Source organism: Echiichthys vipera (genome assembly GCF_963691815.1).
Source record: "Echiichthys vipera genome assembly, chromosome: 15".
NCBI lineage: Eukaryota > Metazoa > Chordata > Actinopteri > Perciformes > Trachinidae > Echiichthys > Echiichthys vipera.
Window position 1 is genome coordinate 27,067,536 of NC_139840.1, and position 72,089 is coordinate 27,139,624.

Consider the following 72,089-nt stretch of genomic DNA (forward strand, 5'->3'; position numbering starts at 1 on the left):
TAGGTTTTAATGTGTATGAAGACTACAGGCTAAATAAGTTAAATAGCACATCCATTAGTATTCCCGATCATGTGTGTGATACCTACTGTAAAGGTCTTGACATATTTGCTGAGCAGGTCGTCCACCACATCTTGAGGGAGCAGAGGCTCCAGCTGGTTAATGTCACACTCTGAATAGAGCTCTGGATGACCCATCATCTCCACACTGGAACATACACAGGCACACGTATACAGATTTTATAACTTGAAATCAATTCCATCTGCAGGGGCCTCATGAATTTTGTGAGACTGAAATAAACTTTGGTGCGGGTGGACAAATCATTTTTCCAAGATGCAAATCAAACTAACCGCGGCATCTTAATTTAGGCTGAATTACTGTGGTAAAGCCAGATGGAATGATGGTAAAGATGGCAAACACGGTGTTGAAATACTGGTTTAAGGTGGGATTTGAAGTTTAAGGTTGAATATGAAGAATGAGCAGAACACAGCCATCTAGTGTCTCAATATCGTAGTCACAACAACACAAAATAATTCCAGCAGTCGGGTTGCCAGGTTTGTTGCAGAGTGTGTCAGTGATCAGCCTGCTCCATGTCAGTGATGAATCAAACAGGGGAACCACTCATTTGGACTAATCACTTCATTTACAACAGTATTTAACGTTAGCCAGTCTTCACCTGGAAGTCTTTCTGTGAGTGCTGTGGAATCCATTAGCTAGCTCTCAACTCAACATGATTCTTGTTTCTGTAGCAACAACAGACAACCCTGGCAACCAGCAACGCCACAGACAGAAAGTCATTGTCAAACCTGTCAAAAAATGTTTAAAATATTAATTCAGACTAAATATATTTTTTATGGAAAAGCACTACTTTCATTCTGTACCCCTCAAAATGCCACGTGGGTGTATTATTTAAAAAAATATATTTATAGCTTTTAATAAAGAATCTACATATTCAACCTCAAGAATGACATATTACAGTCATTGACCATGTCCAGCAATAACCACCATGTACACAGACAAAGCTGGTCAAAGTGTGCATTTGTGTGTAAGTGTGCATGCATGTGTGCGTGTGTGTGTGTGTGTGTGTCTGTTACCTCTTGTATGTGTTGAGAACCCAGGTAAGCAGGGATACAATCTCATTAGCCTCCAAGTCCTCAGAGGCCAGTTCTGTGACACGAGTGGACACGGCATTATGGTAGAGACCGAAAAACCTGAAGCACACGTAACAGAAATAAATGCATACATATAAGCACACATTTACCTGAAAGTGTTAACCTGAATACTTTGACTTGTAGCTTTTCATCACATTTACTTTGTCAGGTGTGCATGAGAATGTGGCTTCCATTTCCAATCTCAAGTGTGCAGTGACGTACTTGGAGGTGGCAGGTAGGGCTGCACAATATTGCAGAAAAACGGACTCAGCAATATATATTGCAACTTTGCGCCTCTAGGGGGGTCCAGGGCCATGCTCTCCCAGAAGAACATTTTGTACAAAGTTAAAAGCACCAATCTGGTGTACTGCAAAATGGAGAGGTTAAATCTAAGTTTCACAGAGAGCTCTGCAGTGGTGCCATGGAGGCATTTGGGTAGTGGAAGCAGTCTGTTTCCAATTGTAGTTAAAGGTTACTAAGAACTAATTAACTGGATCGAATTTCGGATGAATCAGGCCGATCCTTTCATATTTAAAAAAAAATAATATCATACACAGCAATAAAGTTACAGCGATCTAGTCGCTTCATTCTATGTTTGCAAAATGGGTTAGGGTTTTATATTACATTTTAAAATATCTGTTTGCAGTGCACTTTACATGGAAGTTTTACGGTATTTGTTTCTTTTTGCTGCTAATGTACACGTTGTTATTGGTTAATAAATAATATGAAGTACATCCATATCTGTGTTAATTTGTTACCTTTTTAAGGCTAAATGTTTATGTCAAGCCTGATGCCTTCACTCACACAGACAGGTTTACGCTTCATTCATTCAATAGTAGGATCGGATCAGTATCAGGTATCGGCCGATACGCTCAGCCCAGGTATAGGTATCTGATCGGAAAAAAATGGATTGGTGCATCTTTATTTGTAATTAGAGTAGTATTTATCATGTATAAGCATAATGTACAACATCTGATTTTAATATTAGATCGGTGCACCCCTACAGAGAGCTGATGTGTTCTGAGATTGACACTGCAATGACACAGAGCTTTGTTTGGTTGTAACATGACGTGTTTGAGTTAATGTGCCTAACCTGACATTTCACATCCTGTGATTTGACTATTGTTCATATCGTTCACATCGCAATGTCGATACTGAAACAATATATTGTGCAGCCCTGGTGAAAGGATAGTTAGGTGGCCAGGCAACTAAACTAAGGTACATCTATTCTGAAAGTCAGTGCTCCATAATTGTGTTTGGGACCTGTTGGAAAGATTCATTGTGTGTCTGTTACCTGTTGAAAGTGTTGTAGTGCTGGGGGAAGCACTGCACCATAAGGTTCTTGACAACGATGAGGTCATCCAGAACATATTTCCTGGTTATTTCTAGAAGACGAACCAGCCACATTTTATCAGCCTCTTTTGTCACTGCCTGGGTGCCCTCAATGCGGGTGCTGACTGTACCCTCCAATACCTGTAACAGTAAGAGATTAAAGACTTGAAGATAGGGCTGCCCCCAAATAGTCGACCATGCACTGGTCGACCAAAAAATCATCTGCCGACCAAAATGTAATTAGTCTATTGGTCGCAAGGAAAAAAAACAAACAAAAACATTTAAAGGGAAGTTGTGACACTCAATCACTGTCAGGTCACCCTTCGACATTTAGTTAATAATTAAAAGCCAATCATATCGGGAAAGGTGTCTAAAATATAGGATCACTTTGAAAAGAACATAACTTTGAATCAGCACTCAAAGCTACATCATCTATCATTTAAGACTACTGCTGTGGAAAATATGTGACTGTTTTACAAGGAGGAACAACAGAGGAACAGAAGTAATAGCAAATACAATGGGCAGAAGGAGAAATCTGAGTGGGACAGCAGCGAAAATCAGAAGAAGAATCAGATGAAAAGTCAGGCAAAGAGGAATAAGAGTTGCATGAAGAACAGAAAAGGGAGAAGAAGAATCAGGGATGAGAGGATGAAGATAAAGTAGAGGAGGAAGAAGTCTTGGATGGATAAAACCAAGGGCCCTCAAACTAGGGGCTAGATAGTAGACAAACTTGGTGCATCCCCAAAGAGTAAAATGAGATAATCAACTTCATTCTAATTGACTGAGTAAAGTATTTAAAGAGTATTACCCTGATGCGTCATCACTCCTCTTACCTCAAACATCTTGTCTTTCCACCGCTTGGGTCGCCCAGGTGGAATGAACCCAGACTGCTTTTTACGGTCGACCATGCGTCGATCAATCTTTTCCTCCCGCTCAATAATGCGAACCACCGAGACCAGCATCGTAGGGTCACGACGAACTGTTACCATGGACCTCTGCAGTACCATCCATAACTGTTTTGCCAGCTCATCTGACAACCCCTGTACCTGGATGAGAACAGACAGAGATCTGACTGCCTTTGCACACCAAGTCCGAATTTTTTTTGTCTGATAATGACGCATGTTTGAAAATAATAACGAACTCATACAATACACAACAGGGAAACATGGAGGTAGTGTTGAATTATTATTATTATTATTATAGGGAACAGGGGAAATTAACAACAAAGGTCTGTATCTTAAAAAAGCTTGATCCAAATGAAGGTGTTGTTGAGATAACACTATTAAAATGATCAAACCACCTACATGTTTCAAATTACATACAAATCTTACAGCTCTGGTATCAGATCAGTTTTCTCTCTCGGACGATACCCAGAGTTAGAATCAGATTCTGTGTATAGGTAAAAAAAAAAAAGGGCCAGTTTGGAGCATCCCTCATGATGATATGTATGATGATATGTTACAACCCTTGAAAACTCCATCACTTAAACTTACATCTTCAAAGTAAATGGAGATGAGGTTCATGTCACTTGTGTTCTTGCTGTCCATACGGTACTGCTCGTACATGAGGTCATCCCGTGAACACTCCAGCTCCATCAGCTTCCTGTGGGCCTGCAGCAGCTCCGCCTGCTCTATCAGCTGCTGCGTCTCAGCCACAATCTCTGGTACTGTACACACAGCAAAGTGACAAAGAAACAAAGAGTCGTCAGAGCAAGGCAAAACAGGAGAAGATACGGTATCTGTAAGTAGACTGACTGCAAGGTTCATGTTCTCCAAAAGCACTATGTAATAACAACAATGAGAACAAATCATCTATCAGTCCTTCCGCAAGGGACAAAATATTTGTATTGCACTTTCACATTTAAAATCAACAGAGCAATGCTTTCACATCCAAGTTGTGCTACATTTCTGCCAATGTACAAATCTTTGCATCAACATAAGATTGATCCTTATTCACAGTGCATCTCCCAGAAGCAACATATAAATACAATTGCTTGTCTGCCGTCTGATGTAGGGGTAGGAATCTTTGGGTGTCTCACTATTCGATTCAATTCTGATTTTCAATTCAAAGCGATTCTTGGTTCAAATAAGATTCTTGGTTCAAAACGATTCAAAATCAAATTTTGAATGAGCAAATGCTTCAGGATCTACTCCAGTCCTCTGTGAGCTCTGTGAGCAACTAATTGCAAAAAATGTAAACACAAAAGGAAAGTTTATGACCAAATGTAATTTAGTCATGCTGCACAATCTTTTAGTAGAACATAGATACAACTATACACGTAGGCTAGTAGCTGCGTTATTTCTCAGAATCCTGGCCATTTAAAAAAAAGATTGTACACAAGTAATACGGCAAATCTGGTATTTTGCCTGTTTGTAGTTATTTATACAATAAAAGATTTTAGTGTACAGTATATTTTAAAATACCTTTCTTCACGAAATTCCGCAATGAAAGGAAGCGCAGACGCTGCCTTCACATGCAGCATTGTAAACTGCTGTAAAAAGTTAGTGCCAGCGTAAAAGCCACTAACTGAATGTACCTTCCCACTTTTCTTGGGGGAGGAAGTACAACGGCTGCAAAGCAACTGAGCCCTCTAAAAACCCAGGGGAAACCCTGCACAGCCTGGGCTGTTTCTATAGTGACAGCACAATTCAAGTTGGGTTGAACTTACCAGAGAAAATGTTTTTCAGGTTCTCCACAGCTGAGGCCAGCTGACTGTGTTGAACTACGGCATCCTTGACGTCTTTGAGGTTTTCTATGGTGTTGATGCTCTGCCTCCAGTCTTTACTCACATCAGCCAGTGAGCCCTGGATGTCTTTGACGTCCAGCAGAGCACTGTGCAGCTGGGTCAATCCAGTGCGCACACCATCCAGCTGGGACTGGATGGCTGCCTGAAGGACATCAAGAGACAGATTACAGAAGTTGGAAGTATTATGCTTTGTGTCAATGAATAATATTGTGATAAATGATTAATGCTAGCTTTCTTACTGAGTGTGTGTCACATTACCGTGTACAACAGCAGATCACTGTTCAATCTATTAAAACATCAAGTGCAGATAATAGGGATCTCTCCCCAAACAATAACACACTGTTGACAAGTGGAAAAAACAGTATGCACTGGAGGATGATGTGACATTTGGATGTCCAAATTTGGCTATTTGGAGGGCTGTGCGGTATGATGTTATATATCATCATTATATCGCGTTATTATATTGCAGTGTCATACATCATGTACTTTACAGGCTGAGGGGTGTATGAAGATGAAGTGAGCCGAAGGAGTCGCTCGGTGCATTATTACAGGCGACCATAGAATGTGTTTCTATCTGCATTAAATTGCCAGAAAACAACTGTAACACACACACAGACCAGTCTACACACACCAGACGCATGACTTAGACATGCAGAGGCTGCAGTGTTTGAGTGGAATTAATAAATGATCGGCTAATTACGGTTGTGTCGTCAGTCCAAAAGCCTGACACAGCAACGTGAAAGCGAAACTACAGCTCAGCTACTGTCAAAGAAAGTTGTATGTATGCAAACATTTAGTGTGGCAATGCACAGTGAAATCCATGTGGCCTCAGGATTGGTTCAGATTACAAAAAAATAAATTAGTTAAACATGTGTTTGTTATCAAAAAGTGGAGCCAAATGAGAAGTTTACAGGTGAGGAAGCCCAACATAAACATTTTATTTCAAAATGGAAAACATATCCAGGATTTTACATATTACCATAACAGTTTACTCAGGACTGAAATGATGATAATACATTTCTGTCAACTCATCTTTTTTTTGTTCAGTTGAAAATGAATAACCAACAATTTTGATAATTTTTTTTTAATTACTAATCATTTATCAAGAAAAAAAAAGCAAAAATACCAACCATTCCCTGATTCAAGCTTCTGAGGATTGCTGAAGAATCGCAGCTTTTTCATTCTAACTTTTTTATTTATGTTTGCATTTTGGGTTTTTTACATTTTAATGAAAACTCGGCAGTCGACCAACTTGTTCCCCTCGCTACCATTTGAATGTCACGTCACTGCAGTGCTGCAGTTATCGTCACACTCCTATTGACATTTTAAGCAACTTTGTGATTTTTCACTGACAAACTAATTGTTTTTGAATAGAACAGTGAGTGAATAGATGATAGATGAATGAGTGTACTGAACCACACTGCACTGTGTTTTATAACATCACCTTCAGCCTGGCTTCCACAGAAGCCTTTTTACGAGCCTCTCTTCTTCTGTACTGCTCCACTTTGTCCAGCTGGTCTGACCGTTGCAGCATCCCTGCAACACGCTGTACCGCCGTGGCAACCGCCTCCCGACTCGTCTCCTCCATAGTGTTGCTCAGTAGTATAAAGTGCCAGTCGAGTACTAACGTTTCATGCAAAAACTCTTGAGCTGAAAGATAAAAATACAGACACACTAAGACACAACATGCAACGCATACTGTTTGGTGTCAGTAAGATTGAGTTTGTTTCATATTTAGGTCAAGATAAAAGGTCAACAGTAGATGCCACATAGAAGTGGTCTACATCATCTGAAAGCTGAAACCTGAAAATGAATTTGAGACACAGTACCATGTGTCAAGTTCTTGTAAACATATTTTGAAGGTAATTTTGAAGGTATAGAAATTGTAAGGGCTGAGAACATTATGATATAAGTTTACGAAGGCCATTCTTATCAGAATTAGAATCAGAAATAGTTTAATAAACCCAGGGGGAAGTTATTTTTGCTCATGCTCTATTATATCTAATAAAATGTTGCAGGGTTATTTGGGTTGATACCGTACTCATATCTGCTAAATTTCACCTTTTCTACCACTTGCCTAAAACATCACATTAAGACACCCAGACTTTGGGGTCCGTGCTGTGATTTGGGATAGAAAACGTTTAACATTTGTAGATTTCTGTGAGAATTTCGTTTTTCAGTGGTTGGATGGTGAGCACTGCACTGTGTTGTATAAACTGCTCAGAAACCTCCTGTTTGTCAGTACACCTAGGAAAGCCGTCCATCCTCTGAATGCTCCAGGTCTCTAAAGTTTCATGAGGCTGTGATTATCGTGGAGGTCTCCACAGATACTTTTATACAAAAAATGTTCTCACTGCAATGAAATGGCTCCTATGAGAACTAACATCATCACATATGAACACAACTGGACTCACTGAATCCACAAGAGTCTCAGCTTCACAGTCAGACCCAATTTATGTAATTCTACACTGTTGATGGACCCCAGTATGAGGAAATATTCAGATAATCCATTTTAGAACAGGAGAAAATAACACATTTGTGCTGCAGGAGGAAAACCGCATGTTTGTATAACCAAGCTGTCTGATTATTATCATAATGTGTGTCTAAAGAGTCTGAAAACGGTAGCTATCTAAACGTCAGTATTTGGGTCAAGCTGAAGATGCCTAATTCCTGTCATACCAGTGCATCTGTATCTTTTCTCCGCAGATGTATAATGTCCATCTGTGGCACAACATCTTAACATGCCTGAGAGATATTTAGCTGTCAGCCGTTGTCTAATGGCTCCACTAGTTTGAATGTAGGTAAGTATCATGTAACGTTGGTACTGGGTGGTAACGTTAATGTAATGACAGCAAGCGAGCCCGCTAGCGAATAACGTTAACTCAGGTTAGCTACCGTAAACGTTAGGGTAGCTTTTATTTTGACTGCTGGTAACGTTCAGTTGCACAGTAGCCGAGCAAGCTATTCACCTGGACAAGCTAATGGCGAGCAAGAACCGAAGCCATACCTTCTATGGCTATTCACTTAACGTTCCATGGTCCAGCTCAATAAACGTAATAGCACCAACAAGCTAACAGCGGACGGGAAAGGCTAACGCCATCTCAACAGATGTGAACAAGGTCCGGCACGTTATGCAAACACATGAAACAGCCAGTCCTACCTCAGACACTTAGGGAGTAAAGGTGGTGAGGGTGAAATGCATCAGTACAAATATTACATTGATGTGTCTAAGTTATGTTGTTGTATTTCCTCTTCCTTGTTGGAGCTCCGCCCAGCACCAGCTGCTCTCATTCTTCTGCTCCTTCATGGTGCTATAAAAACGGCGCATTACCGCCGCCGATTGGTCTGGAGTGGGTCTGTTCGTTCATTCTCATTATAAAAAAAGGAAAGAAAATGAAAAGAAAGAAATAATACAATTACAAAATAATAATAAAATAAAGTTATATTCTCTCTATTAGAAATATTGAAACAAAAAGTACTTATTTGTAATAGATCATAGTGCAGCTTGATTTCGTACGGCTGTGTAGGTTGTATTGAATCCCTCCTGCTTTGTTTTTTTTGCCTTTATTATAGACCTTTTTAAGATTATTTTTGTGGCCTTTCTCATGCCTTTATTGGATAGGACAGCTTGAAGAACGACAGTGTGAGAGAGAGGGGAGCGACATGCAGCAATGGGCCGCAGGTGGGAATCGAAACCAGGCCGCTGCGTCGAGGACTTCTAACCTCAGTACATGGGGCGCCCGCTCTAACCACTGAGCCACCAGACACCCTATTATCCAGCTGTTCAGTCTGCCCTGACATCCTTTCAAAATACTTTTTCCTGGTTCCAAATGCTCTGTTGACACAACGGCCGAAACGAGTGAACAATCATGATCACCTCTAACGTCAGTTACACACCTTTTTCATCCATAAGAAAGATAATGATAATTATGTTGTTTTTTTAAAAACTCAGATCTTTTCAAACAACGGGGAACACGGCACTGAGGCGTTTTAGAAATACGAGGCTTGGACCAGCTTAGACCGGCTTGGACCGGCTTGGACCCGGAAATCATATTTTGAAATGGTATTACGACTATCACGACTTAACAGAGGCAGGCCATATTAATGGAATTCCATTGCTAGGCAACAGCCTTGGTCCTTGGTAACTTCCTGCAAGCTCATTTACATTCACTGCGACAGGAAATAAACTAGGACTGTTTTGGAATGTTTATGTTTACAACTTTGAAAAGGTCTATAGATACAGCGGGTAGAGAAGAAAGGAGAAGAGAGAGGGAATGACATGCAGCAAAGGGCCACAGGTTGGACTCGATCCGCAGGCTGCAATTTAATTAAATCTTGCAAATGAAAATATTACTATATAGTAATACCTCGTTTTAACTTGAATTTTAACCGTAACACAAATTTCCTTTTAATGCAAAGCATTTCAAATTTGGTTGACAGTTTATCAGATCATGGGTCGTAGTTTTCAGATCATTGGATTAATGGGATTAATCTGTGTTAACACTTAAAAATGTTTTTGAGCTGTTGTAAATGATCTCAGTGCACTGTGGTGATCAATGCTGGTGTGAATATTGACATTTCTCACCAATTTATCAAAATCAGCATCTCATGGGTTGAAAATGTCTCAAGACACCGCCTACTGTTTTTAAATCAGCCCTAACCTTGTCCAATGCTGATGTAGAGTCATCGCCCTCTAATATGAATTTGGCAGCCCCTCTCCCTCTGAGCCCCATGCAAGATACAAACATACAATTTAATGTTAGCTGGCTGGCTATTTTTTTTTTCACAACTAAGTAGCTGGATTCATAATAGAAGATAACTTTAACATAGAGCACAGGTGCCATGCTACCGTTTCTGTCTAACGTTGTGGAGAAGGTAGTCTATGTTCAGCTGCAGTCATTTTTAACTCTCCATGGCATCAATGAAAAATTTCAGTCTGGCTTTAAACCGCGCCACAGAACCGAAATGGCCCTTTTAAGAGTTTTTAATGATCTTATTTTAACTGTTGATGCAGGTAACGCTGCTGTCCTTGTGCTCCTGGACCTCTCAGCTGCCTTCGACACTGTGAATCACAGGACCCTTCTGCTATAATTAGAACAGCGCGTAGGCATCACAGGTGACTGCCCTCAAATGGTTAGAGTCTTATCTGTCTGATAGGAATTTTCGCAGTTCACCTAGGGAAGTTTTTCTTTATCGCTGCCCCTCTCACCTGTGGAGTCCCTCAAGGCTCAATTTTGGGCCCTATCCTGTTTTTAGTTTACTTGCTGCCCCTGGGATCCATCTTAGCAAAACACAACCTTTCGTTTCACTGTTTTGCTGACGATGTATAAATCTATATCCCTTTAAAGTCCAGTAGAAAGGACTCATTGCAGCCGTTGCTTGATTGCTTATCAGATGTAAAAACTTGGATAGAGATACATTTTCTCAACCTTAAAAAATCGTTTAAAATCTGCTCTATAAATAAAGTTTGATTTGATTTGATTAATATTCATCAGATGATGTCTGGGGATGAATAATCTAGCCTACATTAAATATAGCATGCTTACTCAAGTTGTTGACATGGAGGGATCAGTGAACCACTGTGTTGAGCAAAGAGAGTGTATCAAAGGGGTCCTATTATACCCTTTTCAGGTTCATACCTGTATTTTGTGTTTCTGCTAGAACATGTTGGCTTTAATGTTCAAAAATACGTTATTTTTCTCATACTGCTCATGGCTGCCGCATCTGCATTTACCCTCTGTCTAAGACGCTCTGTTGCAGCACCTGTATCTTTTAAGCCCCCCTCCCAATAAGCCCAGTCTGCTCTGATTGGTCAGGCACTCCCTGGTCTCCTCCATGCCGTTCCTACTACAACTGCTACTACTGCTAGCATAGAAGCATGTAGTAAACAGTAAACTATGGGCCAATAAATCGATAACTATTGCTAGAATTCAAATAATTAATCAATCATCAATCAAATAATGCTTTATAAACCAAACACTATACAACCGGACATGTTTTAGCAGGTGTGTGCTCTGAATTTAGGGACTAATGAACAACGCAAGCAATGAATATTACAGCTTTGTCTGCCGCTAGCATTAAGCTACATGTAGTAAACAGCAGCACGTTGTACCAGAGCTGATTGAGTTGTACATTGTGGGTGTGCTTGGCGAGCCGTGTATGCCCCGCCAGGCGTGCTTGCCCCGCACGCTGTGCCTGTTTTGTCACAATACTAATAAAGGGAGTAACCGTTGATGTTAAGGTTGATAAAAAGACACTTGGTAGCAAAAGAATAGATACTATTTCTTAATAGGCAACCAAGGGAATAACACAGGTGACAGTCCTGCAAAAAGGTGACCAAAAGGCGGGCTTGCTACACAAAGGCAGAGGCAGATAACACAGATTTGAAACACCAACAAAGCAATGTAATTAAAGTGATTTTTCTGGAGATAGTTCTATCTTAGATAATCTAAGATAGATCTATCTAAGATAGTTTAACATGGTTCTATCTAAGATAAAACTATGTTAGACTATCTTTCTACTTTCTCCCAGTGCAGACGCTTTTCTCTCTGCTCTCGCCTCTGCTTGCACTTCTGTGTTGATATTCATGCTTTCTTCTAAGATAAATTATGAGCAGCAGCTCCTGGATACCTTTAAATCACTGGGACTATACACTTTTTGTGGATAGCAGACTACTGCCATAATTAAATATTTTTCGACCTTAGTACTGCTCAAACTTGGCCTACCCATAGAAAAAGCCTGCAGTGAGGAGACAACGCTAATTAGCAGCAAGATGCCTCCCTTCTCTGAAGACAACTACCACAAGCTTCTCCAGAAGATTGCATTACTTGAAACCAAAATCCACAGGTTAGAAGGGAAACTGGAAGTGAATGGACAATGTGGAAACGATACTACTTTACTATGGCTCCAAAACAGTGGACAAGAAAATGTTAACACATGTCTAGTTAGCACTACAAAGAAACAGGAGGACTGTGTACAAGGTAATAAAATAAATACACACGTTCTCGCTTGAACTCTCTTGGTGCTAAGCCTAAGAGTAAATCATATCCCTGGGGAATGTGTGGGAGACTAACAGACAGAGCCCAGCGCATTGAGATTTGTGATGCAACCGGCTGGCCTGCTCTACCATCCCGGCATAGCGCCTCATCAACCCATGCTCCTAGCAGGACAGAGCCCAGAACAGCTGCCAAAGGGAGGAATAACATGCGCCATCCACTCAGTTCTTTTTATTGACAATTTCAACTTTTTTTGGGACCGCAGACACCTTTTTAAGGAGAAAACATGGAGGAAACATGAGGAAGCCAAAACAAAGCCTTAGCAGGAAGAGAGCTTTGAGCATGATCAGCGAGGAGAAAAAGTCCCCTGCCCCCGAAATCCTACGCCCCCACCCCAAACACTATCCATCTCCACCTTCTCTACACCCACCCTGTCCCCCTTCTCCCCTCTCTTAGAGTTCACTGACCACATGTAGCAGCTGGTCATTGCTCATTCCTAGATTCCATCTCTCAAATGACCCACTGCATCTTCCCCCACTGACCCCTCTCCCATCATTTGCTCTAAGTCCAGTTCTGGCCAAATAACCAAAGACACATCATGAACCACCCCCATCTCAACGACAAAATCATCCTCTGTCTCAACAGCCTGATAACAGTACAGCACGTTTAGTGACTTGTGTACAAAATACAGCAAGCTCCGACTGATATGTGCTGGACTCAGACTATGGCTGGCATGTACTAATGGCTTTTTCCACGAAAAGTCACTGCCCAAGTCCATAGCTTCCCAAGTTCCACGCTAAGCAAAAAAACCCCAACCCATTCTGCAAATTTATCAAATCTAACAGGCATCCTTCCTTTGTCAGTCACAGTCAACCCTAAAACATGGGGCCGATAACAATGATGCTAAAACACTAAATATAGCCTTATTAAATATCAGGTCTTTGGCAGGAAAAACAATTTTAATCAATGATTTAATTATCAAGCACCATCTTGATTGTTTATTTTGAACTGAAACCTGGTTAAATCAGGATAACAGTGGTGCTCTTCTTATTGAATCAGCTCCTCCCAACTTCAGTTTTAAAAGTGAAGCCAGAGTTCATAAGAAAGGAGGAGGAGAGGCTGTTTTGTTTAATGATTCCCTCCAATGCAAGCAGATATCTTATGGAAACTTTACCTCCTTTGAAAATGTAGATCTTAAGTTGAGTTCTTCCTCCCGAGTTATGCTTCTAAATGTCTAACCCTAACCACCTAAATACTGTGCCACCTTTTTTGCTGAATTTTCTGAAATGCTGTCTATGATCTGTATTAACTTTGACTGTGTAGTTATTATTGGTGATTTTAACATCCATGTTGACAAACTCCATGACAAGGGGACTAAAGAACTTCATTGTGTCATTGATAACTACGGACTGACTCAGTATGTAACCGAGCCCACACACAACAAAGGTCACACTCTGGACTTAGTCATGTCCAAGGGTGTGAGCATTTCTAAGGTTGTAATGATTAATGTTGCTCTTTCTGATCATTCTTGTGTTTTCGTTGAGAGTGCTATCTCTGTGCAGAGTGATGTTCAAAGAAAAGTCCTCACAAAATGTAGTATCACAGAAAACACCTGTGGAGCATTTATTCAGGCTGTCTCCTCCACACCAATCCTCCCCTGGGTCTCAGTACATGAGCTTGTTCATCATGGCAACGTGAAAATTACAAAAATTATTGATACCACTAAGGTGAAAGTGGTCTCTGGCAAAAAATAATTCTCCATGGAGAAATTCCACGTTGGTAAGAATAGAAAAAATAGAGTTTTGGAAAGCTGAACACAGGTGGTGTAAAACAAATCTCCAGGTTCACTATGACATCTGTAAAGAAAGAATCTACAACTTGAAGCTCAAAAGTGCAAGACAATCCTTCTTCTCAGACATCATTGCCAAAAACAATAATAATGCACGTGCCTTGTTTTCTACTGTCGACAGGCTAACAAACCCTCCTGTGTCAGTAGCCCCTGGATTTCTTTCCACCAGTCCGTCCTTTATCAATGACAAAATTCAGAAAATTAGGCAAACAGCCAGTGCCTCCACATCAGGTGCAGGACATGTGCTGCCCAAGTGTCCACCTAACGCTAACTCAAATACCATGGCACAATTTCATGGGTTTAACCATAAGACCTCAGAGAGATGGCAACCAGGGCAGGGAGGGTTAGCACCCCAAACTGTAGCTCCTGAGATGGAGCACCAAGAAAATGCTAAGAAAAACCCTAAGGTGAAATACCCCCAGAATGACCCTCCCGAACAGATTGATTTTTTGAACAACCAAGGCAAATGAACAATCAACTATGAGTGCAGTCTGCAAATGTGTCAAGGTCTGCAAAAATGTGACAGGTCTAAAAATACACCAGACCAAGATGGGCTGCCTAAGGAAGCTTGTGACGCAACGCACAGTGCCAGTACCCAGTACAGCACCTGGTGAGAAGGAGAAGGAACCAGGCCTGAAGACACACCACAGTGCCCAGATCCTCCAAGCACCAGGAGCTGAACCCCAAAGCTGACCATCGGAGCTGCTCCGGTTTTTGTGGCCTGCGGCCAACAAAGAGGCAGTGTGGTGACAGTTTGAAGAAGATTAAAGCAACAGCCAAGGGTGGTGTGGACCAGAAGCTCCGAACCATGAGCACATTCATAACCAGCATCGCTTCAGACAGGTTTGGTGCCAAGCAATAGCGTGCCACCAAGATTTCTACTGCAGCACCTATTCCGAACTGACGAGAGGTCAAGATGGCCAAACTCAGAAAAGAGCTGAGGACACTAAGGAGCCGGTACAGAAAGGCAAGCAAAAAGGAGAAGGCAGCCCTGGTAGAACTAGGGCTGTGGTGAGGAAGGGTCTAATCACTCTTCAGCGTGCTGAGTGGCACAGGAAGAGGGGCAAGGAGAGGGCACGCAGGCGCAGTGCCTTCATTGCAAATCCATTCGGGTTCACAAAGAAGATGCTGGGAGAGAAACGCAGTGGTCAACTCTCATGTCCCGAGGAGGATATTAACCATTACATCAGCAACACCGACAGCGATGGCATGAGGGAGCAAGACCTTGGTCACTGTGCAGCCCTTATATACCCGCCTGAACCAAGCACCCTCTTTAACATCAACGAACCCACCCTTAAGGAGGTCAAAGAGGTCATCAAATCTGCCATAACATCATCAGCACCGGGCCCAAGTGGAGTTCCATACAAGGTCTTCAAACATTGCCCCAGGCTTCTGGAGTGTCTTTGGAAGATCCTAAGAACCATCTGGAGATGAGGGAGAGTACCTCAGCAGTGGAGATATGCAGAAGGCATGTGGATTCCCAAGAAGAAATCAAGTCAAATCGAGCAGTTCAGGACAATAGCCCTCCTTAGTGTGGAGTGCAAAACTTTCTTCAAGATTGTTTCCAATTGCCTGATGGGATTTCTCTTAAAGAACACCTACATAGATACCTCGGTGCAGAAGGGAGGAGTCCCTGGGGTTCCAGGGTGTATTGAACATGCAGGGGTGGTGACGCAACTGATCAGAGAGGCACACAAGAGCAAAGGGGACTTGGCAGTGCTGTGGCTGGACCTTGCCAATGCTTATTGATCGATACCACACAAGCTGGTGGGATTGGCCCTGAGCAGATACCATGTCCCAGAGAAGATCCGAAATCTTATCCTTGACTACTATAACAACTTTAGTCTAAGGGTGTCCTCTGGGACTCAACATTGGTTTGGCATCGTCTGGAGGAGGGCATTATTACCGGATGCAGAGTCTCTGTGTCTCTGTTTGCAGTCGCCATGAACATGCTCATGAAGTCCGCGGAAGTGGAATGCAGAGGTCCACTGTCCAGATCTGGCACCCGACAACCACCGATTAAAACATTCATGTATAACCACAACCTCCGTGCCCGGTTGCAGTTGGCTTCTTCAAGGCCTCGAGCAGCTCATCACTTGGGCAAGAATGAGCTTCAAGCCTGTGAAATCAAGATCCTTGGTCTTACGGAAAGGAAAAGTGGCTGACCAGTCCCGCTTTATGCTAGGAGACTCCAAAATTCCATCAGTGTCACAAAAGCCAGTGAGCAAGCTCTTCACAGGGGCAGGTGGCTGGGCACCAACAGTTTGTCAGAGGAATTCAAGGTCACCTGAGCCAGAGAAGTCCTGCTCTACCGAGACTCAACTGACACCAAGGTCTCCTCAGCAGGGGTAGAGATCAGAACAGGAAGGAAGTGGTGTGCCCTGGATGCAGTGGAACGGGCAGAGGCAAGGCTGCGGCCCAGCACCATGGTGGGCACATTGGCCACTGGGCGGGCTGAGTTTAGCAGAAATCCTAAGCTGTGCTACAGCAAAGCCAGAGGAAAGGAAAAGTGGAAGCTTATCCAGGAGGAGGTACAAGCCGAAGTGGAGGAAGCTAGCTTCAGCAGAATGGTGGGCATGTCCAAGCAGGGGGCCTGGACGATGGGGAGCATACAGCTGGCCGTAAGATCAGCTTGGCAGAACTCTGGAAGGCAGAGCCACTCCATTTCAAGTTCTTGGTCCAGTCAGTGCATGACGTCCTCCCTAGCCCTGCCAACTTGTTAACTTGGGACCTTGTGAACTCACCTGCTTGCCAACTCTGGCAAAAAAGGGGATCATTAGGGCACATCCTCAGCTTCTGCTCAAAGGCCTTGGGAGATGGGCGTTCTGTTGAAGCCATGACCAGGTCCTGAAGGCAGTAGCCGACACCATCTGGCATTAACATCAGCAAGCAGCATCACCCAACAAAGCCGAGAGAGAGAGAAGACTCAGCCCCCTAGAAAGACCCAAGGGGGCCTGCTCTTAATATCAAGAGACTGGCCTCTCCTGGTCGACCTAGGGAGACAATTGAGATTCCCGGACACATCGTAGTAACATCACTCCGACCGGACATGGTCTTGATGTCCGTGGCGAGCAAGCAGATGGTGTTACTGGAACTAACTGTCCCTTGGAGCATCACTGACGATGTGTCCAGGTTGCACCACAAGGTGTATTCAAGTACAGACCTTGGAGCACATTGCACAACATTTGAAATCCTCCTCCTGTTGCCGCAATATTCTCCCAACCCGCCTTTTCAAAGATGTATCAAACTACATGGCCTCAGATCTTCCACAGATTGTATACACGTGTCTTCTTTCAGGTGTCTTCCCACAGGCCCTGAAAACTGCTGTTATCAAGCCTTTCTTAAAAAATAACAATTTAGACACTTAACTAATGAACAATATAGACCATTACATTTCAGATCTTCTGCTCAGCTACGAACCATCCAGACCTCTCAGATCCTCTGGGACAGTTCTGACTCTGTGTCCCCAGAGTCAGGACTAAACCTGGGACAGGTCTACTCTGTGTCCCCAGAGTCAGGACTAAAGATGGGACAGGTCTGCTCTGTGTCCCCAGAGTCAGGACTAAACATGGGACAGGTCTGCTCTGTTTCCCCAGAGTCAGGACTAAACATGGGACAGGTCTGCTCTGTGTCCCCAGAGTCAGTACTAAACATGGGACAGGTCTGCTCTGTGTCCCCAGAATCAGAACTAAACATGGAGAGGCAGAGTTCAGCTTTTTTGCTCCACTTATCTGGAACAAACTTCCAGAAAACTGCAGGTCTGCTGCAACTCTTAGTTCTTTTAAATCAAGACTGAAGACTTTTCTGTTTGCTGCTGCTTTTCAGTAAACTGCACTGTAACTTCTGTAACTGTAACCATCTATTTTGTTTTAAAAATTACCTTTTATGCGTTTAAAATCTTTTATATGTTTTAAATGACCTTTTATGTGTTATGCAATTTTTATGCGCATTGTGTTATTTCTCCCATGCTTTTAATGTTTATGTGGAGCACTTTGAATTGCCTTGTTGTTGAATTCTGCTCTACAAATAAACTTGCCTTGCCTGGCCTTGCCTAAGTTAGATCTATCTAAGATAGTTCTCAAAAATGGTCAAAACGTGCATGGACCATTCATTGTAACAGGGAAATCGTTCTTCTTCTAAAATGTGAATGTTTAAAAGTTGAAAAAAAAAACATTTACTGCACTGGGATGGAGGGAGGGACACCTCAAAGTCAAGTCAAATCAAATCAAAACATCAAGAAAGATTTTTGGCAGACCTACCCTCAACACTGTGATCAAGTTGAAGCATATCCCATGGCTCCAAATGGCATTGATGCTACATACAGCATCATGCAGGTGTTCTTTGGTTTCAGTGAAGAGCAGCTAGCTGCAGACCACACCTCCGTTTACTTGCTGCTCTTTAAATACAGCAAGCTGACACCACACTTTGTGTGTCTCAGGTTGGGTGAATTACTATCACAGACTAGACTTCTACTCAACTATTGATTGAAAAGTTTATCCACAGAGTACTTCTAGCAAAAGAGGATCTCAGTTAAATGGGGATATCTCATCTGGCACTGAACTGAACTGCTCTGAAACGTCTTTGAAGAACGGACATTGATTTGCATTGAAATGGATTTCTTACAGCTGCCAGGTAAGAGTAGGGTTATGACACAACAGATTTTTCTTTATTGTTTTTTTTTTTTGAAATATTCACTCATTTTGAATGTGATGCCTGCAACGCATTCAAATAGAGCTGACACACGGCATGTTGTGTCACTGTGTTACATCGCTTTTCCTTTTAACAACACTCAATAAGTCATTGGGAACTGAGGACACTAATAGTTGAAATGTTGTAGGTGAAATTCTTTACGACTTCAGTTGCTCAACAGTTCATGGTCTCCGTCCTTGTATTTCGCACTTTGTAATGTGCCACAAATTTGCATTGGAATTGGGTTTGTATATCCAATTGTTTAGTGCAGGGGTTTTTATTTTGTATAGTGGACAAGAGCTCCAAAAGCAGTGGAAATGTCAGCTGAGGTGGAAGTGCTGGAAAGAGTTCTGTGTGAACTTAATCAAGCAGTTGAAGTGTCAGTTGATGTAGGAGAGCATCTGCTAAAACTGTAATTTTACAGTTAAGTGCATTAAAGCCCCTGGGGGTGTTTCATAAAATAATTTCTTTATAACTGACCCTTGTATGGTAATTGGGTCAAATTGACCTGTTTCAAGTTTTTTTTAAAGAAGAAAATGGTATATATATTTTTTTATCTGAAACTCCCTGGTCTTAGCTTATTTTATGCGATAAACATGTACAAACAAAAGCACATGCTACTATTCCCCACACATTTACATCCTTCTGTTTGACTCACATACACAGAGACACAAAGAAACATGCCCAAACACACACATACAATACACAATCACACACAGACATGCACACTCTCTCTCTTTCTTTCTCTCTCTCTCTCTCTCTCTCTCTCTCTCTCTCTCTCTCTCTCTCTCTCTCTCTCTCTCTCTCTCTCTCTCTCACACACACACACACACACACACACACACACACACACACACACACACACACACACACACACACACACACACACACACACACACATAATGTTACATTCTTATAATCTAAGCACAGAGAAGCTGTTTGCGCCCCCCCCCCCACTCTTTCCTCTCTATCATGTGTTCACCTCCACCACAAAAAAACGAATCACACTTCTATTGTTAATTGTGTTCTAGTAGAGACTGCTTGCAATTATTAAACATGAATGTTGTTTAAAATTGAGATAAAGACAGTATGTATTACAGTTTTTCTCGATTGCTAAGACACATTTCTTGAAAACTTCTCTCCTTTTCTCTAAACTGTGAACACAAACCCCAATTTTCAAGCTAAGTTCACAAAACCTCAGACTCTTCTTGCAAAACCAAACTTTCACCTCAAAACATTTCAATCTGTGCCCAAAACTGAACTTTGTTGTCAAATCATGCCCCAAGTCAATCAAAATGAAAAACACTACTGAGCAGCCACTAAACACTACATAGAAAAATAGAAAACACAATGCTCAGGACATGAAGCTGAATGCATGTTGCAAAACAAAAAAACTTGCATTTAGCACTTTACACAAAAAAAAACAGAAATCTTGTGCATTTACATGTAGCACTTGTACAGTACAAAAAACAAAGATCTTTTGCATTTACAGTACACGTATTATTTGTTCAAAACAAAAAGAAACCGTATGCATTTGCCACTTGTGTACAGTTCGGAATTGTCCTCACGGACCATATCAACAATTAGGGTCTCTTGGTGTGGGGAGAACATACCTGTCCTCACACCCTTATGTGACAGTCTTTCAATTCTACAAAAAGAGAACATGCAGTTACAAAAAATATACATGGAATACTAGGCCTACAGACAGTTAGACTAACCCTCCATTACAATACTACAGTACATTGGCACAGTGATGTACTGAAACATATATTTACTTACAGTATACTGTGGTACAGTATATACTGTAATATGCCATACAGTAATTTGCTCTCAACATTTACATACTGTACTATAATGTCAAAAAAGACCTGTTCTCTTCTCTAAATCTTCGGATTATGGTGGACACAGTGAATCTAGCGATGTTTGGTTGTACACTTTGTCCGGCCTCCCTCATGCTCATACCATGGACAAGAACATGGTCAATCACAGTAGCTCTGAATTCATCAGATATTACTGTTCTTTGTCTTCGCTGACCACCTTGACCACCTTGACCTCCTCGACCTCCTTTCACACAAACTCTCCCTCTCAGATTTCTATCCATTGTAGTGCCTCACAAATCAGTGCTCTCTGAACTGGCTTTATATATTCCCTCACATCATCAGCCACAAGTGTGATCAATTTTGAGTTGTTGTGTTCAAGTAGTGACATTGTGTTTGACTTTTGCCACCTGTGCTCACCATTATGCAGCATGTGAATCACAATGAAAATGTGTTGGTAAGTTGTGTCTAAACAGGTGAAAAGTGCTCATGGTTTTGCCAAAAGAGTGATTGATTCAATCAGTGTGTTCAGGCAACAGAGAAATTGGTTCAGACAACAGGGTTTAGTGTTTTAGCAATTGAGAAAAACTGTAATGGTTTATGAAATAAAATATGTCCTGAGTCATTTTGACCCCAGGGATAGTGAAGACCATACAAGGGTTAAACAATATTCATGACTAAGTAAGCAATAATAATAATAATATTAATAATAATAATAATATTAATAATAATAATAATAATACATCAAATTTGTAAAGCGCTCCTCTACATGCTCAAAGATGCTTTAGCAATAGCAACTCAATAAAACACAACAAAAACAAAACAGAAACAAACAAAAAAGAAGTTTAAAGGTAAGAGTGAACAGGTGAGTTTTGAGGGCTGACTTGAAGGATGGAAGAGTGTTGGTGTTGCGGATATGACTGGGTAGGTCATTCAAGACAGAGGGTGTGCCTGCAGTAGAAGACTCTGTCGCAACAGGTCCGGAACTTATTCATGGTGATGATAGTTAGGGTGTTCCGCGCTTGAGGGCTTTTAAGGTGATGAGTAGTGTTTTAAGAAAATTAAAGTTTAACACCTAAAATGTGCTTATTTACTTCATCCAAACTGTGTGGGTGTGGTTTGATCAAATTTGACTTAAAATAACCAAACAACCCACCATCGGTCATCAGATTTGGACTTAAATGTAGTGAAAGTGCATGACATCCTCAAATAAACCTCATCTGCTTTCTTTCAAAAAAAAGAAAAAAGGAAATCTTACACATGAACAAGCAAAACTGTTCTTCTTTGGAAGCAAGCTACAAAAAGATTTGTCTCTGTAGTTACAAAAAAATGTGTTCACACATGTTTTGATGCACTTGTTTTGTCTGCTAGAAAATGACACCAAAGTGTAAATAACAAAATAATCAACTTATTGAAGACGTCATGACTGGTCTGAATAATAGTTCATATTCAGTTCAACATTTCAAAATTTCTAAAATGCTAGTTGTAATATAACTTCATCATATTTCTAATTAATTCACATTTACACTTTACTATGCATAGACCTTTTCAAAGATGTAAACAAACATTCCAAATCAGTCCTAGTGTATATTTCCTGTTGCAGTGCATGTGAATGCAATCAGCTGACAGGAAGTTAACAAGGTACACGGCTGTTGCCTGGCAATGGAATTCCATTGAAAAGTTCTATAGAAAAATCTATAATGAGAAAACATTATTAACTCTATTTTACAGTTGAAAGACCAATTTAACCAGCACTATATTGTATATCATCTTGCATTCAATGACCTGCTCTAATATGTGGATTTAGGGTCAAAGAAAAACAACCTTCCACTATAGTTAAATGTCACTCCAGATTACAGTAAGTAGTGTCGGCTGTTCATTAAAACAGTGTACAACAGTGCATTTGAATAATATGCAAAATCTATAAGAGATAAATTTCCTGACCACGTATGCCCTTGATGTGCCCTAGATAGACAGACAAGGGGGCTAAGAGAGAAATAAGACAGACAGACAGGGAGACAGGGAGACAGATAGATAGATAGATAGATAGATAGATAGATAGATAGATAGATAGATAGATAGATAGATAGATAGATAGATAGATAGATAGATAGAGGAAGCGCTACCTTACTTCTGAAGGCTGCAATTTTTATTTAAATTTTACACAATAGCACTGCTGACATTTTACCTGCACCCTGTGATTTTATTGTTGATCATTTTAACAGTAAACTGAGTTCAGCCCTAGATTCAGTTGCTCCACTTTCCACAAAAACAATAAATGGCAGGAGTGCAGAGAAAAAACTGGAGGCAGACAAAGTTAAAAGTTCACTACGACATATTCCTGGACAAACTCAAAATCTACAATAAAACAGTAAAACAGGCAAGAACTTCTCATTTTTCACAGCTCATCTCAGATAAAAACAACAACCACAAATTCCTCTTCTCCACAATTGCTCATTTAACTAATAGTGATTTTAAGAAATCCTCCATAGTTCCAACAAACCATCCATGTGAGGACTTTGCAGACCACTTCCGAGATCCTGAACCATCACTTTTATTTGAGGAGACAATGGAGCATTTTGTCCTGGTTGATGCAGTTTTTTCTCGAGTTGACCCAACAAGACCCTTTAAGACTCAATTTTCACATCACTCTTAAAACAATTTTATGCGTTCTTTAAGTTTGAACTTTTAAACCTTGTGAATTGCTCTCTCCAGACAGGTGTCTTCCGCACTGCCTTTAAAACGGCAGTGGTGAAGCCCCTTCTGGAGGAGAGCAATTTGGATCCTGACAATTTCGCCAACTACCCACCTGTATCCAACTTACCCTTTTTAAGTAAAGTTTTAGAAAAGCTGTTTTTTTAACCAATTAAATTATTTTTTAAACAGCAACACAATTTTAGAACAGTGTCAATCTGGTTTTAGGATGAACCACAGTACCGAGACAGCCGACTTGAAGATTGTTAAGGATCTCAGGTGTAACGTGGACTCTGTCAGTCCTGGTGCTACTGGATTTAAGCGCTGCTTTTGATACAGTAAACCACCACATATTGTTAAATAGATTCAGACACCTGGTGGGCCTATCTGGGGCTGTTCTTAACTGGTTTTATTCTTACTTCACAGATCATCACTTTCTTGTAAGCATGGATAGATGTTCCTCAGGTACACATGAACTTAAGTGTGGGGTGCCCCAGTGGTCGATCTTAGGTCCAATACTTTTAAATTTATATATGCTCTCCCTTGGGGACATCATCAGGAGACATGGCATCAATTTTCACAGCTACGCTGACGATACACGGCTCTGCATTTCCATGTCTCCTGATTAAACAGGGCCTATTGATTCCCCTTCTAAACTGTATTTTAGATATAAAGTCATGGATGGCAGAGAACCTCTTACAGCTCATCCAGGACAAAACAGAGGTTTTAGTTATTGGTCCTGAAGGCAAGAGAGAGAAACATTTACCAAAAGTAAATGCTTTTAAACATTCACAGTGTGTAAAAAACCTGGGCGTTCTTATTGACTCTGAGTTTATGAAGCCTTTACTCAGTATGCTGTTGAAGCATCTTTGGAAGAAATTCCGGCCTGGATTTCTCTTGTTTATGAAGCTACAGGCTTTACACACTCATCAACATCACCACACTCTTTATATTTGATTTTCATGGACCCTTACAAGAGTTACTAAGAGTAACTTCTCTGAATTTGAATGGATCTCTTTGAGAACTGAGGGCGGGATTAGGGCCACGCCCTCTCAAGTGGCTATTCACTCACCGTGTTTCCATTACAAAAAAAGGCACCAGAGTGATTTAGGAGACTCCAGAGGTGACGTATCTCTCTGAATGGGTTTCGATCGCTGGTGTTGTAGTTTGATTCAAGGTGGCCCGTATGATTCACAACGTCAACTTATGTACAAGTAACATAATAGAAAACACTCCATCTTAAAAATTCTGGGCGCTTTAAAAGTGTTTGTTGACAGACAAGTTGTCACTCCACTGCAGTATGGTGTGTGTGTGTGAGTGTGTGTGTGTGTGTGTGTGTGTGTGTGTGTGTGTGTGTGTGTGTGTGTGTGTGTGTGTGTGTGTGTGTGTGTGTGTGGGTGTGTGGGTGTGTGTTTGTGTGTGTATAAATAGGAGAGGGAGCGTGCAGCAAAGAACCACAGGTCAGAATCCAACCCGGCCACAAGCCCGTGCAAAGATGCTCGTGCACAAGTCATTTTCTGTGCTGCGTTCTACTACACTACTGATAAAAGTGTCTACTCTACTTCACCGTGTTGCTGTGGCGTCTGTTCTACCACACATCACATCCTGCTGAGAGCTACATCCAGTCAGCTACCATGCCTCTCCCAGGGGAGAAAAAACAGCCCTGCTCTCTCACAGGGTTAACAAACGGCCGCTCAAACAACTCACATGCAAAATAGGGGCGTTTCAGCGAGATAGACCCGCCTCATTCCAGGTATACGAGCATAATAGAAACACACCTTTTAAGAGCTAAATCTCTGGACTGACTTTTCTCTTGAACTCTATGTCCGAATTAGTCAGGAGAAGAAACCTTTAAACGTAAAATTAGCTTTGTCATTACGATGTATTGTGTGTAGATTGATGAGGAATACAATGGGTTTTATCTATTTTACGTTGAGTCTATAATGCACTTTTTCACAGCACTGTAGCTAAGACCATAGCACTGTACTTAAGACCTCAGCATGACCTGGCAAACATGTATGTTTTGTGCTTTCAGACAGAATCATTAAGGACTCAGCAGAAGTCAGAGACAGAGAACAAACACCTGCTGACTTCAGCAACATCTACAGCAAAGGTGAGAGCTGGACTCTGGACAACCTGTGCAGTCTGACAGTCTGACAGTCTGAGGGGCAGTCAGGACTGCGAGGGTCTACAAAGTTCATCTTACTTACACTACTACACTACCCACTACTAAAACTACCTTTAATAAGTAGTTGGATTGTTTAAAGTGTAATTCCTGCGTAAAATCATCCCATGGTCTTTTTCGACACCTGCACACATCAAATAAGCCATCGGGACAGTTTTTTCGGCATATGAACTATTTACGGAGAAATTTGGTTGCTTGCAGCCAGACGTGGCTAACACTGATAACTCGGGATAGTGCCCTCACTCAGTAGTTAGACTCTCAAAGTACGACAAAAAAGGTTTCCATTTCAAATAAAACTTTTTCACAAACCCCCTCAGTGTAAATTTGATATTTTCTAGTTTTAGAAGAAAACACCCTGTCAGACTGGTTCGTATTTAAACCCAAAGTTTTTTTCTGCTACACGGTATATGGCTACAAGCAGGCAAGGTCCCATACTCAGCCCAAGGACTTCAGTGATGGTTTTGAAAAACATTTCCCAGAAGTCACCATGTTTGGGGCATGACCAGAATGCACGGGCTGGGTTGGTTGCGGAGAAGGAGCACCTTTCACAGCCAGACTCTGTCCTCGGGATACATGGCAGCAAGCCTGGCTATGTGTAAAACTTTGAACTGTATGAGCCCCCATCTACCGCATGCTCACAAGAAATTGATTCTCTTCAGTCCAACATTTCACAAACCATAGATCCATACCACCATCCTCCCACCTGGTTTTAAGCAGTGGTGGAAAGTGACAAAGTAAAAGTGCTTAATGCCAGGTTGAGCTTACTGTGAAGCGGTTCGCCCAGTAAGTAGGTTGTATATAAATTATGTGATGAGGACCCCACAGCCTACCACAAAATGTTGGATTCATTGACTAAATTCTAAACTCATAAGCCTCAATTTGCATTGACTATATACTGTATAGTTGTTGCCTTATATTGTGGCATTGATGCTACTAAAATTCATTTTAGCATCGGGACAGTTTGATGCATTGATACTGCATCATACTGCATCATAAAATTAATTTTAGCAGCATCAAGTCTCATTCAGAATGAGCAGTGTTCCTGGCATCCTCATTCACATGTCAAAGCTCAAATTTGGAGAGTATATCTACTTAGCTGCACTGGTTGAAAGAGAGGCTGTGGGTGAGTCACTATGTTCCCTTTTTGGATGTAGTTAATAAGCTGAATAGTTTCCTGAAAACCCAGCCAACCTCTCAGGCTATGAGGGTAGGATTCCATCAGTTTTCAGCCTAGCTGTCTTGAGCCTGCTATAGCCTTAAACCCTTACCTGGTAACCCACCAGGCCCACGGAGGACCAAAAAGCTTCAGTATATCCTCCAGGCACCATGAACATAGGCCCAGTCTGTTTTTGAGCCACACCACACCACAACTGACACCTGTCCCTGCTCCCCACTCTCTGTCGGTGGTGCGACTGACTCCAGTTCCCTGGTCGAAGTTGGTGCTCAGGCCAACTCCTGTTCCTGTTCCCCGCTCTCTATCATTGGTCTGACCGACTCAGGCTCCCCGTTCCCAGTTGCCAATCTGGCTGACAAAGTTCCTGAGTCAGTAGTGGTCTCTGCAGTGGACTAGTCAATGCCCTGGGTTGTCTCTGCCAAAGCCTTATCCATGCCAAGTACGTGGTCTCTGTCGATGCCTCGCCAGTACCTACTGCCTCGGGCCGCCTGCCTGAGGTGCTCTGCCCGTCCAGCCAGCCTCCAGGCTGCCCACCTGGCATTAAGCCCAGCCTCCGCCTTCGGCTCTACCACTGCCCATTCACTTACATCCTTTTGGACTTGACTTTTTGTTGTTTATTCTGGGATGTCTGGGATCCGTTCCTTCCTGTTGGATCTGCAGGGCCCTTTAGAAGTTTAGTTTATAGCCAGAGAAAGTTCCATACTGATCTAACAAGGACACAAATTACAGGGCTGCTGGTTGTATCGTTGCTCTTATAAAGAAGGAGATCATCGGTGTATAGAGACACACAATGTTTCATGTTTCCTCTCCTGATGCCCTGGAATAATTTGGTTGACCTAAGCACAATAGAAAGAGGCTCAGTTGCAATTGCAATAAGAAAAGGAGACAATGAGCTGCCTTCATGAGTGCCACGTCATAATGGAAAATAATCAGATCGTGATTCATTTTCCTGTATATATGCTGAAGGTGGATGATATAAAAGCTTAACACAGACGATTTTTGCTAAATCAATATCTCTCCGAGACTCGGAACAAATGTAGCCATTCCAATTGATCAAACCCCTTCTTCTCATCCCGGAAAATAACAATCTCAAGCTAACCACAAACATTTAGGTCAAGCGACGGGTCTGTCATAATCACACAGTGGTAGACAAGTGATTCAAGAACAATAGCCATGAATGTTGTTAGTGTTAGTGTTTTCATCAGGAAGGGAAACATTGGCTTCAAGTCTCATTTAGCTCTGGTAATTCTCTACACGTTTTTTTACGCCTAACCGCCTATCTGTTTTTTACAGATTTTTAATTCTACAGAACCATGGAAAAAGTGATAAAGAAAAGTATTCATGACAAAAAGGGGCTATCATCTCAATATGTGTGTATATGTGTTTGTGTTTTTTTTGATTGTGTGTGTGTGTTTGTGTGTGTGTGTGTGTGTGTGTGTGTGTGTGTGTGTAGATCTTCTCCCAGTATCAGGTGGTGAGGAGATGACCAGAGGTTTTCTGAAGGAGCTGGTTAACATCCTGTTGGGTTATATCAGCAAGTCAATTCAGAGGAGCTCCAAGGTTCCTAATTGTTTCTATCAACCATGTAAACAACACTGTAGACTGCTGTGTTTGAATCCTGTCAAGAGTATGGTCTAGACCTGTTCTATATGAAAAGTGTCATGAGATAATGTTGCTGTAATTTGACACTACATAAATAACATTGGCTTGACGTGTAATGTATCTGTGCTAAATGATGTCCAAACATTGCCAGTCTATCTCTCTAAATAACAACCACAGAGATAAAGCATACAGGAAAGAGACATTTCATTATTAGACAAAATACCAATTAGCTGTAAAATGAGAAAGTAAATAAAGCCCCACCCACCACCAGCCGGACAAACTTTTTCATCTTACAGCTACATCGTACTCTAAAATATGTTTCTTAAAACATTTTATGTGAGACAAATGCAATAAAGTAACAGAATCTTGAATCATATTTGATCAGCACTGCCTAGTTTCACAGTTTTATGATTATTAACATCATGGAAAAATACTCCCTGTGCTGTAGGTCCTGGACTTCCACCATCCTCACCAGCTGAAGGAGGGACTGGAGGGCTTCAACCTGGACTTGCCGGACCAACCAGAGACCCTAGAGCAGATACTAGTGGACTGTAGAGACACACTCAAGTATGGTGTCAGTACAGGTGTGTGTGTGTTTGTACGTGTGTGTGTGTGTGTGTGTGTGTGTGTGTGTGTGTGTGTGTGTGTGCTTGTGTGCTTGTGTGTGTGTGTGTGTGTGTGTGTGTGTGTGTGTGTGTGTGTGTGTGTGTGTGTGTGTGTGTGTGTGTGTGTGTGTGTGTGTGTGTGTATGTGCGTGCATGTGTGTTGATGAATCACTGAAAGCTTCCCAATTCTGTACAACTTTGATTTGTAAGACTACAATGACAATGACCACAAGTGACAATATTAATGTGACTACTGTACCGCCGGTAATGCTGCATTTCATTGTAATCAGAACTCGGGAACTTCCAACTTCCTGAGTCAGGCTTGTAGTGAGTGTAATATGAATATGTGTGTGTGTGTGTGTGTGTGTTTGTGTGTGTGTGTGGTTGTATGTGTGTGTGTGGTTGTATGTGTGTGTGTGTGTATGGATTTAACAGAGTAACATATAGAGGATGGACCGGAAAGTAGAGACGTGCATGTGTTACAAAGTTGCAATAAAGTTTACAAAAGAGCAAAACATTTTTTTTTACAAAAGACCATCCATGTCTCCCATCTGGATATTTCTATAATGCATGAGGAAGAGGCCCGTTCTCTGTACTTGATCCAATCATATTCGCCTCTGGGATACGATTAGTAAACTTAACGATGGGGAGAATAGTTTTACCAGTTAAGGGTCTACAACGGTCCGGCGCTGCATGTCTGTCAGCTCAAGGTATTTGTAGTGGTACAGGTGATCAGCATAACAGGCTGCAGCTTGGGGGGAACGCCTACCGGACCTAGACAAACATGAACACACATACACAAGCAGGGATAGACAGACCGAGGGAGACAAACTCAAACAAAAAGGAAGAGAGGAGGGTACTGACAGGACCAGGCGTTGACATCAATGTTGGGATTTTTTCTGGGACCGGGAGGGAACGGGAGTAATTTTTACAATTTTTTAAATGTGACCAGGATTTTTTTAGAGGGTAGAGACTGACACGGCACTCCGTGTCTCTAGCGGAGATTACACCAACTCCGAGAGTCAAGTGCAGGAAGCCATCATTTATGATCTCTGATTTAAACTGATATTCAACACAGTCCCATGCTCATAGACTGTAAAACACCGACCTTCACGGCCCGAATCCCCCCGCTGCTCCAGATTACCATCTAGTGTATGTGTTATAGATAGCAGGCTGTATTGTAAGTCATGGTGCTAGTGCGGCTATTTTTAGTTAGCATAACAGAGCTAACAAGGTGTGTTTCTAAACCCTCTGTTTGGACAGTTGATCGAAGAGCAGGACGGAGTTAGCATGCTAATGATGCTAATTCTGACAACTAGCCTCCACGGAGAAGTGAGGGCCAGAGGCTAACTGTCACTCAAGAGACCGATTCATACACTTTAACCTCCAATAAAATAAAACTAGGCTGTTACAAAAATATTCATCCCCTCAGTGTTGTCATGGAGATATGACCTAAGCATACAGACTAGAATGTTTCTTTGTACCAGGCCTTAAACAGGTTTAATGATGCTGTGAAAACGGCCTGTTGTAACATGGGGGTCAATGAGAAACTGCTCTATTGTGAAACCTGCCCCTATGGACACTCAGATAACTGCAGTTTTTGGAGCCTCTTGATTGGATCAACTAGGAAATGTCTGTGGTGGGGGCTTTACACATATGTAAGGGTCATCAAATCCACTATCCAATGAAGCACATGTTGTTTTGGAATACAGTAGGCCCAATGTGCCCTTCAATATGACACAAAAAGATATTCTGAAGTGCAGAGGGATGTGTTCCACAATTAACCAGAGGACCTTCACAGGATAGAAAGCCCCAAGAACCAGAGGCCTGGAGACAAAATCTTAGCCATAACCTTAGGCTGAAAATTCAGATTTGGTAGAGGGTGGACCATCCTGTCCCCATCCCCGAACCTGAGACAGCGAGAGAGTGCTCAACTCTTTCACCAACTTTTATAAGGGATTGGGAAAGTATTTAGCTAAGAGAAATGGTGAAAATGGATGATGTCATGTTTCATCAAACTGTAAATGGCTGTCTTGGGTCTTGGGCCAGTTTGTCAGTGAATACTTGATTCTATCTGTAGGAGGTATGTTTCCATATCCAGTTTAATCAGATGATTGAACATGAAGCCAAGAGTAATAAAGACTGCTGACTAGTCCAGTCAGAACTCCTCCACTCCTAAATCAGCAAGTTTGAAGCTGATTTTAGCCTGAAGCTGTTTTGGAAAATGACGCCCAAACATTGGACATCTTCCAATCTTCCCTCATTTTACAGTGACACAGAGACTGTGTATTTTTCCCATCTGAAATACCTCTTGTTAATGGTGTGGTACTTGCTAGTGAATGTGATCTTTACTTATGCAGGACAGAAAGGAGATTCACCCTGTAGTATGTTGAGTGTATTGCATTGCAGGCATTTAAGAGTCATGAGGTTGTGTGCAGCTGCACCACTCCCACAACCTCTCTATCTCTATTACCCAAATACTTGCTTGACCTATGACCTCTGTCTTTTGTTTTTCCAGGCCATCCTCGTTTCTTTAACCAGCTGTCTTCCGGTCTGGATGTGATTGGTGTAGCAGGCGAGTGGTTAACCTCTACTGCCAACACTAACATGTAAGTTCTCATCATCACTGGTGAAAAGTTATTAAGTAGCTTACTTAAGTACCCTACTTAAAAATATAATCTGTAAGATTTCCATCTATTTAATTGTCTGTTAAGTTTCTATGTAGCAAAGAGTGAGTTAAAACAATGGCGATTGATCATGTGACCCACTAATGAAAGCACTTATTGCCTCTTTTCTGAGTATTCCATTCTGTGTGTCGTTCCCTCCCTAAATGTAAATGCACCACCATGTTAGTGACGCTGCTGACAGTGGTTGGTCTGCAGGTGGAGCTCGTCACTGCCGGTTATGCTGCGTTCACTTGTAATCGGAAATCGAGAACTTCCAACTTCTGAGACAGGCTTGTAGTAAAGACAGAAGTGTAATAGGAACATGTGTGTGTGTGTATCGATTGACGAGGGGAACATATAGGGGACGGACCGGAAGTAGAGAAGTGAATGTGTGTCAATATAGTTTACGAAAGAGCAAAAAATAAAAAGTGTTAGGTGTCCAAATAACAAGTCATAACTTCCCAGAGACTGATAGATTAGCAAATAGTGAGAGAGACACCTTCTTACCTGTTCATGAGCAGTTCTAACAAGTCATAACTTCCCAGAGACTGTTAGATTAGCAGATAGTGAGAGAGACACCTTCTTACCTGTTCATGAGCAGTTCTAACAAGTCATAACTTCCCAGAGACTGTTAGATTAGCAAATAGTGAGAGATACACCTTCTTACCTGTCCATGAGCAGTTCTAACACCGACATTATCATAATGATCATGTCACAGTGGTAAAGTTGGTGGCAGAGAAAAAGTCAGGCAAACTTGAGATATTTCTTCAATCATGAAGGAATTAAGTATCACATTGCATGTAAGGTATTCTGCTTGATGCACTAGCCCCACAAAAGATGACTTCTATCCACACCTTTCATTTCAAAGGAAAAAGGAAACTCCTTCTTGTTGTTGTGACTTTAGTTCTTTTTTCACACAGAAGTGAAGGTTTAAACCTGTCACTGAACAGTGGTGTCTATACACGGCCATATCATACACTTAGAGATGCTCTTAAAACATGTTTGCAATAGTCCAGCGTTGATTTAACACAAAGTTATTATCCACTGTTGAACATTTTGAGAGCTGCTTTTTCAAATACAACTTAATTTCTTTATTTTATATCTATAAATAAATATAAAATATATTTGCAAGAAGCCAGTTATTAATTATTGAATTATTTGACTTTGCAATATACTGAAGTACGACACTTTTTATTTCTTTTCTTTTTTTAACCAGATTTACGTATGAGGTGGCTCCTGTTTTCATCCTCATGGAGGAGATTTTGCTGAGTAAGATGCAAAGCATTGTGGGATGGTCTGATGATGAGGGAGACGGAATCTTTTGTCCAGGTAATACTTATTGTGATAAAAACTGTTAAAGGTGACACTAAACATCTCTAGATACACCTGTCACCTTTGCCACAAATTTAAGGTGACCAGATTTCTGAAACAATTCCGAGGACATTTTTGGTTCAGAGGCATAAAAACCTCCAAAACATGGGGGCACTGCCCTTACCATTCATAGAGCAGTTTCTCTCACCCTATTTCTCCTAGCAATGAGTTTTCTTCCTCTTATCAAAGTAGCTGAGATCAAGAGCATCCATAAAATCAGCTGTGATAAACGGGTATCAGACACCCAAACTAAGGCCTCCTCCTTACACCAGATGATTTTCACAAGATTTGATGAAGAGTTTGAAATGGAAAATGCCACAGTTCATGTTGAATGACAACCTGGGGTATATGGGTTTAGAAAAGATATGGTTTTAAATCGGTTGAATCAGTTTTCTGTTAATGTGGGTGGAAAATAACAAACTGCTACCTCCTGGCATGATATATCTCCTCTGGTTGTACAATATTAATGTCTTATTGTGAATGGCCCCTAACTTGAAATAAATAGATTATATAATAAAAATGACAAATGAAAGCCAAAATAACTTACACCTGAATAACCTAAGCCAATGTAATAATACTGTATATTTCATGCATTAATATTCTCTGCGTCTCGCCAAAATTAATTTTCTGATAGGCCTGAAATAAAGGCCTATAGCATCACTGGCCTGACATATCCTGGGAAGAATAAAATGTAAAAAAAAGCCATAATAGAATTCTGTCCTTCGACAGCCAATAAGATCTGTTGTTCATCTGCTTTCAAGTTTCCCTGTCTTCACCAGATACAAACTAAACTGGATTTATATAATGTAGCCGACCCATTTTGAACAGAAGAATTTTTAAACTTTTGGTACATCCTGCTGCTATTGGAATATTATTCTAAAGATTGTTTAGCTTTAAGCATTTGAACCATGCTAACACGAGGGGAGCAGCTGACTAACGCTAACGTGTTAGACTGGTCTACTGGTTACTGAAACACAGGAGTCAGATTAGAGTAGTGTTACTAACGTGTTGGACTGGTCTACTGGTTACTGAGACACAGGAGTCAGATTAGAGTAGTATTACTTACGTGTTAGACTGGTCTACTGGTTACTGAAACACAGGAGTCAGATTAGAGTAGTGTTACTAACGTGTTGGACTGGTCTACTGGTTACTGAAACACAGGAGTCAGATTAGAGTAGTGTTACTAACGTGTTGGACTGGTCTACTGGTTACTGAAACAAAGGAGTCAGATTAGAGTAGTGTTACTTACGTGTTAGACTGGTCTACTGGTTACTGAAACACAGGAGTCAGATTAGAGTAGTGTTACTAACCTGTTAGACTGGTCTACTGGTTACTGAAACACAGGAGTCAGATTAGAGTAGTGTTACTAACGTGTTAGACTGGTCTACTGGTTACAGAAACAAAGGAGTCAGATTAGAGTAGTGTAACTAACGTGTTAGGCTGGTCTACCGGTTACTGAAACAAAGGAGTCAGATTAGAGTAGTGTTACTAACGTGTTAGACTGGTCTACTGGTTACTGAAACACAGGAGTCAGATTAGAGTAGTGTTACTACGTTTTAGACTGGTCTACTGGTTACTGAAACAAAGGAGTCAGATTAGAGTAGTGTTACTAACGTGTTAGACTGGTCTACTGGTTACAGAAACAAAGGAGTCAGATTAGAGTAGTGTTACTAACCTGTTGGACTGGTCTACTGGTTACTGAAACACAGGAGTAGGATTAGAGTAGTGTTACTAACGTGTTAGACTGGTCTACTGGTTACAGAAACAAAGGAGTCAGATTAGAGTAGTGTAACTAACGTGTTAGGCTGGTCTACCGGTTACTGAAACAAAGGAGTCAGATTAGAGTAGTGTTACTAATGTGTTAGACTGGTCTACTGGTTACTGAAACACAGGAGTCAGATTAGAGTAGTGTTACTAACGTGTTAGACTGGTCTACTGGTTACTGAAACACAGGAGTCAGATTAGAGTAGTGTTACTAACGTGTGAGACTGGTCTACTGGTTACTGAAACAAAGGAGTCAGATTAGAGTAGTGTTTCTAACGTGTTAGACTGGTCTACTGGTTACTGAAACACAGGAGTCAGATTAGAGTAGTGTTACTAACGTTTTAGACTGGTCTACTGGTTACTGAAACACAGGAGTCAGATTAGAGTAGTGTTACTACTACTACTGATGTTCAAGTTCCTGATGAATAGTTTATAATAAGTTTCTGTGATTTTATTTAATAATAACTACCTCTAAGGAGCTAGAGTGATACTGAAATGTCATAATAATAAAACTGTGTGCTGTAGAGTAGAACTAAACAGTTGTTTGTTGCATCACTGCTAATAATGATGTTATTATTAACAACAGTACAAACAATGTTAGCAATGGCTGTGGCTGACAGACAAACAGATCTGTTTTATCACACACATTATAGATAATAAATAGACATATAAATCAAAGGTTAAATAACATATAACATTTGTAACACTTGAACACCTTTGGTTCTGCTCTCCAACCAATGATATTTCTGCTGTGTGTACTATAGCTAGCTGAATGGATGCAGGAATTCCATTAAAAGAATCTCTTACCTGTAGCTTTCTCTAGTGAAGGGGAAATAATGTTCTACTGCACAGCTATTCCACCAATCAAAATACCAGAAATATGGGCATGCTAGATGGGCATTCTTCTCTGAGCTCTGGGCTGTTTAGCGTGTGAGCGTAGAAGGCTGCACAACTAAACGTGTCACTAGGACAGCATTTTCATTTTTTCCTATATTCCATTGTCAGATCTTTCAGTCACAGTGAAAACCGGGACATTTCTGGCGACAGCAGTAGCCGGGGACAGGTCAATGAAAACAGGGGTGTCTGATCACCCTAGTTTAGCTCTGCATAAGCTATCTTATGCTGGTGTGTTGTTAAAGCTAATAAGTTAAGTCATTCTGTCATGAGCGTACCTATGCTCCGCGCTTTGTTTGTGACTGGGGAACATAGGACACTTTTTTTTAAAAAGGGTCCACTGTTCCCCACTTATCACAGAAAGGGTCCTATGTTCGGTGTCCGGTCTGTTATTTTTTCCACAATCAGTGCTGAATTCCCTGGCAAATAGGCCTATGTAGACCCTAACCCTACCCCCTTACCCTAACAAAATGCTGAATTAAATCAGCGAAGGCAGTCTTATTCGACCAGGGAACATAGGGATGACTCCCGTCTGTCTGTGTGCCTCTCGTGAGGTGACTGGTTTAGGTTCTATGATCCATATGATATACTTGAGTACTGAATACAGTCCTTTGTAACCTTAGTTATCTCATTATGTTTGTGTATTATGTATGGTGTACTGAGTGTTACTTTGTATTGTTATTACAGACCACAGTCAAATAAATCAACCTTAAACAGGACATCAGTATGCGTGTTCTTTAAAAGGAACACCAACCCTACACCTCGCCACTCTAAACCAGTTAAATTCCTGGAGACAACAGCTTCTCTCCTTTTTAGTTTGTATCTCCCAAACTTGTGCTGTATCAAGATACAGTTTATAGTGTATATTTTATCGTGTAGAGTATGGAACTGGGACACAACAAAAAGATACAGACGAAATGAGGCACAGCCTAGATGAAGGATGTGACTGCTTCTTGTCCATAAACTGTGCATCCTGTTTTCTGAAGGAGGCACAATATCCAACATGTACAGCATCCTGGTGGCCAGATATCACTTCTACCCAGAGGTGAAGACCCGAGGGATGGGAGTTCTGCCTCAGCTGGTCCTCTTCACTTCAGAACATGTAATCACACCTCACACACTAAATATTACTCTCTGTGGTACTGGATAGCTGTGGTGAAATGCAACTCTCCACTGATCTCCTGAGTTTGAGCAAAGTTGTTTACTGACATCAAGGCAATTATTAAATGCAAATGAAATCTGAAATGTTATGTTTAAATATTCAAATAATGCTAAGTTCTGGTGAACTTTGGAGAAATCTACAGACACAAATGGACAAAGTGAAGTAAAATAAACATGGATGTTTTTATTCAACCAGTCTAAATTAATACATTATAAGGAAGGGAAAAAATGTCAAAATTGACCAAATGATGATTTTGCATGGGGTTGTCTCCGGAATATTGGCACTGCCATAGGCATTATTTTTTAGTTGTAATGATGCAAATCTGGTCTCATAATAGCACTTAAAGTTCCTCACTAAGAGTGTGCTCTAAAAACCTTTTCACAAAGCTGCTGAGACCTTTCACTAAGGAACTATCTTTAAACATCTTAAGCTAAGAGAAAGGGCGCCCCATCTCATAGATTCAGACATTCAGAGAGCTTGAAGCACTGAGCACACCTAGCTATTATCTCCAAATAAAAAACTGTCATTGCAGGGCATCACATTTTCAGACACACACAACTCAATCTCTGGAGATATAAGCAAGGCTCTCACACTTGACAAGTGCACCTAAACCTCTTCTGGGAACCAAACCATGCAGCCACTGCTTTCAGCTAAACTATACCTGTTTGTATTATCTTTGAACTTTGAGACAAATGAAGATGAATGGCTGTATTTTCCATTCAGAGTCACTACTCGGTAAAGAAATCTGCAGCCGTGCTGGGGATAGGCAGTCAGAATGTGGTCATGGTCAAATGTGATGAAAGGTGAGTCATTTAGACACACACAAAGTAAAGTAATGTTTGTTAAAAAGTCCATGTAATGCACATGAAAAGAAATGTTTGCTCACCTGCTGCAGCTTTGTGTGTGTGTGTGTGTGTGTGTGTGTGTGTGTGTGTGTGTGTGTGTGTGTGTGTGTGTGTGTGTGTGTGTGTGTGTGTGTGTGTGTGTATGTGTGTGTGTGTGTGTGTGTGTGTGTGTGTGTGTGTGTGTGTGTGTGTGTGTGTGTGTGTGTGTGTGTGTGTGTGTGTGTGTGTGTGCTGTAAGTTTTTGGGAAATGTGTCCATGCAGCGTAAATGCATAGTACATTTTCTAATCTTTAAATTACATTGTACCATTAATCTGTTAGAGATGTATATCTTTTGTGCTTACAGTAATTATTATTATGAATAATAACTATAAAAAAATAGGAGGGGGGAGGACCAGAACAGTTTTTAACATCTTTCTATCCCTTTTGAACATGAACTATCTTATTTGAGTCATGTATTTGTCGCTTAGAATTATAAGGATCCCATTTGCTTGTTTTTTGTTTTTTTGCTTTCCTTTTTCAAGGCTCATTCGCTTTATCTAGTTTGTAGTAAAGATTAATAAAAATATAAATAAATATGCCTTATATAGACATTGGTTCCTGAGGTACCCCCACGACCCTGTCAGACGTACCCCTTCATCAAAGCCATTATATAAAAGTGGATATTGTTAATTGTTTCATTGTGTCAATGCCATGCCCCTTTTAACTTCTCTGCTTGCTTGCTGGTTTTCACTTCTCTTAGGGCGCCCTCACACTGTCCATCTGTACCGTGCCCCGTGCTTTAGGGTACTTGCCCCCCCTCCCTCTCCCCTCGCAGGCCAGGCCCGTTTGTACTCACACTACCTGGGCCTCGACGAATGCTTCTTGCTGCCTATACGTCATCACGCCATAACACGTCACACGCATTGATTGACGTCATCACGATGCGACGCTTTGTTTACAAATCTTTCTATAGACCTCAGAGTTTTTGTGCGTCTTGTCGATTGTTTTTGAATATTTTCATCGACCAAATCTGCAGTAAACACTCCACCTCCGCATCACACCAACGTGAACCTTTCGCCGCATTGTTTAAATATCCGCACATGGTCCCTCCTTCTTTTTTCTATGTCCGAACAGGCGCACATAACATGACGTCAGAACCGCCGTAGGCCTCATGCTCGTGCTTGTACACGTGCAAACGTGCTTTACAAAAGCCCACCTCTCCCAAACGGGCCATGGCCAGCAAGCGTACCGCTCCTAGACGCGGTATGGTTGCACTCACACTGGTCAAAGGAACCAGACTTTAGCCGTGAAACGTGCTTGGGCACGGTACGGATGGACAGTGTGAGTGTGCCCTTACATAACTGTAACATCTAGTGTTAAGGTGTTACGGTTGACTTAATATTAATACGTAGATATATTATTTCTTTCAAATTAGTTGAGCTGCTCCACATCTTTCCAAGTACCCACTGGTTGGGAATCACTGGCCTTCAATATCTATTAATAAAAGGCCACAGTCAGTTGCTATTTACTGAACCTTTGTCTACTTTTGTCCTTTAAGAGGGAAAATGATTCCTGCTGAACTCCAGTCTTCCATTGTTACAGCTGAAGAAAAGGTATGAATGATAGGAAAACAACATTCCAGTATGTACAGTTCTTATGAGAAAATGCTAAATGTATCCAAAATGTTCCTCATCGCACAGTGTTAAGACATACTGTACTTAACATTTCTGGTTTGTTATCATAACCTTATCCATAAATTGAGATTTGTCAGAGTTGATGGACTGCTGACAGCTGAAAGAATCAGTACAGAACACACATATTTATGAGACCGACGACAATTCTCACTCTCCCCAGGGTTTGGTTCCATTCTATGTGAACGCAACAGCAGGCACCACAGTGTACGGAGCCTTCGATCCTCTCAATGCCATCGCAGACATCTGCCATAGACACACACTGTGGATGCATGTTGATGTAAGGTGTCTTGTGTTTCTCCCTTCTTTTATCACTAGATAATAATCACTGTGAATCTCTGCAATGAAGTGAAAAGTGAAGGAAAACACAATGCCAAGCTAAATTACCTTTTAATATAAAAATAAATCAAAAACAGAAGAATAGAGTAGACATTTACATTAAAAGACAACAAAAGAGATAAAGACAAAAAGTTTTTCACTTTAAATTCTAATTATTAGAATGAATGAACAGTATTGAGAAACCAATTTAGAGGTAAGCATCTAAAAAATATATTTTTAAATCATCAAATGATGTTCACCTTAGCCTTCTTATTTCACTAACAATGATTCAATGGAATTTAATTATCTAAAGATTTGGAAGATCACTTTTACTGCTATAAATGGAACAACTAATAATATGAATACGGCTACACTCAAAGCCTGCCATAATTCTTCAAAGAATGTTTAAAAGTTTTAAAGTGGTACGCTGATGAGGTGTCAAGATGGTGCAGCCACCACTGCTGATACCATCTGTTCCGTCATGATTGGTGCACTGGGTGGTAGGTAAGAAACCAAGGTGGGAGCATGTCTGTAGTATATCCTCCAGTCTACAGTCTGCATAGGCTTCAAACTTCCAAAACTTTTGTTGGCAATAATCAGGTCACACAAATAACATAAATACTGCATCACAATTAATGTTGTATTATTTAAGTTATGTTGTTTCTAGCGTCCTCTGTGTCAGTAAGATGTAACTGCAGGTGAGCGTGTTCTTCCAGAGCCTCCATCTTGTCACGTTCACGGTCACTATGTGTGTTGACAATTTCTGTTTCATTTTTACGTTTTTGCTCTTTTGTAAATCTTATTGAAACACATTCACCTCTCTACTTCCAGTCTGTCCCCTATATGTCCCCCTCCTAAATCCACACACACACACACACACACACACACATGTTCCTATTACACTTCTGCCCTTACTACTAAGACTGACTGGAAGTTGGAAGATCCTGATTTCCAATTACAAGTGAAAGCAGCATAACCGTTGGAGATGAGTTGGGCCTCTAGACCAAGGGTGGAGAACCCATGCTCCTGGACGGCCACTGTCCTGCATGTTTTAGGTTTCTCTCTGCTCCAACACACCTGATTCTAATGCTCTGCTCGTTATCAAGCAGCTGAAGCTTGTCAGGGGTTTAATAATCATTAGACTCAGGTGTGTTAGAGCAGAGAGAAACCTAAAACATGCAGTACAGTGGCCCTCCAGGAGCATGGGTTCCCCAACCCTGATCTAGACCAATGACTGTCAGCAGCGTCACTAATATGGAGGCTTATTTACATCTAGTCAAGGAATGTCTCCACAGACACTGATATTGTAATACTCAGCAAAGGGGCAACAAGTGCTTTCATTAGTGGGTCATATGATCAATCACCATTGATTTAACTCACTCTTTGATAGATATTTACTTAAAGGGCAATAAATAGATGGAAATCTTACGGACTACATCTTTAATATTCCCGTCAAGGGGTTCATATACCTTACGAAATATGACAGAAACATATTTGCATATATTGATATAACAAAATGTGACATTCTATCTAATGCCCTGAAATGGCAACCACTAGAAGGCCGTGATGATTAAGTTTAGACAACAGAACTACTCTTACGTGACCAGTTTAAACAAAAATGACTTGTTTAAGATTGAATAAAAAGGCTTTGAAATCCCAAGAGAAGATCACACATCATTCTTTGCTCCGGACATAAGTGCTACAGTAATATATATGTGGATTACATATGAATCACAGGGCCTTACTTCATATAGTTATATGTACGAAGACTATATGAGGACACATTTTGCACTAAGACATGTCTTGACATAGACATGTAACAGCCAAAATTTGTTGGACTCAAATGAGTTTAAATGTTTGATTTTTTTTTTAATCAAATATGCCGCCTCCAGGCAGCGTGGGGTGGAGGCCTGCTGATGTCAGACAGGCACAGGATGAAATTCCAGGGCATTGAAAGGTGACTGCATCAACACACCCAACCACCCACTCCACACAACAAGTCTTTGTTTTCTCCAGGGACTACTGTGAGTCAGCTCTACAACGAGTCTGTGAGCCTTTAACTCACACTATTATGAACATGTTGGTCCAACTGAAGAGAAATGCCTTTGTTACATAACACACCAAGCCACCTGAACTGATTTCCTTTCTATAAACCCTTACCTGGTTATTTTCATCATCATTTTTATATAGGCTACTTCTCGGTGTTTGTTGTGTGTCATCTTTTATTATATGAGACAAACAAAAGCCCTAGGTAGAAGCTGTTTGGCATGGTAAGCAGCAGAGTCTAAGGTTGCCAATGTCCGTCATTCAGAACATAATTGTTCAATTTTAAATTATTTTTTTCCAGAGCCTGGTCTGTAACATGGAATCCTCACAAGATGATGGGCGTCCCTCTTCAGTGCTCTGTCATACTAGTCAAGAAGAGAGTAAGACACTATATTCTACCCTTCAATTATACATCACAAACAAACATGACTTAATTTGGCTATTCACTGAATGTTTTTAGTCATCCATTTGGCATGGCTCCCTGCTCCCATCTCCTTAGGCACAGTTCATCAATATCCAAGGGCACAACACAACTCAACAATAAAACAAGAGCGCTCCCTCGTGGACAAAACAAAACACTGTCAGACTGCAACAAAAGCCATTCATGTTACATCCAACTTTTCCTTACAACTTCTTCTTTTTCTTTAACAATAACTGTTATCCAGTCCAACTCAACTCTTTCTTTCTCACTACACCCTTCAGTCTCTTCACTTTATTTAAAGTCAGTGTGGTATAATGGGGGTCCTCTGTTTATCCAGACTGAGACAAACAGGTAACTGAAGTCCAATGTCCTACATGACGAGAAGAAGAATAGTCTTTATTGTCATTGTACATTTATAACGAAATTGAATGCAGTCCCAAAAATATATAAAAACGAGGTAGGAAAAAAACACAGGCATACCAAACACACAGGACATTTTAAACCACAATTTATACAACTCAAAAAGTGTTGAATGCAGTTATGGCTTTTGAGTAAAAACTGTTCCGGAATCTGTTTGTTCGTGTTTTGATTGTCCCGAGATGTCTGCCTGAAGGCAACAGATGAAGCAATGAGTGTCTGGGGTGAGATGGTTCTTGTCTTATACTCCAAGCTTTTTTGAGACAGCTGGAACTATGAAGACATTCCAGGGAGGGTAGAGGGCAGCCTCTAAATGTTGTGTGACGCGGCTGGGATGAGGATCAAAACCTCTAAATCTGAGGCCATGGCTCTCAGCAGGAAATGGATTGCTTACTCCAGGTTGGGAATGAGCCCTTACCCCAAGTACTTCGGGGTCTTGTTCACGAGTGTCATGGAGTGTGACTTTGGCCTGAGAATCGGAGCAGTGGTATTGCAGTCGCTTTACAGCACTGTTGTGACGAAAAGAGAGCTGAGCTGGAAGGGAAAGCTCTTGATCTACCGGTCAATCTTCATTCCTACCCTCACCTGTGGTCATGAAAGTTGGGTGATGACCGAAAGAACGTGGTCACGGGTAGAATTGGCCAAAATGGGTTTTCTCAGGAGGGGGGCTGGAGTCTCCCTTAGAGATAGGGTGAGAAGTTCAGCCATCCATGAGGAACTCGGAGTAGAGCCGCTGCTCCTTTCCGTTGAAAGGAGCCAGTTGAGGTGGTTCAGGCATCTGGTAAGGATGCTCCCTGGGCGCTTCCCTAGGGAGGTGTTTCAGGCAAGTCCAGCTGGGAGGAGGCCTTGGGAAAGGGAACTTTGGGGTCCCCTGCTAGAGCTGCTGTCCCCGTGACCCGATCCCGCATAAGCGGTTAAAGATGAGTGAGAATATTTTTGTCGAGTTTGAGAATTGTGGCTCTGGCTGATGTGGCCTGTAGAATCTCTACCTCTGGATTCATTAATGACCACACTAAAGATAATCAGCAGAAGGGAATGGACCACAGAAATCCACACCAACTCTTTCCCAGAGTGATGACGGCAATTCGGACATGTTAAGAGGTTCTTCTGTAAGGCTTGACACAACAGACTGACATGGGAAGTCAACAATTATTGTTTCTACTTTTTAGTCAATGCAAGGGACTTGCTCTCTGATGAAGTTCTTGGTTTTGACCACCCCCTGGTGACTTTTATGTCAGTGATATTTTCTCAGTAAAAACTATAGGACAACATGAGATGATTTTCAATTCATTCTTGATTTTCTTGAATGATATTAGAGCAGCAATGTCAACTCCATCAGCAAATTGCTGTTTTTAGACAGCAACCCTGTCAAGCCATCTTTGTTGAGTCAAATGACTTTGCATAGAATGGGGTTAACTTTGGTGGCATCCTGAATTTTAGTCAGTGTCATAGCCTGTCCTTAGGGACAGCAGTTGCAGTAACAAAGTACATGTACTCTTCAGCTTGTTTTTCAGTGTTTGAAGCGTCCATATACAGTATATATGTGATCCTAGGGTTGTCCCTACCAGACTTGTAACAGATTGTGTAGTTGAAAGGCTGCAGATGTTGGCTTATGAGTTCTATACAAGCAGGTGACTTTGTCATGAACGGTACAGAGATAACACAAAAAGAGTGGACCCAATGCAGACACGGACACGGAATAAAAGTACAAACAAATATTTAATAACAACTACAAACAAAACTTGAAACACTACAGGGAAAACAGGAATACTAATAACGAGACAGACGAGGAAAAACAGGAGCGAGGAGACGACGGATGATCAGGGAGACGGACGAGGAAACAGGAAACTACGGATAAACAAAATACAAACAACGATTAAATATACTTATCGACGGGGAGCGTGAAAACCACAAATGAGAAAAGGAATGCCAATCCGGGGGGAATAGTTTACCAATGAAGGAATACAACAGGGTATAAGTAGTTACCAGGTGGTTAGCGTAACAGGCTGCAGCTTGGGGGAAATGCCTACCGGACCTAGACGACAGAAACAAGAGGGACACACACATGCAGGGAAACACAGACAGAGGGAGACAAACTCACACAAAAGGAAGAGAGGAGAATACTGACAGAACCGAGTCTTGACAGACTTGATATTTTTGTTCAATGGGGGACAGTACTCTACTTGCATAGCTTATCACTCTAGCAGTTCACTTCTTTGTGCCATTATAGCCCCACTTACCGGACTTGTTAGTTTGTGTGGGTCAAAGATTTCCTCACAACATCACTTCCAACGAGCATTTGTTTTTGCAAGTTCCCTTAAAGGTTCAGTTATTTTGGCAAAATCCTTTATAAAACAGTACAATAATAACAGTACAACCTGTAATTTGCCATGCCAAGAAGACTGCAGACCTCACTGGTATTGGTCGGGGCAGCAGCGTCATGAAGTGCTTGAACCTTCTTGGGATCAGGAGAGAATCCTCCATCTGAGAATGTGTATCCAAAGACGTACAGAGTGGTTTGTGTGTATGAACCTTGTTTGGAGTCAGGTTGTTCTGCTTCAGTAGCTGAAGTATTGCCCTAAGAGCTTGATCATGGGCAGCCATCTTGCGGCCAAACACCAAAATGTCTTCACTTAGGTTGGTAACTGCTGGTATGCTATTCACGGCTGTGAATCAGTCAAACTAAAACACTGCCTGCAGCACTGTGGTGTTAAGTTGGCTCCCATGAAGCGGGCAGTGAGCCCCAGGTCCTGCAGCAGCAGAAGGACCCTGCTGCCCTGGGGACCGGTGGAGGAGCCACTGCTGCCATCTCCCCACCTCCAGCTGGAGTTCTGACTGCAGGCTAAAGGTTGCAGGACCTGGAGCTCACATCCTCTTCCAGAAGGCCAACTCCGACAACGCCACCGCAACAGTTGTTCTAAAGGTCATGTAGTCTCTTAGCGGTTGAGAATGAGTCGAAGGGTCCTCGGGGTGTTCAAGGCAGCTAATTATTGTTTAATTTGTGGTCTGATAAACAATAGGTTTTATATCCCATATCGCTATTTTTCAAGGTATTGTTGCTGTCATATTGGTCGACACTTTCTTTACATAGAAGTGGGCTCACCCCCCTCTCTGCTCGCTCACTTCCACAGCTTGGACAAAATTTGCACAGCCACAAATCATTAATAAATTAGATTTAGTTGAACTAAATTGTTGACTTGCATTTGTGCTATAAAAATCTCCAAGAATAGGAAATCTCCAAGAATAAATAATATACAAAATATTGTACAGGTGTGCAACTCTAATTGCATGAGAAAGCTGAATCAGAGGCATCTCAGAATCCGAACCTCCTTGCATTTCTCATTGGTTTTTTTTTAATTCATTTGTCCATCACTCCATAGATATCCTAAGGCTGTCTCTAAAGGTTGCTCATGTATGATCTCCAGCTGTGTCTTATATGAAAGTTACATGCCCTTCTCCTCTGCAGGGTCTCTTACAGAGGTGTAATGAATTGGGGGCTGAGTACCTTTTCCAGGCAGACAAACCCTACGATGTGAGCTATGATACTGGAGATAAGAGCATCCAGTGTGGCCGACATGTCGATGTCTTTAAACTCTGGCTCATGTGGAAGGCAAAGGTATTTATGTATGGTATCAGTAAAACCCCAGTGTTAAAAGGTTAATGTTCTTTTCCCTCTTCTCTCTAATTCTGACATGTCGCCTTCTGTGCTCTGACATTCTGTTAATGTTGGGGATTTCTCTTCCCAGTGTTCTTTACTAAATCAATTCAGTTTATTTCTTATCAACCTTCACACAAACTAATTTACAGACTAAGTGGGTGGTTTAGGTCTCACTTCTCTACGTGCAGGTAGAGCAGGGGTGCCCACCAGTCCTGGAGGGCCACTGTCCTGCATGTTTTTGGTTTCTCCTTGCTCTAACACAACTGATTCTAATTTATATGCTCTTTATCAAGCAGCTGAAGCCTGTCACAGGTTTGAAAACCATTAGGATCAGGTGTGTTAGAGTCGGGTAGATCTAAAACATGCAGGACAGTGGCCCTCCAGGACCAGAATTGGGCACCCCTGACGTAGAGCCTGTAGTTTGTTTTGCAAAAATCCATGGTGCCCGCATCATCCTGTCCACTCAGCGCAGAGCTGACTGTCAGTCACAGTTCATGCACACGCCACAGATCCCCCCTCCCCGCTCCTGCATATTACAATATCACATACACATGCCTCAAGCTAGGCATACGCTAAATGACGTAAGTAGTTGCTATCTATGAGCGAGTTAGCCAACCTGCCTCCATGTAGCGTGTACTCCATGATGTTTATCGATGAGAGAAGACAAGTGCACATTCACAGGAATCTGGTGCACACGCACTGACGAGCACTTGATGGGAGGGAGCAGAGGAACTCGGTGAGGGGGAGGGGCGTGATAGTTGCAAACATTTGAAATTTGATTGAGTCAACTCGATCTGCCGGACTTCCCGACTGCAGCTTTTACATGAATCTGTACATAAATGCAAAATTAACATTGATATCAGGATCAGGTAATTTGCTTATTTTGGATTTTGATGACTACCTGCATAACCTCCATCCTGGTGTGGTTCCATGTAATCTGGAAAAGAAGGTGTAATACATTGTTATTAGAAGGAATAGAGGGTGGCTAAAATGAATCAGCTTTTATTATTTTCTATATCTATATTAAATGTGTATGTCACCACAGTCCAGCGGGCTGTTGCACAAAACCTAGATGAGGGATTAACATATGGCTGCTGTGCATAAAACTTCCAGAATAACATCAAATTTCACTGCTCACAACGTGTAAACCTGTTAATTTGTGAAAATGACAAGTGACCATAATGACAGGTGTATATTTTCTGCCAATTTAGGCATTCAGTTTGAATGCTATTGACTGCCACCACTTTTCTCGTTTAAAAACAAATGACATGACTCACTTCCTCATAATTTTCTATTAGTTCTGGTTTGATGCAGAGAAGAACGCTGCACGTGTCTTTTCCATGTCTGCATCAGTAAATCTGTTGACCTTGTTGTATCCCTTTGAAAGCCATGAACAGGCACTACCTTAAATTACTTACAACTAGCTTGCCCCTTCTTATCTGACTAGACTAGTTCAAGTGCGGCTTTTTCATTTGTCCTGGATTTCTAATTTCTGCTTTTGTGCAGTAGCCTCCTGGATGACATCTCCTGGCAAGTGAACGGTCCACACACAAACATGAACAGTGAGCACCCTGAATCCACAAATGTATTGTGTTCTTTTCCTTAGTTTGCATATAAGCCTCAAAGATTAGTCCAGAATTGAACATATTATTAAATGAAGAGCTGACTATTTGTAAAAATATATTATATATCTTATCAATTTAAAGGAATTTGCCAGACCCTGTTGATACACAGACATGTTGAACTGGAGCCAGAACTCAATACAGTATCATAGACAATCATCAGATGTGTTATATAATTTTAGTATAGAACTCTGTTCTGAAAAAGACTAAAAGGACTAGCATTGGTTAATACTGAGAAATGCAATTTGGTGACTTGGTGACATTATTTTTTACATTATTGGATGCTCAATCTAACCCCTTTGTAAAACTGTGTGATAAGGTGTCTGATGCTGTGTATGCATGTCTGTTTAACGTTCTGTCTGTCTTTGTCACGCACTCACTCTCTCAGGGCTCAGAGGGCTTTGGATCTCAGGTCAACAAATGCTTAGAGAACGCTGAGTATCTGTATGATCAACTGCAGAGGAGGGCAGACTTTGAACTGGTATTCAAAAACAAGGTAAGGCTGGCCTTTTAACCACACCACGTAACATGCTCAAATTATTTTTTTAAAAGAGATATCTGATTTTAAACCAGGGTACATTTGATGTCTACGTTACCTATAACTGTTGTTTCAATAGCATTTCAGTGACAATGTTTTATCATTGTCCTTCTCTTAAAACAACAGGTGTATATGTTTCCTAAACCAGAGGTTTTGATGATGCCCACACCCCTTTTCTGTTAGTCTTATCACTTAGGCTCCGTTCCCCCTGCAGTTCCAAATGACCTGAATCTGATTTTTCCCCTCATATGTGACCCATATGTGATATGCTTTTGACAGCAAAAGTCCCATTGAATCTGACATTTTCCAATCCGAATTAGGCCACTTTTAAATGTGCTACCAAATTGGATATGTATCTGATTTTATTTTTTTATGCGACCGCAATCTGAACAGCCAGGTCACATTTAATGGGACTTTGACGTCATTCTGTCATTTGTCTAAATGAATGACAAATAAAGTTGATAAATAAGTGTGCCACAGGAGCCAGGAACAGAATCAAAACAAACATGGAGGACAGCAGTGAAGCAGGCGGCCAGTGGAGGGAGAGGGGAGTTTTTATTACATTTTCCGGCTGCCATCAGACACTATCTTTAAACCACAAAGTCCTACAATACCGGTTGCCATTGCCATGTTGGCTTCGTTGTGGTGTGATGTCATCAATGATCAACTGTGCATGCGAGTCACACCAGGAACGTGTGCTCTTCACATAGCAATCTGTACAGGCCACATTTAAAGAAGTAATGTGAACAGACAAACAAAAAATCGGATTTGAGCAATGAATCGGAGTTGTGCTTTAAGACCTGCAGTGTGAACGCAGCCTTAGGTAGGCTGACAGACCTTTTGTGCTATATTTATGTATGTATTTACAACTTATACATCTATAATTTTACCTGCACAGTAATGTTAATGTTACAGTGCATTCACACCAAAAGTGATGGAGGTGGTGAAAGCGTCAAGCAGCCATTCAAAATTAATGAAAATGATGCGATGACACGAGCTGTCACTCCCGGTGACGCAATTCGGGCGACTAGAGTGACGCGACAAAGCATTGATCATATCTGTCACGTCCATCTCCTCATTGTGTCTTAAAGTTGAAAAGTTTTAACCTTTCAAGCGGCATTGCGTGATGCTTAGCCGCAACAGCCAATCAGCGTTGAGATTGTGGTAAGCTTCATCGAAGTTCTCCTTGATCCATTGCCAGAAATCCAGAAGAATAAGAAGAAAGCCGCAACTGCAGAGTGAAGCACCCTGTACATCTTCGGTGGTTAAATAACTGACAGCCTGATTTCACTACAACACAACGGCTCTTGTGAGACCCACACACTTCATCTGAGATCTCATATCTGTTCTTTCAAAAACATTTAGATCCCTGTTAGTACTAGCATAACTTCCATTTAGCATAACAGCAGAGTTAGGGTTAGCTTCAGTTAGCTTGCTGCCTCTGCTGCTAACTGCAATTGAAGCGATGATCAAAAATGTGACATATGTGAGCAAGTGGCAGGATACTCGCATTCCTGGTGATTTGATCGCCTCCATCGCTTTTGGTGTGAATGCAGGGTTAGACAAACAGCACACGTTAATGGTCACGTAAAATGTTGAAACTCTTGTGTGGGCGGAGATTGTTTTTGTTTTGAAATGCCATTTTAGAATGAAAATGTCGTAGTGTGGATGTAGTCTGTCACTAGTATCTGGTCTTAGTTTTTACTTTTAGTTCAGTTCCTAGTGTCCATATCCATCTAAGTCCTCAATCAATTCTCACTGGGCATATCTGACATTCACCTCTCACACAGCCTGAGCACAGTAATGTGTGTTTCTGGTACATCCCTCCCAGCCTGAGAGGCCTGCTTCCTGGACCTGACAGAGACAAAAGACTCCATCAGGTCAGTACAGAACATCAGGGGTTCCTCGGGACCACCACGGCTTCATTTTATATTAACTGCTGACAATGGGCGAAAAGAGTTGAAAGGAGACTGGCCGAAAAGAGATTCTTACTCTTGATGGCGATCTTCACTCTCTGTCTGCAGGTGGCCCCTCGAATCAAAGGCAGGATGATGGAGAAGGGCTCAGTTCTGATTGGCTATCAGCCATTGGGAGCCAAAGTCAATTTCTTCAGGTGTGTGTTCTCCAATCCTGCCACACAGCAAGAAGACGTGGACTTCCTGCTGGACGAGATCACCCGGCTGGGTGATGACCTCTAACATCTGAAGTGATTCTTTGGTCTTACCTCAGTTCACGTCATTTTTAAGGAAATGGGTGCATTCAACTAGTGACCATAGGTTTACTGTGTCATTAGCCTACATAGTATTCACAGTCAACCAGATTTATGATTCCTTCCAACACAACAGCAGCAGTCATTGTATAATGCCCCCTAATATAATGGTAGGGGAAACACTGATGCTAATGTGTTAACATGTATATTCATCTTTGATTCACTACTTTGTACTACCATTTCAAAGAGCACAAGCATAAAACAGAAGTTAAATTACCACTCAGATACATATACATTCAGTAAATTTTCAAAAGCAATAAACTTGGATATACTGTACACTGGGATTAAAAACTTGGAGAACAAATTATAATACTTGATTCATTCTGAAATAATGTTTTTTTATCATTCTTCATTCCCTATTCATTTTTTTTAATCCTATAACCCTAAGAAAACATTGTTTAAAATTGTTTCTCTTCTGACAGTAGTTACTGGTCTCTAATTTTGGGGACTTAACTGCATCTGTGTCCTTGTAAAGTTTCAATCTTTTTGAAATCAGAGACTGAACGCCCAACCTCTCTCTGATGGCTGAGAGGGTCGTCCCTTTGGCCTTCATCTGGACAAACTGCTGTCTCAGGGTTTCAGTCTCCAGAGCAGCTAGCCATCTTACAAAGTAACCAGGAGAGCTGCAGATAAATAGGATGTGTCCAACAATGAAGTCAATTGTCACCAGATGCCAAATTAAAAGAGCCTTCGGGTCCTAAGGGAAATACGGTAAATACGAAAAGCTGATGTGAACATTGCACATGAATACTCCCTTACGTGATAATTTCCACTGGGGAGCTTGTAGAATATTTTGAAATACAAGTTGCCGAGATGAGATGATCTTTGATCTTTTCAACATGGCGGAGCGCGACGCAAGAGTCTACTTTATTACAACACTGTTTTTGAGCTGGTAGACTGATTGACTGAGCTGATTAGTTTAGATCAAGCTTATGAAGCTAAAACAGAAATAATAGCTATTTCTTTGTCCCATTAAAAATTCCACTATCCATGAGCTATAAAAAATGACAGCCTATTATTTACTGTTTGTGTTTTGATAAATCCTCTTCCAACTGTAGCAGATGAATTAGTCTAAAATGGTTTTCCCCAAGTAACAGGTCAGGATCTGTGGGTCCCCCATGTTTCAATGAACTACGACAACAAACACCCTTGAACACAACACACTGGTAATTTCCAGTTTACAAGTGGGAAGGATTATCTTATCCATAGCAAGTGGAGGCAGAGGCATCTGAAAGTGTTCTTAAATTTTGATCACTGTTTTTTTCACAAAATAAAAAGGTTTTTGTTGAAGTGCCTTGATCATTTAAAAAACAACAACATGCTAGTACAGCAGTGGTATAGCCACAGGATATTCTATCAAATAATGAAGAATAAAAAATGACAGTCCCCAAAGCAATTTCAGTCAAAAGCAACTGGACTTGGTTATTTGTCTAGGAAGACATTTCACCTCTCATCCAAGAGGCTTCATCAGTTCATGTACACATCTGACCAGGCTGGGACTGGTCCAACTAACTAGTGTGGAGAGCCAGGTATTTAACCTCTCACAAGGCAGATAATGTCACTGGAATCCTTTGTGCTCCAAGTTTCATTAGAGTGACAGTTATTGGTGGGAAGTAGGTTTGGACTTTGTTAGTGCTCTACTGGGTCATAACGACAGTTGCGTGAGGATCCATGTGAGGATAAACATGGATGCATTCCCTGTGTATTTCAAACCCAGTAACACGCTCAGACAGAGACTAGCACATACCAAGGAAAGAACACCACACACCCACAAAAGCAATCTGGTTTATGCTGTCCAATGCAACGAGGAATGCAAAGATCTTTACATTGGAGAAACAAAACAACCACTGCATAAACGAATGGCTCAACACAGGAGAGCTTACTCCTCAGGCCTGGACTCTGCTGTCCACTTACATCTCAAGGAGAAAGCCCACTCCCTTGATGACAATGTCTACATCCTGGACAGAGAGGACAGATGGTTTGAAAGGAGAGTAAAAGACTCCATCTATGCAAAAGAAGAGAAACCATCGCTAAACAGGAGGTGGTGTGAGACACCAGTCATCTACAATTTACAATGCTGCCCTTTCATCCCTTCAGGAGATTCAACAATCTAACATCAAAGAACAACTGTTCAAATGGCCGACTGTCGTTAAGATCCAATAGAGCACTAACAAAGTCCAAACCTCTCTGTGATTTTGAAATTAAAAAGCCATTGAATTTCTAGCACTGCATATTTATGCATTGACATGATGTATCTCAATGTTTTGACTCTGAATTTAACCATTTTTTCAACAACTTATTGTCCCCTTTATCTTTCTAATGTTCACAGATTCAGTATAAAGAGTTAAACATTAGCCGCCCCATGTATTGAGGCTAATAGTCATATAAGATTCAGTGTTAACAGGCGAGAACCAAGGGAAAAGCCGCTGATTCCAGATTTGAGATGGTCCTTGTGATTAGACGCTACATGAACCTATGGGTGACAACTTCACATGATAGTGCCTCCATGAGTACCATGTCATAAAAACACATTTGAGGAGTTTCTGGTTCAAAGTTAAGTTTAAAGTCTCCAGCAGCAGGTGTCTGTCAGCTCCCAGCGGTTGTGGCTACATCCTCATACAGACGCAGCTGCCCTGGGTACTTTCATTAGTGGGAGCTGGTGTGTGTTTCCCCGTCGAAGATGATACGAAAACATGAGTCGACCTTTGGCGTGTGGTGTCGAACAACGTTACCAAATTTGATGGGGAAACACACACACTGGCTCCCTCTTATGAATGAACCCGGGGCAGCTGCGACCGTCTGAGGCTGCTGTCTGGTTCAGTCAGCAGCTACGGGGGTTGACTTTAGTTGAAGCTGGCGGTGTGTTTTCCTCCTCCCCCTGTAGCGGCTCGCTTCTCCAGCCCCGCCGATGAGTTGGAGCCCAACACCGACATTCTTCTGCTCAAGGCAGAGTTCAGAGTTTTGACCTTAAACTTGACTTTGGATCAGAAACTAACCTGTGTAGCATGAAAGCATGATGGATCATAGATTACTATATCCATAGTTTGTGGTGGAATCGGCCAACTAGCCACAATCACAGCTCTCCTTGCTCGACCACAAACACCTGATCTAGTATCTAGACTCGATTGCTTTTCCTTAGGTTCCCAGATGTCAACACTGAATTTTTATACATTGAATTTTGCGTCTGAATTTTACTTTTAACGTTGCGTTTGTGAACATTGAAAAAAAAAATTTAAGAGTTAAATTCAGAGGCACATTTTTATTATTATTATTATTCAGAGGTAGAAATTCAATGGCTTTTAAATATTAAGATCCAAGTCCAGACACAGGCGCTTCTCTGAACAGAGGCAGCAGCTGAAGCTTAATGTACCTTAGTCACCTTGAAATAAGGGCATTCTAAAAAAACAAAAACCAGTTTACACCAGACACTATTAAGATTACTTTCACTGCTTTACCTTTCCAGACAGCACTTTCCTTTTGCATATAATTTTCTCAACATATTCCTACGCATAAGTGTAATTGTGCCGTGCACTGTTACTCAGCTGACCAGCTGTTTTAGTCAGAAAATGGAGATTACAACAGCAACTGCGCAATTCTGTTCACTGTGGGGACAAAAGGATCCCTTTATAGGCCACAGTATGCAGAATAACTTTTACAGAGGGAGACTAAACAGCTGAAAGAAAGAGGGGAAACTTCTGTAAAAACTGGAGGACATCACTGTCTGACAGCAAGGGAAAGTAGTGAAAATATTCTAAACATAGCCACTAAGGGAAAGGAGTGAAAATATTCTAAACATAGCCTGCATTTTAACTGAAATAGATTTTTTTGCGACAAGCTTCCACGTTGGGACCCCTGTCTGCATTATAACTGATCTTCTGTAGGTAGTACACCGACCGTGGATAAGTACCACATACAACCCCAACAAGCTGAACTATTCCTTTAACCTGATTCAAACATTAAAAAATTAAAATGTTTCTGTGACAAGCAAGTACCTGCAGTAAGAACACATTTGAAAAATAGAACAAGAAATCTGCTCTAACAAGTAGCACCCTATATAAGCAGTAATTTTCATTGACAGGTTCCTAGGAACAGGCAGAAAGGGAAGCTAACCTTCTGTGCATCATGACAGGATCAAAGATACTTGTCATCAAGAAAGCTTAGACCATGTTAAAAAATATCCGGACAAACATGATGACATGTATACATTTTTATTGAAAAAATAGGGTTACATCTTTAATTTAAATTTACTTTTAATATTAAATTGTTTCTTTAAAACGTGTAAAGTGTAGCCAGTGCTCAGTACCGTGGGTTCCTTCCATTTCCACCTGGAAGAAGCAACAGACTGTACTAAGGAAAAATAACTTATTCTCATCAACAGGTTTTATCAATATGTCATGAAATATGACAGTCTATTAAAACGCTGTGAAGTGGGGACCGGTGTGTTCATAATGGTTGCGTTTAGATAAAGGTAAAGGTTAGACAACAAAAGGTAAAGGTTAGGTTTAGACAACAAAAGGTAAAGGTTAGGTTTAGACAACAAAAGGTAAAGGTTAGGTTTAGACAACAAAGGTAAAGGTTAGGTTTAGACAACAAAGGTAAAGGTTAGGTTTAGACAACAAAAGGTAAAGGTTAGGTTTAGACAACAAAAGGTAAAGGTTAGGTTTAGACAACAAAAGGTAAAGGTTAGGGTGAGACAACAAAAGGTAAAGGTTAGGGTGAGACAACAAAAGGTAAAGGTTAGGGTTAGACAACAAAAGGTAAAGGTTAGGGTTAGACAACAAAAGGTAAAGGTTAGGGTTAGACAACAAAAGGTAAAGGTTAGGTTTAGACAACAAAAGGTAAAGGTTAGGGTGAGACAACAAAAGGTAAACATTAAGTGTAGTCAACAAACAGTGACCTGGTTGAAAAGAAAGAAGGTTTTGTTGAGTCGTTTGTACATATGAATTACAGTACATTACTTTTAATAGGTATAGGTTATTGAGGACAGTCTGGACAACCTCTATTCCTATTTTAAGTCACAAGACATTATGTTTACACTTGGAAAGTCATACAATCAGGTAATTGACACCAAGTCAAACTGCATTATATTGCTCATGAAGGCTTCAGCTGTGCTTTCTGATGGAAAGGATTGGGTTATGGCCATGAGTCCATACTGCAAGATTAAAATGGGAAGCTACAAGTATAATTCAAAGAAAGGATACGTCCTGTTAAAAAAAAACCCCAACTCAGTCTGCACCATATGATCACAATCAGCCATCCTGACAAAAGTGAGAATAAAGCTGAGATTCTCACCTTGTGATTTCCCAGGTTTGTCATAGTATGTGTTGTAGGCTTCCTGCTGGCCGATGTGCTTTCCTGTGGACGTACAGAGAGATGTCATTTAAAGTCCCTAGAAATTACTGACTGCCAAAGTCTGCAGCATTGAATCAAAAGCAGATGTTTTGTTTTGGTTACAAATTAGTCAAATATTATCGGACCACAACCACACAGTCCTGAATTTGACTAAAAAATTTGAAAATGCCGTTTCAATTGCCGGCTTTGTACCTTGACCCCCGTTCCTCCATTTACCATTCCTCTTCTGGTTCTTGTGCATGGGTCTCATGTAGAATCCTTCTGCCTGGACATTGTTTGCTGTGTTCATATCTATAAGGTAAGTAACCATTAAAGCACTGACACACTGTTCAAGACGTAAAAGGGAACAGCAAACATTACACTGTTGAATCAGGACGAAGATCACCTGCATATTTAAAAGGAAGCCTTCTGCTTGGTCCAATGCCGCTCTTCTCACGTACATGTAAACACTTTCGCTCCTGAAATACAGTACACTGGATGCCACAGTCCACTAAATGTACCTTTGACGAAGACACTTCTGCCTTTTTCTTGTCAGCCATTGGGACATACAGGTGATCCTTTCTCAGCCGATTGACTTGTTCCCTCCTGCATGGTCCATCAGCCTCATCCTCCATGTCCACTCCCTTTTGAACAATCAGCTGGCCTGTAGATATGATTTTCTCCCCTGCCGGAGAGTTCAAGAGGTGATTTTCTTCCTGCTCACGAGAGCAGGGCTTTTTCTCCTGCTGCTCATTTACAATGAGAGATTCCTGGTTTGGGCTTCGATTAGCCTCCGGTTCAGAAGACCAATTTTTCTCCACATCCTCTTCAGTGGAGTTAGATAAAATTATTTTACCTGGCAGGCGAGGTGGGGAATCCATCGGATCCTTTTCTGAAGGAGCCATGCTCTGGCCTTGCTCTGGTCTTCTCATTTCAGAGGCATCATTTTTACCCTTCATTTCTGGCTTCTTCTTTGTTGGACTTAGTTTCTCAGCTGAGGCAAAGAAAATGAGCAAGCTGTCTGACAGTGGATCAGAGTCAGAAGAGGAACAAATGAAAGTCTGCCTCGCTTTACTAGATTTGACAATTAGGTTGTCATGTTGGGCTGCCCGTCTACCATTTTCAGCTTCCTCTGACATCTCAACGATTACTTGGGGCTCAAACATGCCACTGTGCAGCAGCAATTCCGTACTGGGGATAAAGGGCGGCAGAGAATCCACAGACCAAACAGACTCATTCATGTTTCTCTTCATCTGACATGTATTTGAAGACATTTCATGGGAAATGACCTGCTGCGCAGGCCTTAAGTCACCCTCAGCATCTTCATCAGTAGAAGCACTGTCAGCCCCCTCAACAGACTTATGTTCTTCTTCGGTTCTGTAAGATGGCAGCTGGTGGTCAATCTGGGGAGGCTCGTCTGCCATTGGAACAGAGTCAGTCTCTTGAGGCCCAAACATGCCATTCTGTAGGAGCCACTCCTTCGTGGGGATAAAGGGGGGCAGAGAATCCACAGACCAAACAAACTCATTCATTTTTCTCTTCCACTGAAGGCCATTTAAAAAAGTTTGACAGGGAATGACGTCTGCAGTGTCTTCATGTGGATTTGTCTCATCTCCATTTCCTTGCTTATTGTCAGGGGCATTATGGAATTGGTTTAGTGAATGTAGCTGTTCATCTCTGTGAGGTAGGCAATGCCTTTGAGAGCCAACCACAGACTGTTTTTCTCTTCTGGACTCTGCCTTTCGCTCTTCATGGGCTTCTCTCCGTTTGAGGAATTCACTGCTCTCAGAGCTTTGGTTACCCTCAGTGTCTTCAGCACTGGCAACCACCACTGGAGCGTTTTTGGTCTCAGTTGGAGTCCTGTAAACAGATTTATCTTGTTCTACTTCAGTTTCATAAGATGGCAGCTGGTGGACATTCTGAGGCAGCTCGTCTACCACTTTCAGCGTATTTGCCTGCAACGTGCCATCTCCCCAACTCAGAATGTCAGGAACAAAGAGGTGTCTCTCTTTGACAATCACCTCTTTTTGAGAAGAGCTACACACAGGAGCCATACTATCAGGAGGACTCACAGACCACATATTACAGTGACCAATGCTCCAAGGTGGAACATTTTTCTGACAAACACTGTCCTTACAGTTCTTCTGTGTTTCTGGAGTTGCTTTGATACTTGACTGGATGGTCTTCATTACTGTAGTATGTAGGACCTTAGAGCCATGTTTGATCCTTTTAACCTGGATGTCTACTGCCTTACTGCTGGATAAGGTATAGTCCTCATTCTCAGCAGGGCCTCGTTTTTGGGAGCTGGAGCTTGAGGACGATGGAGATGTTGAGGCGGTTCCACGCCCAGAGTCTGAGCTGATAAGTGGGCTTACCTCCCCATAACCACCTAGGCCTCTCTGTGTGGGCTCTGTTTGGACCTCAGAGTTCACCATTTCTCTAACAGGGCCAGTATTAGGCAGGTGAATTGTGTGGGCCAGGTTGTGGTTCTGGTAGGGTGCACTGGGAATGTGGATCTGGGGGTGAAGCAATTGTCTGTAGTCCACTGGTTGAATGTGAGGGTGGGGCAAAATGAAGGCTGGAGCCTCCATATAGGGGGGAGGGGGAAATGGGGGCATGACCACACCATAGCCTGAGAAGGAAAGAGTAGGAAAAAGTATTGTCTGAGACCAATAATCACCACCTTACAATATCAATACCTTAGTTTATATAGCTGTAGACCAACTTTATAAATAAAACGTTAGTCCATACAGTTTCAGGACTATTGTATTGGAAAACAAAATTGTTTGTACTGGTGTTTAGAGCTTAGATCGGGACCAAAAAAATCCAACCCGACCCTACCCAAGCGAATTTGTCCAAGCCCGATTTAAACCTGACATTTTTTAAATGTCACAAGCATGCCTGAACCCGGCCAGTGGCTTAGGCCAAGTTGGTCGGGCCGAGTGTGTTGGCGTGGGTTCAGGCTCAGGCAGATAATCTAAATGCTACTGGTGTTCATGTTATTGTGACCATTCCAGAAAAAAGAAACCACTGTCTAAAAGAAAAACTCCACAAGACTCACCCATGCCTGGGTAGCCAGCAAAGGGGTTATAGGAGAAGGGCATGGGCCACTGGTGGTGGAGGAAAGGGGGTGGAGGTGGAGCAGGGATGCAGAGGAAAGTCTGGGCAGGGACATGGTGTTGGGGATAGAATGGCGGCCCTGGGTTGTGGCTGGTGCCGTGCAAGCGTGGATCTTGCTGCTCAAAGGTCAGTCCACTGCTGTTAGAGTGAGTGTGTAGGTTCCCTCCATTTGGTCCTAGATGAGCTGATGGAGGTCTGTTAACAGCCCCTGCTGCTGCCATATTCAACCTATAGGAGGTGGAGAAAGAGGGAATGTCATGATACATTTCCCAATACAACTGGCTACTGTAGACTTGAGCAAACATTACTCAAACAAGAGAAAAAAGTGCTTATTTAGGGGGCTATTTCCTGTGCTGGATTAAATTGCATTTGATCGTAATGACATGGGAAAAAAGACAGTTAACTGACACTCCTCATCCGCAAAGGATGGGGATAGTGATGACCTGGACAAATGAGAACATTCACAGGCCTAACTGACACTCGTTACAGCCTCTCTGCTTTTCTACAGCAGACATGTTGCAGGAGAACCACAGAGGGGCCTAAAAAAATCCTAATGGCTGCTTTGGATTTGTGTGTATCCCTTCCAGAGCTTCAGAATTGTGGGCGTTTCCTCACCTTACCCGTTGTCTGTATAAGAAAAAAAAAAAAAAGGTCTTGGCCTCTCCGTCGAAGTTCGTTCTCTCAAACTGATCCTATCTTCCTTGCCTACGAGAGTTGCCATCTTGTCAGACTTTGACTCCGCCTCGTTTCCTCTTACCAAAAACGGGCATGTATGTGAAGTGACGTTGGGGGGAGGGAAACAAGTCCATCCGGCTGACGTTTACCTTTCGAGGAGAAGTGAAGGCCAGAGGCTAGCTGTCACTCAAGAGACCACACCCCTAATTATTCATAAACTTTAACCTCCAATAAAACAACAACAACAACAACTAGCCTGGTACAAAAAAAGAAGAAATCACCCCCGCTCAGTGTTGTCATGGAGATATGACCTAAACATACAGACTATAATGTTTTTTGTACTGTGCAAACTACTCCTACTGGACACTCAGAACTGCAGTGTTTGGCACTTTCTTTTTGGATCAACCAGAAAATTGCAGTGGTGGGGGCTGGGGTTTACTGAAATACATCCATCAACACTTTAATAGAAAAGAGCCTCGTCCTTCCACTTCACCTGCTAGGACAAGTCAAAATGTCTCCCCACCAAAATCAATTTTGTCTTATGTTGCAGTAGCTAGTGACTTGCATCTATGCATGGATACGAGAAAGACAGTGTTGGGAAAGCTACTTTGAAAGCTATGCAAAACTAAAATTTACAATGTACATGTGATGTGGAATTATAACAAAATATAAACCAAAAGTCACTTGCCAGCAATTGGCAATAGCACTGTTAAGTTTATTTATAGCATAATCAGTATTACTAAGAATATGACACATAATACAAGTGTAATTTTACAAATTTAGATTTAAAACATCAAAAACAACATCCAGAGTTTATGCCTGTATGGTTTATGATAGAGAAACAATAGTAAAATATTAATTAAGAAAATAATTCCCAACCTTTTAGTGATAGAAATTGTAGTTTTAAGTGTTAACTACGCAAAATTGACAAAAAAAAGTCAATTCAACTACATTAATTACCATTATATGTAAATAAGAATCTTGGAATCTTAAATTACATTCCATGGCTTTTCTTGATAAAATAGCTGTCTCATATCAATTATATTGTTTTTGCTGCCAAAAGCAGTTGAAATGTTCAGTCACTTATGTAGACCTCTATAGTGTTGATTAGGAGGTCTGTCTGAAGCTTTTCCTGTTCTCATGTAACTTAAATCAAGTTTTAAAGTCAAAAACTGTGCACTTTGTAGACTACTTTGACTGAATGGGTGAAACAAAACTAAATTCAAATAGCTTGAAGCTTTGATATAAAGTGAGGAATAACTGTACATCAAAACAAAGATAATCTAATGAGCAACAGTAAACATGTGAGACAAGCATTAACAAAACACTGAACCACATCACTAAAGAGGAATTTTTATTTTAAACTGTATTTAAAAAGGTCAGAAATCTACAGCCACAGCCCCCCAAAAAATACAGCTTCTAAATTTTTCAAATGCATATTCCATGTTGTCTGTTTTGAAAATAGAGTCACTTTACCTTGTTGAGAACTTGGATATGAAAAACACAGAGCAACACACGAAGTGATTAAACTGAGCAGCAGACACACCTGAGTTTAAGTAGCCACTGATCAGTCATCAGCTGACTCGGAGTTCTGAAGCCGCTCAGCAGCACTGAGGCCTCCTGCAGGAGTGAGTGTCAGTGTGCCATCAGAACACTAGATAGAGCCAAACTGCAGTCAGACACTAAGGCTGTGCTGAGAGCTGCTATGGGTTTCAGTCTTCCATCAGACATTTGTCTGGAATTTATCTGCACAGCTTTTCCATGACATTGCTCTTCCATCTATTAACTAGTGGCGTTCAAATTAAGCTTCATGAGGCTTTATGTAGCATTACAAGGCATGAACAGCGAGTTCGCATATAAATATATATATATATATATATATATATATATATATATATATATATATATATATATATATATATATATACACACACACACACACACATACACACATATCATGATACGAAATTTTAAGTACAAAACTCATGTAGGTAAGAAAAGGCCTGCAGAGCCTAAAGCATATCCTAAAACAACTTGAATAAGCATGCCTTGAACATCAAGTAAACCATCATAATGACATGGAATATCAAGGAGAAACTTTTGAATATTGAGGCGCCCCTACCACTATAAAAAGTTGTGATAATAAATAATAAACAATGAAATATTAACCTTGAAAAATAAACATAAGAAAAATACCACAGAGGTGTTACACCAGTCTAGAGTAACAAGTTAAACATCACTCCCACAGCAATGGAAAAATGCTTTATGAAGCATTGCATTTATTTTCTGAGCCCACTGTAGAGGGCATTCAACTAAGGGTTAAAAGCACACTGACCCTGTGTTCCAATACCCATACTACCATTTAGTAAATATTTAGTATGTCCCAATACACAGTAGGCTCATTCAAGATGAGCCAGGCCTACGTAAAGTAGATCAACAGTGATCACAGCACAGTGCATGCAGGTTAGACTTGTGTCCATCTTGCTCTGATCCCTATGCTCTGTCATAATCAAAACAATTAGAGACTGCATACAAACCAAACAGATATGTGGGTCTGATAACATTTTTAATATATCAGAATCAGATCTGAGTGTGTCTGAACTCACTGAGGGCTGCTAGAAACGTCTGGAAACGTCTGATTTGACCGCAGCTTTTATCAACCCCCATCCAATTCACAGGCAAGGCAGAGCTCATCTCCAACGAACCTAAAATGTCAAATACAGTTTACCAAAAATACCAGGATGTCCACGTCCTGCAGTCTGCAATGCAGCATGATTTTCTGGATATTCTGATCCACAACCCTTTGCGCAGAATAAATGAACAGGAGGGTCAAAGTTCAAGTAGCAATGTCATGAAGAAGTATGTTGCAATTGTATGCTTCCTGTATGCAACAATATGTACTTTGTAAGGGCACCTATGGTATGTACTAAAATAAAAAAGTATGCAAATGATGGTTCCTTGAGCTTTATTCTTTAAATCAAGAGCACCATCTAGTGGGCTCAGAAGCTTCATTAGGCTTCATTTGTTCATCACTACTGTAGACTCACCTGTTCTCCAAACTCTCCAGCCCCTTTCAACTTCAATAGCCTACATAATCAAACACTAAGAATGTTGGTGATAATCTATTATTAATACTTTAAGCATTCATTTATTCCACAGGATCTTTCATGGATAATATAGATAGGTTCTCATTCTTTGGATTACTAATGCCAGAGAAAGTTTGTTTTATTGTTTAAGTTATCCAGACAAGATAAACTATCTATCTTCACCTTGTCTTTCAGGGCAAACATTCTTCTTTCAGTCGAGATTTACAGTACAGTCTACAAGTCTTGTGATGTCTAGTATACTTGTGTTTGCTGTATTATCTACAGTAAGTGTCAATGTTGGCACTGTAAACAGAACCGAGGGGAAAAGATTGTACCTCCAGTGTGACCTTTGCTAATGTGCATGAGCCAAGAGAAAAACCAAATCAGCTAACACCATGTTAGAGTTTCACTGTGACATTTACAGCAAAATAAATCAAGTTGTTTGGACCTCTTTGTCAATGAGAAATGTGCAGTGGTATCTCATAGATGTCTTCATATTTTTCTTGTCATTTTCTACAAGTATCTGGTGATTAATATACATGTGATCTTCACGGGTGAGGCATGGATAAATGGAGGTTTCCTTTAATGCTGTTTGTATGATCCAATCAGAAATCCCATATGGCTTTGAGAGGTAAGGGGATTTTGTGCTTTGATTTTGTCTTCATGAGATATGAATTCATAAAAAAACAATAAAATAATACAAGATAAAAAAAGACTATACAAAATATTATGCGGGCAGCAGGGTACTGTGGTGGTTAGCATTGTCGCCTCACAACAAGAGGATTCCCGGTTCAAATCCAAGCGGAGGCCCATCTGTGTGGAGTTTGCATGTTCTCCCCGTGTCTGCGTGGGTTTTCTCCGGGTTCTCCAGCTTCCTCCCACAATCCAAAGACATGCAGGTGTTGCCTGTAGGTGTGAATGTGAGTGTGAATGGTTGTCTGTCTCTGTTTGCCTCTATGTGCCCTGTGATAGACTGGCATCCTGTCCAGGGTGGACCTCGCCTCACGCCCAATGTCAGCTGGGATTGGCTCTAGCCCTTCTTGTTAACCTGCAAGTAACCAATTCAAATTCCATATCTTCCAGCAAGCTGCAAATGGTTCCCATTTCATGTCCTCCTCTGTAGTCAGCTTAGGTGCATATCTGTGCACACCTGTTTTGCACTGATTCACACAAATTCACAGGAACCCCATCAGAATAATCAAGGTGTGGTCCCATGAGGACGAGCGGCCACCGTTGTGTTGACAGATGAACACATTGCTCAGGTCAGCCTGCAAACGGTTCCAATGAAAGGCTGTTTCTACACCCCCCTTTTTCTATATTTTATGATATGAACATGCAGTTGCCATGGTTACCACTGTCACTCAACCGTGGAGAGAGAGGCATTGTATGTTACTGTGGGGCAGGGGGAGGGGTGGTTAGTGGAGAGAGGAAGTTGGTGAGGGAATCCTTTCATTACATAATATTTGGAGTTAACACAGAGGATTAGTCATGCATCTCTCTATCCAAGCAGGACAGAATCTGCAGAGCAACAGATTAACAAAAAACATGTTTACAATCACAACACAACCCTCATATTCATACATTTCAAACCATCTTCAGTGAGGATTCAGTTTATCTCTCCTCCCTCTGGTCTTTGTCCTAACAGTGGTGTAGTCTGTGAAGCAGAGGGCCCATTCAGATTCATCAAAGCCCCTTTCATATCCTGACAGCCATGCCACACATGCACAAACACACACATACACACACAGTAAACATCCCCAGTTTGCCTTTGAAGTGGACATGGCATTGTTAGCCATTTCACAGCTCTATGGTGCTGCTGCTGCCAATTCTGGGTCATCTGTCTTCTCATTAATATCCGAGGTTAATCAGACAGAAGCAGACAAGGACCAGGAAAGACTGGGAAGAGGATGGACCATTAACAAGACCAAAACCCACTGGGTTACAAGTTAAAGGATAATACCAGTGTAATGATTTTTATAGTCATATCAGTCTCATCATACGATGGGACTTGACACAGCTGCAGCAGCATGCCCACTGCCGAGCGTGTCCAATCAACTGAAGGAAGCCCTGGTTATCCTTCGGCTCATGTCTATTTTTACGTGATCTTGAGTATTTTTTTCTCTACACGCAGCTCTCCAAAGGTTAAACACTACATGTAAAAATAATGAGAACAGTCTGTTGAAAAATTATTAAAATAAATACCTCATTGTACCAGAGGCAATGTGAGGCAGCAGAGCAACCTTGTGTTTGTGCTATGATGAGCTGTCTTAGGGTACGTCCACATGATTGAACACCACCATTTTTTTCTCTGTCGTTCCTTAAATGTTTTCTGTCCACACGGCCTCGGCTCAAGAAATATATCTGCGTCTGCATGAAACCGGTGAAACTGACTTAAAACGCTGTAGTACACATGCCAGGCCTGGATGTGGTGCTGTAACTGCCACAGAAATACACCAACAACAGAGAAGAAGAGACGTGAGACGCTGTGGAGAATACAAACACCGTGCTGTTTTGGACTCTGATGCACCAATCACTCTGTAGTTAGTGTCCTCAACGAGCAGAGGGTGCTGCTGGGAGCCCCTTCCCCGTCCCAAAGCACTCACAGGCGCCACTTTCTCACTACATTTAGAGACGAAATTTAGAGATTATTCTGTGGTCGGCCTAATTCATTCCCATGCATGTGGCATGAGTCCAGTTCAGTAAACAGTCTATGGGTCCGTCTCTCTCCTCTCACGCAGCAGCACTGTTGTTGTTATGTGACGCCGCAGGGTTAGAGGTCAGAGCTGGGGCGATGACATCATCCTTTAACAAAGTATGAGGTTTCACAATCCAGACTACAACGCCACAGGGGGCGTTTTCAAATATTCCCACTTTGGGACCCAGTTTCTAAAGATCCTGTTTTCAGGCTCCGATAACGGCGGCTGCTGTGGATGGTTGGACAAAACGATACTAAAATTGTGCGGTTACAGGAAAACACGTCTGTCTGGACGGGCCCTTACTTACATTACAGATATCAAGAATGTTCATTCTAGATACCTAAAAGGGAATTGTGAATATCTAGAATTGAAAGCCCAGTACACGTGAATGGCAAAAGTGACATATTTTGTTCAAGTAGGAATGTCGTGGATATCTGAAATGTTATCTTTGACGAGGAAGAACTGAATTATGCATAGCAAAATCAGCATACCTAAATATACACAGAGTAAGAGTAGATTTCAACAGTTTTGAAGTGTCTATTTAACACTTATTTGAGTGTTGGTACTTTAAAACCAATTCATTGTGATTTTTTTTTTCTTTATTTAGAGTCTAAATGTAACTAACCACTAACCAGTGTTGGTTTTGTATTTAGTGTTAGATATCAACTCTCTTGCAGGTTTATTTTTTAACTATACAAGAGTTACACATTGTAGGTGCAACCGGCATCCCAAAGATAATTGTTCATTTCTGGATTAACGTGAACTTTCAGTTTGATTATGAGAAATCCTCAGCCTGCTCAGACAAAGGGGAAAGACTAGGCCCGAAAGCCTGGGAGCCTTTGTCCCTGAGTGCATGGTCACAGAAAAAGCCTGCCTCTCCCCCACAGGTCACACCCAGGTGTGATTTCTCCAAGGGATCCCCAAACTGTCAGTTCATTTGCTGACCTGACCTCTGGTGACGACATCATCAGTGTCTATAAAACTGTAGGACACTTCCCGCTCTCTCTCTCTCTCTCTCTCTCTCTCTCTCTCTCTCTCTCTCTCTCTCTCTCTCTCTCTCTCTCTCTCTCTCTCTCTCTCTACCTTGGATTCTTTCCCTTGGCCTCCCTTCCTTCGAATCTCCACACTCAACTCAAAGCTATCCTGCTGGATCCAGGGACCTGCTGCCCGCTGTCCCTAGGCCCTGAACCTGGCCTATGGAGTAGGATCACCAGCCAGTTTAACCAACCGGTTATCCACTCAACTGAGCAGAACAAAGAGCGATCTAAGTCCTCTTTTGTCTAAGAGCAACAACCAAGACAAGAACCTTTCTTCAACCAGCTTCCTTCAGAAGGACCAGCCACTGGCATCAAGTAATGCAACTTACCTTTCCCATCTCATGGACTGGTAACTAATCAGCAACTGGGCAATACTACATGTTACAGGACTGTATGAACGGCTAGATAGAACTGTAACTTTGTTATAACCTGATTCTAACTTCTGAGGTCTTCAGCCGGCTGGCTTTTGTGTAACCTAAATGTTCACACCATCTCGGCAGGGGTACAAGCCCCACACCTCTCCTCTTTGTTTCACACACACACACACACACACACACACACACACACACACACACACACACACACACACACACACACACACACACACACACACACACACACACACACACACACACACACACACACACTTGCTGTTAGCTTTAGTTAGTTTAGTTAGTATTTGTGTTTACCATATGTCTGTTTATTTAATATTACACAAAGATGAATGAGCCAGCTTCTACTAAGAAAATAACTTTTAAATCCTTCAACTAATTAAACTATTACATTCATCGGTGTTCAACCCTTAATTAGTAGTTTAATATATTTTATGAGACTTTAATATTAGTTATCACTCCGTCTATGACGGTGGTGCCCCGAGGAACTCTGGTTTGACTAGAGTAATTTTTATTATTATCTTTGATAATTATTGGTGATAACTAATATTTACTTGATAAACGATACATTTGAGAATACTCAATCTCATAATCTGAACCTGAGTCAAGGCCCTACATTTGATTGGTTCTCCGTGTGAAGTTTTTAATAAATTAAAGTTATTCATTTTTCTTTATTCATTTTCTTTTTCAAATATTTAGTTTGATAGTCAGACTTTTGATCCAATTAACCTAAAGTACCTACAACATCTATTAAAATTTCAAGGTGTAAATAAGCTCTAGCATATTAGTAAAAGTTATTTTGACAATAAAGTGATCATGCTCAGCGTTTAACCCCTTTTTTTAAATGCACCACACCACAGCTGCATTATCTTTGATTCTCTGATCTGTATCATGATTATCATCATTGTTATGGCTATGATATACTGCAAAATAACATTTATTCCATGTGTTTACAGATAATGTGGAGAAGAAACCACACAAGTCAAGTATAGATATATTATCTGAGTAGACTAAATATTTACTGTAACTTCTCATTTTTCAGTCAAATATGAAGCATCAATGATTTTTCTGCAGAAACGATCTGATAAACAGGCGAACAGCCCACACATGTAAGAATACAAGCTTATAACCAGATGTTCTTTATAGAAAACTGAAACTGAAAAAGCATGTCAGATAGTGGAGTTTTCTAATGATGATAAAGAGTTTGTTCTTCTTTAGTGGTGAGAAATCACATAATTTTAAGTCCATTACTGCCACCTACCCATGGATGTATTCTTTTCCACCAAATGCATAACTGCAATGCATTGTGGGTGATCTCCACCCCTGGAGTAACCATCGTTGTTCACTCCATCACTCAGCCCTCCGATGGTCCATCTCACCAAGTTTACTTTTTGAGACTATTGGAACGACACTTAAGATGGCGGCGGGGATTCCCCTGTGGGCAAGTGCTGAAGGGAAGTGAACGAGGACAAGTGCTGAGGGGAAGTGAACGAGGACAAGTGCTGAGGGGAAGTGAACGAGGACAAGTGCTGAGGGGAAGTGAACAAGCGCATATGAACCACTGTTGGAATGCAGCACTTGAAGTGGATTTCCAAGGCCAGAGGGGGGTCATCTTGTCCTCAGAAGAGTCCTCTATCCACACTAACTTTGAGACATAGCTGATCATGCAAATCACCAACTGTCGCCTTCACGGAGGCATAAAACAACCCAGAAGAAATTAAAGATTTTAGACTTTAGGCTTTATTGTCCTCAAGGGGAAATTCTTTTTCACTTCAACTGCACAGTTTATGGGCAGCACCCGACAGTTAATACACAAGGACAAACAACAGAATAAACATGTAGACAGATATATGGCAGTGAAGCTATAGAGTTTTTTTTTTAATCTTGTCCTTTTGTTGAGGGCTGCTATGGCTGCAGGCACCAGGCTTCTGCCAATAGTGGGCCCTACTGCACACCAGGGACCTGAACCTGCGTCCAGAGGGCATGACGGTGGAGTGGAGGTTGAGTGGGTGTGTGTTGTCCTGTACTATTGTCCATGCGATGCGTGAGGTGGCCTTAAGGTTGAGGTTTGACAGTGTGGGTGTGGGGAGACCATTTAATTCAGCAGCTATGTTTGTGACACATGAGGTCATGAGTTTGACCCGGGTTTCAACAGTCAGCATGTTAAAGAAGCAGGTGGAACAGTAGAGCAGGACGGGATGGACAATACTGTGATACAACAGCAGGAGGAGATGGGGGGCAACATAGAGTCCTTTACGTTTACGGATGGTGTGCAGTCTTTGATGGCTCCTTTTTTTAATATTGTGTGCTGGTCAAAAGTGAGTTTATTGTCCACTGTGAGTCCGAGGTATTTGAAGCTGTCAACTGATTCACCTGTGTTTGAACTAGTTAATTTTTTGGGGCCGTGTACTGCTGTGAACAGAACTTTTAGCTAGTTCTTGTGAACCGTGAACTTGCAAAACACAGAACCCATGCCTGAGTTTGGCTAGGACGTTTTTTTAGTTGTAACTGTAAAGTAGATTGTCACTGACAAACATCTGTTTCTGTCATCTGATACGTCATTGAGGCTCTTCAGATTGCACATAATTGTAAGTCCTTAACAGCACCCTCTTCACACATGAAACATAATTCAAATCTAATTGAGATTTAAAAGAACAAATGTAGAATATCTCATCCCAGTCTGACTTGCAGTAGTGCCTGAACTCATCATCTCTGAAGTTCCCACAATAATCCTCATCTACAAAACCTCTGTGACAATATTCTCCTGATCCTTGTGTACACAACAATCCTTCAATGTTGTGTCACATTATACAAAGCACTGTGATAATAGTCAAAATGAATCTTGTGCTTTCTCATGACACATTTTTGTGTTTGTGCAGTGTCTTTAGTCTCAGCCATCATCTCCCCCTCCGGTCCATCACTGCAGCTGAGACACTGAGGAAACTGTCAGAGACTTTTAAATGGCCAAACGTCCAACAAAGACCATCCAGCTAATGGCTGGTGATGAGGAGGACTGGAACAAAGAAGCATTGGTAGAGACACCAACTAACAGCCAAATATTGTTACATAAGGCCATCACTAGCCAATGCCACTGATGCTGCTTTCAAACGTGGCAGCACTGTTATGATTTATAATAGAATCCAAATTCATAATTGTACTCTATTTAGATGAAAGTCTTCATTATGTAAAGTCTTATGTGAAATGCATTCATTATAACATCAAAGCAGCCGATGTTCCTTTATTACATTTTTGTAAAGCCAAACGCTTCATTCAATGGAAGTGATGAAACTAAACCAACATTAAATTATCTTTAAAAGGTAAATGACGTCTGTTAAAATATGTACTGTACTGTACGCAACATGACAGTTATGTTAAGATGTTGATGTTCAGCAGATAATATCATAACTTTAACATTTCATTAAACGCACAGACGTTCTCATTCCCAGAGCATTAAACACCGCTGCTTTGTCACGGCCCTCTGCGTTTGACAAAGGTACATTGTGTGTCTTGGGGGCTTTTTAATAGCAAACCCGTCAATGGTAATATTAGACACGCACACTTAATGCTCCAGATTTAAGAGAGCCAAACATCGATGAGGCAGATTGGTTTAGAGTTTGGGTCAAATAAACACCAGACTTTGACCCAGAAGGTCTCAATTTGTGTTCTCTTCATGTCCTGTTTTGCCTGTGTGCCACTGTAGTTACGTTACAAATGCATTTCATTTAACCCTCCTCACAAAGTTTTTTCATGACCAAGGCAAAGCTCTCGATCTACCGGTCAATCTTTGTTCCTACACTGTAACAAATTGCTGTAAGAAAACAGCCAAATTGCGACAGTAACATACTGTTTCCCATTAAAAAGGTATTATACTGTTGAAAACAATGCATTCTGGGCAATATTGGTAGGTAGCTTGCCGTTTCCCATAAAATACTGTAATAAACCGTAAATAGCATTGCATTCTGGGAGTGATGTACAATGATGAACAGCAGAGAGGCCGTGCAAATATGGAACACTACTGTATTTCTAGAGGAGACATGCTACAACACATGGGAACAGTTGGAGTCATCAAGCCAACTCTGGTCTTTCCTTTCTTGGAACATCTATTTTAATCCTGCATTTCATGAGCAAATCACAGGGTAAGTTAACCTATATTTTATTTGTTTGATGATGTTTGCTTGCTATCATACTATGATTTTATTTTAGTTAAACTGTGATTACTCAGTATATGGTCATCTTAACTTGCCATGCGGTAACTGGACAGGTACAGCAGGAACATTTAGCATGCTATTTTATAGTTCTTTTTGTCAGGCAGGCAGATATCTACATTATTCATTATTCTTATTTGTTCAGTGAGACCAATGAGAAGCTGTATACAACCTGTTTGATTTCATGTGCTGATGTTAGCCTACAGAGGGAGTTAGCCAACCTTAACGACACCATAACCATAACGACATGAACTACTTAGCTCTTTTTTTTAATGTTCGCAGTGCATATTGCATTGCCAAGAATCACACTTAAACATGAGCTTAACCATTTTTTGGTGTGTGTGTGTATTGGCATTTTTTTCTTATCACTGTTGGATTTACTGTCAGAGTCTACCAGACTACCAGAGATGTGCTCATCCTTCTTGCAGACATAAGTGTCTCTTCTTTCTTAATTTTTTTATTGATTTATTGAATATGAATAAAAATAATAATATAAATAAAACTAGTCATACAAATTATTTCAATTTAAAAGTATCCTTTCTCAGACTCATGGACACTGTACATATAAAAAAGTTAAATTACAAAGATAAAAAGGTCAGTAAAAATAAGACCAGTAGTTGAAAAAAGAGTGAAAAAACTCCATTACAGTAGTTCTTACGAAACTGTTCTCACTACTAATAAATTGTCTGTGCCCTACAGTTGTCTGCCACAGTTGATGACGTCGAGAAGACCCTCACCTTACCGGCAACTCCTCGTCTAATCCTCCTCTGTATGTATTCAGTAAATGGACATAGTGTCTATTTCATATCAGATGAGCTTTAAGTTGATAAGTGAGTTCTCTGTATCGCAACAAAGCATGAATGTTCTTCCAAGTAGTACTGGTATTTCTCTTATTTCACGTTTCAGGTGGAACAGAGCCTGTGAATATTGGACGCTGGATGATCAGCCTTGAAGGTCATGCCCTGTGTGAGGGCATCCAGCCCACCTTTGTGACAGGTCTTGCTGCTCTGTTTTCCCTGTACTATATCTTCAACCTGCAGTACCAAGA

The 72,089-nt window shown here is 41.3% G+C and overlaps 2 protein-coding genes across 3 annotated transcripts in view; one reads left to right on the forward strand and one right to left on the reverse strand.

The window, feature by feature from the left end:
- exoc3 (exocyst complex component 3) overlaps positions 1-8,498 on the reverse strand; it is a 19,107-nt gene extending 10,609 nt beyond the window's left edge. For both annotated transcript variants that reach the window (XM_083928777.1, XM_083928778.1), the window contains exons 1-8: positions 8,387-8,498; positions 6,671-6,876; positions 5,149-5,368; positions 3,974-4,146; positions 3,314-3,526; positions 2,443-2,621; positions 1,092-1,208; positions 87-204 (exon numbers count right to left, since the gene is read on the reverse strand). In XM_083928777.1, coding sequence (XP_083784903.1) covers positions 87-204; positions 1,092-1,208; positions 2,443-2,621; positions 3,314-3,526; positions 3,974-4,146; positions 5,149-5,368; positions 6,671-6,814 — 1,164 coding nt within the window. In that variant the 5' untranslated portion in view covers positions 6,815-6,876; positions 8,387-8,498. The remainder of the gene's footprint in view (positions 1-86; positions 205-1,091; positions 1,209-2,442; positions 2,622-3,313; positions 3,527-3,973; positions 4,147-5,148; positions 5,369-6,670; positions 6,877-8,386) is intronic.
- A 10,073-nt stretch (positions 8,499-18,571) lies between these two features.
- Positions 18,572-51,713, forward strand: gad3 (glutamate decarboxylase 3). The gene is made up of 16 exons (XM_083928134.1): positions 18,572-18,702; positions 25,306-25,383; positions 28,083-28,189; positions 28,680-28,815; positions 31,355-31,445; positions 32,719-32,831; positions 36,518-36,633; positions 37,417-37,496; positions 39,078-39,132; positions 39,374-39,490; positions 41,421-41,485; positions 41,876-41,954; positions 45,879-46,028; positions 48,081-48,188; positions 50,021-50,110; positions 50,255-51,713. The coding sequence occupies exons 1-16, from the start codon at positions 18,681-18,683 to the stop codon at positions 50,426-50,428; spliced, it is 1,581 nt and encodes a 526-aa protein (XP_083784260.1). The 5' UTR covers positions 18,572-18,680; the 3' UTR covers positions 50,429-51,713.
- The last annotated feature ends 20,376 nt before the right edge of the window (positions 51,714-72,089 follow it).

Coding starts and splice junctions, on each gene's coding strand:
- gad3 (XM_083928134.1), top strand. CDS start 18,681: ATGGATTTCTTACAGCTGCCAG. Junction 39,133..39,373: donor TTGTTACAGCTGAAGAAAAG/GTATGAATGATA, acceptor CACTCTCCCCAG/GGTTTGGTTCCATTCTATGT. Junction 48,189..50,020: donor AACTGGTATTCAAAAACAAG/GTAAGGCTGGCC, acceptor CCTCTCACACAG/CCTGAGCACAGTAATGTGTG.